This window comes from Peromyscus eremicus, chromosome 7 (assembly GCF_949786415.1).
Source record: "Peromyscus eremicus chromosome 7, PerEre_H2_v1, whole genome shotgun sequence".
Taxonomy (NCBI): domain Eukaryota; kingdom Metazoa; phylum Chordata; class Mammalia; order Rodentia; family Cricetidae; genus Peromyscus; species Peromyscus eremicus.
This window is the reverse complement of record NC_081422.1, coordinates 114,482,327-114,554,415: the sequence shown is the minus strand read 5'-3', so window position 1 is coordinate 114,554,415 and position 72,089 is coordinate 114,482,327. Positions and strand designations below refer to the sequence as shown.

The 72,089-nt window shown below is 48.0% G+C and overlaps 2 long non-coding RNA genes across 3 annotated transcripts; one reads left to right on the top strand and one right to left on the bottom strand.

Annotated features, from left to right (window-relative positions):
• Positions 1–39,041: 39,041 nt before the first annotated feature.
• LOC131914553 (uncharacterized) lies at positions 39,042–43,324 on the bottom strand. Its single transcript, XR_009380164.1, has 3 exons — positions 43,266–43,324; positions 42,063–42,143; positions 39,042–41,525 (listed from the first exon to the last, which is right to left on the bottom strand). It is a non-coding gene; the product is annotated as an uncharacterized LOC131914553 (long non-coding RNA).
• LOC131914552 (uncharacterized) lies at positions 42,528–51,062 on the top strand. 2 transcript variants are annotated; one of them, XR_009380162.1, is made up of 5 exons: positions 42,528–42,826; positions 43,283–43,497; positions 48,979–49,216; positions 50,077–50,165; positions 50,631–51,062. It is a non-coding gene; the product is annotated as an uncharacterized LOC131914552 (long non-coding RNA). The 2 variants fall into 2 exon arrangements; XR_009380163.1 differs by lacking the exons at positions 50,077–50,165; positions 50,631–51,062 and adding an exon at positions 49,812–49,913.
• Positions 51,063–72,089: the final 21,027 nt, after the last annotated feature.

Genomic DNA, 72,089 nt, shown 5'->3' with positions numbered 1-72,089 from the left:
GAATGATGCCTTCCTGGGAAATGCTTCTCTTCCAGCCCAGCTCTGCCACTTTGGATGTGACCTTGTGAATGGCCTCCTGGGCTGCAGTTACCTGTGACACAAGAGACTCTGAGGCCATTCTAGATTTATGATTCTATCACTAAATTCCATGAGGATTAAGCTCAACCTGACCATCTATTACTGTGAGCTCTCTGTCTCTAATAAGAAAGCGATGTAACTGTGTGAGAAATTGTGTCTGAGACCCAACTGAGGAGAGACTAAAAACCCATATATCTGCCCAGCAAGCTCCCATGCTCCCAAAGTTCTCTCTCAGTGGGTGTCAGGTGCAGACAGTCTGCATCCGGACTCTTGCCCTGGAGAAACATCTACTTGGTGAGGTTTGAGGTGACAGGAAGTTCTGATGGGGACAGAGATAACAACCACAGATGCAGAGGGCGGGTGAGGCAAGCTGCAAATGGCAGCCAAGGAGGACATGATGACCCTGGGTGACAGGTCAGGGACTTTGTTGGCATCGAGATTATCTAATCCCCCGCTCCCTCTCTCATACAATGCCCTGCTCTGTCACTCTCCACCTTACTCCTTTGGACAGGGTCTCTCCCTGAACCTGGGGCTGGGCTGGCAGCCAGCAGGCCTCAGCAACCCTCCTGTCTCCACCCTCCACGGTGCTGGGTTAGAGGCAGAGTGGGATCACACCCAGCTTTTTAAACTGGGTGTTGAGAATTCAGGCTCGGTTCCTCCTGCTTGCACAGCCACCACTCTTACCCCCTGAACCATCTCCTAGCCCTGAGACTGGCCTTATGGACACTCTGTCATCCAAGAGTCAGCGTGGATTACCCTGTGGAAATGCTGCTGAATGATGAACTTACACGGTAAACCAGACATCAGCTCCTAACAGGACTGCAAGGAAGTTCTTGACACAAATGTGAGAGCAGCTCCAGCACCAGCTCCACGTGCGCCAGGAACACAGGGAAGCCTCAGCGTTGAGAACCCCCACAGCTCCTGGGACAGAAGCATCATGACAGGTAGATCTGACCACAGCGTTCATCTAAAAAGAGGACCAAAAGCTTTGTTTGTGCTGCTGTCTGTGCGACAAGAAAACCCCCAGAACCCATCACACACACACACACCAGGAGCAAAACATATCAGGACAATTGGTGTGCGGCAACAAGTCCCATGTACACTGGTCCTCAGGGGTTAGTGCCAAATTGATTTATAGTGGACACTGAATATTGTTTCTAATTCAAAGGAATTCATGTATGAGAACCAGTTCACATCTGCCACAAGAACATCATTGTAACTGCAAAAGATGCATCCTGTCAGTGTAACCAACACAGAAGCAAGCTGTCTGTATGAAAACTTGAGTAAATTTTGAGCTTTATGGCCCAGTGTTGACCCCAGTGTTGACCCCAGTGTTGACCCCAATGTTGCAGATGTCCTAATGTTCCCCACCACAAAGGGTGTGCTCGCTCTCATCTATCCATTTAATCTATCTGTCTATCTATCTATCTATCTATCTATCTATCTATCTATCTATCTATCTATCTATGTATCTATCATCTATCTATCATCTCTCATCTCTCATCTCTCTATCTATCGTCTATCTAATCTGTGTGTGTGTGTGTGTGTGTGTGTGTGTGTGTAAGCCAGAGGACAACCTTGGGTGTCACATTCCTCAGATTCCATCTGCCTTATTCTTTGGAGACAGGGTCTCTCATTGGTGTGGAGTTTGTGAGCAGGCTCTGCTGCTGACAGCAAACCTCAAGGACAGCCTATCTCTGCTCTCCCAGCTCTGTGACTACAAGCCCACACCACCATGCCCAGCATTTTTTTAAGCATGGGTTCTAGGGTTTGAGTGCAGGACCTCATACTTGTCTTGCATGACTCTACTGCTCCCCATCCCAAGAGCTCTGCCACCCAGAATCCTGAGAGTCCAGCTAACTGTAAAGTACATTTGAATATTCTTCCATGTCCTGTTGTAGAATTTAGTCTCAATAATAAGATATTTTTAAAGATCTCATCATAAATTATCATTATTCATCACTATTTTTCATTCCTTTTTTTTGAAAAGAAAGAAACATGAGGAAGGCACAGAGAGAGGGAGGGAGGGAAGGAGGAAGGGAGGGAGGGAGGGACAGAAAGAGGTAGGGAAGGAGGGAGAGGGGGGAGGGAAACTTCTAAAATCAGCAAGGAGGGTAAGGCAAGAGAGAAGACCTCCTTCTTGAGATCAAGAGCTAAGCCAAGACCATCATTTGAAGGATATTTATTGGCAAAGAAGTTAACAAGAAGGACACTGTTTTTGGAGGGTGGAGAGGAGATTGGAAACTGCAGTGCCAGAGAAAGAGAGAGAAAGAGAGAGAGAGAGAGAGAGAGAGAGAGAGAGAGAGAGAGAGAGAGAGGAAGGAAGGAAGGAAGGAAGGAAGGAAGGAAGGAAGGAAGGAAGGAAGGAAGGAAGGAAAAAGAAAAGCCATGGTTTTGAGAGAGGTCAGTGGAAGCCATATGGAATCCCAGCCGTGGTGAACTAGTGATGGATAATCTTCATCAGCAAACCAACTGGACTTGGAATCACCTAGGAGACACACCACTTGGTGTGTCTGTGAAGATATTCCCACAGAGCTTTAGCTGAGTGAAGACCCACCCTGAATGTGAGTGGTTCTATCCTATGGGTCCTGGACCACACAGGGATAAATGTAGCTGATCAGCAGCCTCCATCTCTCTTTGCTCTCTCTGCTTATTTGCCTGCTCCTGCCACCATGCGTCTCTTCCTCATGAACTCTGAGCCAAATCAACCTGTCCTTCCTTAAGTTGGCTTTGTCTGGTATTTGGCCCCAGTAATAAAAGGCGGGAACTAATACGTCAATATTTCCCAATTGGACACATTTATGACTTAAGGGGTAGTCATTCAAACAATGGTATTTATATGAAGGCAATCAAGAAAAATATATGCAAATTTCTCTTATTCACCCAAGCCACAGAAAAACAATAGTTTCTGAGCCCTTGGATTGGCATTTTGGTAAGGTGTTTGAAATATCCTGCTATTTGCAAATGAAAATTAACCATTTTCTCAATTTCAAACGATATAGCCTGCCTGTGAATGAAGTAAGAAACGGAGTGATTTGTCTAAGGGACTCAACGGTTTAATGCATTAGGCCATGGAGATTACAGCTACTGCAGAATGGGGGGAAGGGCTTGCTGGGGGAGAAAGAGAGAGGGAGAGAAGTTGTCATTGAGCATTCTGCTCAGGCAAGACCCATTATCCAGGGAGTGGATGATCCAGTTTGGGGATTTTCCATGCCTCTGGCTTCTCCTCCCTTCTCCTCTCTGCCCTTTGGCCACATTATAGATCAAATTAGCATGTCTTTGAGGGGATAGAACGAGAAGGGACAGGTAAAATTTGAATTGGTCAATTTCGGAGCTTGTTCGCTGCTCTAATACATGAGATCAGAACCAAAGGCTACCATGGAGCTTTGAATTGTCAGTGGATTATATTTAATCTATAAAGACTCCCCTCCGTCACTGAAGAAACTGGAGTCTGAGGGAGGAACCCACGGCATGGCACATGGATGTCATGTACATCTTAGAGCTGCCGGTCAGCGGCAGATAGGACAGGGCTTCTCATGACTTTGGGGAGAGCTGAGGGAAGAGAGGGGCCTTTTGTTTCTGAGGTTTCGGATGGTGGCCTCTCACACTTGTGCCAGGACGGATTCAGCAGAGCATGTGGAAGCCAGTGCAGCTGTAGGTAGGGCGGGAGCAGACTTTCCCAGCCTTGGATGGTGTGGAGGAACACTGTAATTGAGAGACCACACTGTCTCCAAAGCTGCCAGGTGACTGAAGGAACTCAGGGAGATGCACACCAAACAGGACGAGTTCACGTGGAGAAGAGACCCAAGCAATACGTGGCCGAGTTGATTCCCAGTGAGTTTTTTGAAAACTAGACCTCTCAGCAGCCAAACCTCAACCACCCCTGCACAACCATCCAGAGGAGGCCACTCCCTAGGACCTCTCCACAAATCCCTGCTCACTGCCTGCTCCTGAGAGCCCAGAATTGGGGGCAGAGCCAGGAGAGACAAGAAACTCCACGATGTTATTAGGATCTGGATTGTGACCAAGGCCCAAGATCCTAAATTAACCCCAGAAATGACTGTGGTCCTTGCGTGAACTGGGCAGTGTTGCCCAGTGGAGGGAGTGGCTTACACCATGGTAGGAAAGAAGGGGGTTTCGTTGCTATTCCTGGTGCCCAGTGGACTGTTTTCACTGTGAAATCCCAAACCTTAAACGTTCCTGATCCTGTAGGCAGCTGACCTCTGACCCGTGAGAATCACGAAAGAAAAGAATTAGCCTTCAAACCGCAGCTGAAGAAGAGACCCACGGGAAGAACACTAGGCCTCCAAGGACGTAAGATGGAGGTAAGAAGCGCTGATGCCCCTGCACCTGGGCTGCCCACAGTCTCCTCTCTCTTTATTGTCTGCACAGGTAGCTCCGGTTTGGTTTCATAGAAACACCTGAGGTTTACATCTGACCTCACACTGGGAGTTTACATACTGATCTTAAACATAGAAGTGGGGGTTACATTTGAATCTGTGATGTTACGTTGGGGGAGATTTACATCTGGATTTTTTTTTTTTTTTTTTTTTTTCCTGGAACAGGGTTTCTCTGTGTAGCTTTGAAGACTATCCTGGAATTCACTCTGTAGCCTAGGCTGGCCTTGAACTCACAGAGATCCACCTGGCTCTGCCTCCCGAGTGCTGGGATTAAAGGCGTGCGCCGCCGCCACCGCCGCCACCACCACCGCCACCACCGCCACCACCACCCGGCTTACATCTAGATCTCTTAAAAGAATGGTTATATCTGCATCTCAAACACTGAGGGTGGGGTTACACCCAGGTTGCTTAACCCACGGTGGGGTGGGGCGGGGGCGGGCAGAGGATATTACATCTGGGTCTTGAACTCTGGGGATTAACACCCAGATCTCAAACACTGTGGGCTCACATCTGGGTCTCTTAACACCAGGACTTTCCATTCTGATGACTGACATCCAGTGGGTACCAGGAACAACCGTCCACCCAGACTTCACCGTCCTCCCTGGCTCCCTCCCCAGCGCCTCCCTGTTGCTTCAGGGCAGCACAGCATCTGAGAGTGGGAACCCCAGGGATGCAGCTGCGGCCTTTAGAAGGGTCAGGGACGACTGTGTGGTGGGGAAGAGCCTTGTCCACTTAGAGGCCCATTCTCCCTCAAGGATGCACAAACCCCTCACCCCAGAATCTGGCTTGAGTTTTTCCTGGGCAGAGCTGTCCCTCCCTCCGAGGGTGGCTGGCTGAGCAGTGTTGACACAGCGGCTCTGGACGCGTTCCGGGAAGGCAGGCCAGAGCTGGTGAGATGAATTTTCTCTGCACTGTGAGGTTTCCAATGTGTCAGAAAAACAAACTGGGAGACGTCTACTTGGCTCATGTGAGTGTGTGGACCCCCACCCCCATCATTCCTCCCAGAGTGGAAAAAAATTGTGTCTGGTTCCTGACAACGGAGGCAGCGTGGACAGGGGAGACACTTCCAGGCCGCACAGCCCACACCCATGTGATGCTTTTGTGTGTGTTTGGAGGGTGGAGGCTACCTCTGCCCCTCCTCCATCCAGTCCCCATTCTCAATTAACTGTCTGTGCACCCTGCAGGGAGGCAGGAATCTGGCTGTCCAGAATCTGCTGCAAGTCACAGGCTGTGGCCATGCCAGAGGGTCATCAACCCTCACTCCTCACTTCTTCCTCCCGGTCCCCTCTGTGTTTTCTGTAGTAACAGGCAGTAATAGACCTAGGCTTGCTCTGTGCATGTCTGGAAGAGGTGCTCACTGGGGACCTGGCCTTCATGTTTGCAGCCAGTGGGGCTCCCCGGCCTCCCTCTGCTTCCAAACCCATCTGGAAGTAGGCAAGCAGCCTGGAGTGGACAACGGCCACCACCGTAGCTATGAGCCCCTCCTGCTTCCCTGCCCTCCCCGTAAGGACCCTCCCTCTGCAGATAAATAACCCCTTCCTCCTTGTCTTGGTTACTTTCCTGCTGCTGTGACCAAATTCTGACAAGAACAACGTAACAGTGGGTTCTTCTGGCCCCCGGTTTGAGGGTGCAGTCCGTCACAGTAGCACGGGAGTGTGAGGTGGCTGATCACATTGTGTCCACAGACAGGAAGCAGAGAGAGAGAGACTCACACACCTGTGCTCAGCCCTCTTCTTCCTTTGTGTTTACCCTGGGACCCCAACCTGTAGGATAGCACCTCCCACATTAGGATGGATCCTCCCACTTCAATTAACTAATCTAGAAATGTCTGTCTTCGCAAGTGCTCAGAGAAGTTTGCTTGAAGTTCTAGACCCTGTCAGATGACCATCAGTGGGAGCCATAGCACACCCTCGGGTTGCTTCTTGTCACCATTTGACACAGTAGTGAGAAAAGTAACCAAAGCAGCCTACTTCCTCAGAACAGACAGGCTCTCACAGAGTCCCTTCCCGCTGTCTGTGAAGGGATGCTTCACTGATAGAGAGAGAAATCTGTGTCTCCTAGGATGCCAGAGCCCACAGGCAGCCTTGGTGCAGGCTGTGGGATGTGAGAGCTCACTTAGCCAGCTCCGGATTCTCCCTCATATCCTTGCGTCTGGTACATTCTTGCTCCTCAGCGTTCCTTGTGGCTGCCTGTTGCACGGATCCTAAATGGTCTTAGAATAAAAACCTGGAGCCAGATATTGGGGTAAATGCTGAAAGATCAGAGAAACAAAGGGACAAGCCACAGCCACTTCTCACCTCGCCAACTCCACGAATCCTCAGACTGAAAGCCTCTGAGAACTCAGCTGGAAGGCTCTAGTTCCTGTCTCCTCACGCCTTATATACCTTTGTCCACCCAGCCATTTCACTTCCTATCTCAACCTTCCTAGTGCTGGGATTAATGGTGTGTGTGCTTTCCAAATACTGGGGTTAAAGGTGTGTGCCACCACTGCCTGCCTCTGTTTCTCCCCTAGACTAGATCAATCTCTTGTAGCCCAGTGTGGCCTTGAACTCCCAGAGATCCAGACAAATCTCTGCCTCCCAAGTGCTAGGATTAAAGGTGTGTGCCACCACTGCCTGACATCTGTGTTTAATCTAGTGGCTGGCTCTGTCCTCTGATCTTCAGGCAAACTTTATTAGAGTACAACGAGACATCACCACAGCTGCCCCTCCACCTCGGGGCTACCCTTCCGGAGCTGTGGGTATTTCTGTTTGCTTTCACTGAGTGTCTACTTTGTGTCAGGCACTCTATCAGATGGCTGCAGTCTTGTTGGCTCCATTTCTGTAACAGTCAGCTACTCCTCTCTATCTAATGCAGATCTCCATAGATTTGCGCGTAAATAAGCTATTATATATGCACGTGAGTGTAGATAGATGAATGTGAATGTTCATAGATATGCAACTGCTCCATCTCTGTACTGGCAGACCAACTGTGTGTACTTTACCAGCAGAGACACTCAAGCATTCTCCCGAATACAACTCAGTCTTCACTGCTTTTGCCTGAGAAGGAGGTGAATGGCAGAAGCCTCATTTGAAGCTACAGTTTCAGGGTCGTTCAAGCCCCACATACGAAGAACTCTGTTGGGAGAGAATGAATGTTGAACTCCATACACCCACCCACATCTTCTGGCTCGTAGGCCTTGAGTCTAAAGCAGTAGCTCTCAACCTTCCTAATGCTGTGACCCTTTAATACAGTTCCTCATGTGATGACCCCCACCATAAAATTATTCTTGCTGCTCCTTCATAACTGTAATTTTGTTACTGTTATGAACTGTAATATAAATATCTGATATGCAGGATGTCTAATATGCAACCCATGTGAAAGTGTCATTCAACACCCTCCCATAGGAGTCACAACCCACAGGTTGAGAACTGCTGGTCTATAGACTCCAAGCTCTCACTTAGCTAAAGTTCAATGACACTCAGTTGCTGGCCCAACCATAGCTTACCAGGGGCTTTCCGTCACCCCACATTGCAATAAAGACAAGAAACCTTAGCTGTGCCACCTAGGCTCCTACAGAAGCAAGGAACAAGCATGCGAGGGAAAACAGTTATTAAAAAGGCAGCTACAGCACTCAAGAGGTTGAGGCAGGAAGCTCGCAAGTTCAAGGCCAGCAGTCTGGGATCATATATGGCATTTGAAATGAGCCTGAACTATTGAAGGAAACACAGAGGAGAAAGAGAAAGATCTCAGAGCGTATTGGTAGAGGAGAAGATGATGATGTAGAGAATCAGAGCAACAATACACAGTTCATCAACATGCAGGATAGCCCGAGGTACCCAGAGCTTCCAAGACACTGGAAAACAGTGTGGGGTGGATTAAGTCTGTATGAGCATGAAAGCTGCCTGGAAGGCCTTGGGGTCCTGTCTCCTGGGCTCCGGCTTCAGTGTCCCAAGGGAGGCTGCTGCAGCTAGCTGTTCTAGGAACAGCTATGAAGGGTCCCCACCACCCAGAGACAAGAAGTTGGGCTTCTTCTACCAATTCCCATCTCTCACTGGCTGAAAGCTTCTGGTGGGCACTCCACTCATTGATTCCTGGATGCCAGCCTTGTGGGGGCCCTGCAGAGAGAGAGCTGGCACCCCAAAAGTGGCAAGCCTGTCAGGGCAAATGGGAGCTGAGGATGACACTGGGACCCTTGAAGAAAGGCTGTATCCCTCATGTCAACATGAAAGAAAAAGAAAGACTTTAAAACACAATAGCATACAAAATAATGACAAGAATCTCAGTTGCTCTTGTGCTCACAACTGAACAATCTCAGGTAGCTCTCCTGCCCTCTCTGGGTGCCTGCTGGCTGTCTTGAAAACCTTGTATTGCCATGCCCATAAAGCCCTGCACCCTGACAATTGAATCTAAATCATTATAAGAAAGCAGCTTAGAAGTTGCTTTCGCTATAGAGCACTGACTGACTCCTTGCCTGGATCAGAGGAGACTGAGAGAAGAATGAGGTCTGGCGTCTGTGCTTTCTTCTGACTGTGTCTCCTCTGCTTTGGCTCGGAGCTCTGCTTGACTCGGCATAGGAACACCCGTGTCTGTCTACCTAACATAGCTCAGCCCCCTTCCAGGCCGAAGGCACAAGGACAGTCATTGACCTAACCCTACATTCACCCTGGGTTCTAGGAACAGCAGAACCAGGCAGAACAGAACTGCCAGGAGAGGGCAGCTATGCAGGAGTCAAAGCCACGGCCACAGCCTGGATGATTAGCTCGTCCCAGAGCCACAGCTGGCCTGGTGATCAGCAGGGCCACACCTGGGCCAGGGCTGCTTACCCTTCGCTCCACTTCTTCCCCTACTTAAAGCTCATGTCAGTGCCCTGAAGATGGACCTGGGTTGACCTTTGTATCTGCTCTCCCAGCTCAATCACATTGCTCAAATCCCATTTCTGCTTTTCTGTCACTCTTCTCTTTAATTGGCAAATGGGGTCAAGCGGCTCAGCCTAGCTCTCCGGGGCTGCCAGAACCCAGGCTTTTACCCTGAGGACCAACTATGGTACACCAGTCATGGCCTTGCACAGAGCCCCCAGCAGAACTCTGAGAAAGTAGCCCTGTTCAGCTTTGCCACCCCAGCCAGTCCTCCACACGGGCTACATCGCTGAGGAGTCTCCACCGCTTTTGCGCTCCTGGGGAGGGCATCCCGTGTGTGTGGCCCTTGGGCTGCTGCTCCCGGGCAGCTGGCTCAGTGCCTTCCCTCCGTTCCTCCCTTGGCAGGTAGGTCAAGCATTAGTGAGGTGCTTAGTCTCAATCTAAGAGGGCTGTAAGAACAAGCGCTTTCTTTTAATGGGCTAGACAGCTAAAACAATAAGCTGCCTGTCTTTTCACTCGGGGTAGAATGATGCATTAGGGCAGAGCGTGTTGTCCTCCTCCCTCCTTCCCTTCCCTGGGGGGAAAGATGACTCAAATCACATTGAAATTAATTTTTACAGTTGTAAACAATGCTCAGAAGTATGCAGTCCAGTGTGGCAGCTAGAAAAGCCATCAAGAACAGGGCTCCCGTGGGTCACCTTTCCACTCCTATTTAATAAGGCTCTTGTCCTCATGTCTGGAACTTGTCCTCATGATCCAAGATGGTAACTGGAGCTCCTGTCATCCTGTTGACATCCAAAGAATCAAACGGTGTAGGAAGAGGGGGAAGGCTTGGTGTTAGAGACTTTTGACCCATGTCTCATGGGGTAACTTGTAGTGGATAGCTGTTCCAGCTTTGACCTGGAAGTACTACCCCCATTGAGGCTTCGGGAACTGTCATGCCTACAAGGCGGAGCCAAGAGAGGACCCCTGAAGACCCAAGATCCAGAGGGGCCAGCTCTCTTGGTTCCTGGATCCTGGACGCTGGAGGTAGACCAAACAGAGTTCTCCAGAGAACGTCACTGAACTGTGCTACACCTTTCCCAGACCCTGTAACCTATCTCTTCACTTGTAAGTTACCCCACAAAATAAACCTCCCTTTTAACTACGTGGAGTTGCCTTAATAATTTCACCAATAGTAACTGAACTTATATTTCATTGAGCAGAATTTAGAAACACATTCAGAAGGAGCTGCAAAGGAAGCTGGGAAGTGTAGTCTTTCATTTGGGAATGAATATTCCAGCTAAAAACATGGGGTTTGTTAAAGATGAAGTGGAAGGAAACACACCTCAGAGTCTGTAAAGTTTTCTTTTTGTTGTCGTTTCAAACTTGTGTTTTTAACTTTATGTGTATGGGTGTTTTGCATGCATGTATGTCTGTGCACCATGTACCTGGTGCCTGTGGAGAGCAGAAGAGGGCATCAGATCGCCTGGAACTGTACTTACAGACAGCTGTGGACTGCCATGTGGGTGCTGGGAACTGAACCTGCAGCAGCCAGTGCTCCAAACATCTGTGCGGTCTCTCCAGCCCCAGGACTTCCGTAACAGTGGCAGTTCTTACTTTTCTTGCTGTTGTTGTAACATATGCAGCAAAAGCAATTTAAGAGAGACAGGCTTTCTTCTGACCAGAGTTCAACAGGAAGTCATGGAGCTGGAAGCAGCCGTTCTCACGCTGTCTACAGTAAGGACGTAGGGCACTGAATGTCCAGCTTGCTTTCTCCCTTTCATTCAGTCCGTACTCCCAGCCCCATAGCAGACAGGTGCCCTAATCTAGATAATCCCCACAGACACACAGAGGCTCACCTCTTTGGTAATTCTAGATAACACCAAGTTGACAACTCATATTAACCCTCACAATGACCTCCAAAATTTGGAATTTCCCCAGGAAACCTGTGCAGAGGGAAAGGAACGGCTGAACCTGGTGCAGCCAGAGGGACTTGTCTCCCAGGAGGGGCTCTAACGAAGTTCTGCCATCCCGTCAGACCACACAGGACAGAGTGGAGTGGAGAGGCCAGACAGCATTCTTGACCAGTACCACTTGTTATTCATAGTTTCTGCTCTCTAAACCTAAACCTCATGTTAGGGCCTCAAGATAGACAGGACATCAACGGGCCCCTTCTGCCTCTTCCCGAGGTGGCCACATTGAGTAATTAATTCTTCTTTCTCTGCTCCTTCCTCTTTCTTGTCTCTTTGACTGGCATATTGGGCATGGATAGCCATGCCTAGCTTGTTAGGACTGTCAGGATGGAGGCTTATACCCTGAAATCCCCTGTGGCACAAGTCCCATGACCTATAGGTACAAGAGTAAGACACTCTGTGCCCTGAGCTTCCAGCAGTCACATGCCCTTCTCCAACCCTGAACTTCAATCTCCTCACCTTTCAAAAGACAGCTTGGCTTTAGAACTCCCTGAGAACGTTCCAAAGTTCAGCTCAGAGGGAGGGCGGCAGTCTCCGGGGCTGTCTCATGGGTAGCCCTGGAAGCAAAGCCTGAGAGAAACCCACAGGTCGGGGCATAGGGAGGACGAAGTGGAGGCCCAACACTTGAGAGCACGGGTCAATTTAGCCTTGGTCTGAGCCGTCTCCGCCACCACAGAGGCAGTCGGAGGCTTTGCACCACCTTGCCCTAAGTCATCTTAGGATGCTGCATGGCGGTGTGCTTCCCGAGTGTGGTGGTCTTTGACGGACTCACAGAGGAGAGGGGTTGCTATGTCTCACAGCAGCTGGAGGAGGGGTGACCCACACACCCTTACTCCCACACCCGAGAAATGCTGGCGTTAATTCTCTTGGGTCTCTGCATAGAAAAGGCTTGTTGGGAACAGCAGCTCCAGCTTCCCACTCATTCATCCCCTGCCTGCGTCTCTCAGGCACTGCTCACGGCGTTAGAAAGCCATGCTTGCTTTCTCCAACAAAGAATCTGGCTTGTGGTTCTGTTCTCCAGGACAGCTGGATCCCAGCTCCCATGAGGTCTTGGCTGGGGAAGCGCTAACAACCCGCTGTGCAAACGATCAGCTGGTTGGGGAACCACTGAGGAGCCTCTCAGGCCTGCATGGTGGAGTGGGAATGCCTGTAATGCATGCAGCACATCCAGGCAGAGATGCAGGAGCCACAGCGGTACCAGTCACAGGCCAGTCTGGCTCTCTCTTTAGGAGTTCTGGCCAGGAAGCCTGCTGTGCAGCCAACTGTAGCCTCCACATGTTCCAGCGAACTCCACTCAGCAGGTGTTGAGGAAGCATTTGCTGGATACACAGTCCTTTGCCTTCAAAGCTTCCTGTGCTTCCCTTATAGCTCCAATCCTCTCTGAAGCTCCCACCTCTATGGGACTCTTCCCAAAGGCCCAGAGACTTACACATGGCCAGCCCAGGACCCATGTCCCAGAGGTGGGGGAGGTGGTGTGTAGTGGGGGGTATGATGTAGCCAGAAGTTTTCTCCGGTCCTGTGGAATCTCTCCCACCCCTGTTCAGCAGCTGCTTGGTCCCAAGTAAACACACAGAGGCCTATATTGATTACGAACTGTAAGGCCTAATGGCTCAGGCGTCTCACTAGCTAGCTCTTACATCTTAAATTAACCCATAATTCTTATCTATGTTTAGCCACATGACTTGGTACCTTTTCTCAGTTCTGTCTTGTCATCTTGCTTCCTCTATGTCCAGCTGGCAACTACTGACTCAGTCCTTCCTCTTCCCAGAATTCTCCTCATCTGCTTACCCCACCTATATTTCCTGCCTGGCTACTGGCCAATAGCATTTTATTTATCAACCAATTAGAACAACACATATTCACAGCATACAGAATGACATTCCACAGAAGTATGAGATGGTGTGTAACGTGTAGTGGAGGGTGTGAGGTGGTGTGTAGTGGGGGGGTGAGGTAGTATGTAGTAGGGGGGTGAGGTGGAGTGTAGTGTGGGATATGAGGTGGAGCATAGTGGGGGGCCAGAAGTGGGCATCCAGCATTGAAGAAAGAGTGGCCATAACGGGAGACCCCAGACTGGTGAAGCCAGCAGGAGTTAAAAGAAGTTGTTTGATGATCCTTTTTCAAAGCCCCAAATCATTCCTGCCCGTAAATTATAAAGAAAATGGTTTTGGAGATGCAGAAGTTGATCCAAATACAGAGAAGCCAAAACCAGGGCAGTGCTGGGGAGTGGGCAGGGGTGATGGTTAATTCGAACTGTCAGCCTGCTAGGATCTCAAGTCACCTAGGAAACAAACCTCTGGGCATGTCTGTGAGGGGCTTCTAGACTAAGTCACCTGACATGGATGGGGCAGCCATATCCTGCAGGCTCCTGGACTTAATAACAAAAAGAGAGAGACAGAGCTGAGCTGCACTCATTTTCCTGCTTCGGGTTCATCTTACTAGAGTCTCGATGATTTCATTAAATCAGAAACCCTAGGTCATTAGTTCTTCAAATGGCTTTCTTCTTTCCACCCCTCCACTATTTCTTCCTGAGAACCATGAATAAAAATGTCTACACTTCTTCTTTTTTTTTTTTTTTTTTTGGTTTTTTGAGACAGGGTTTCTCTGTGTAGCTTTGCGCCTTTCCTGGAACTCGCTTTGGAGACCAGGCTGGCCTCGAACTCACAGAGATCCGCCTGGCTCTGCCTCCCGAGTGCTGGGATTAAAGGCGTGCGCCACCACCGCCCGGCAAAAATGTCTACACTTCTAAGTCTGTCCTCCACACAGTCCTCTCATTCTTCCCATCCCCTATCCCTTTCTGACCACTCGACCTCCTCACAAACTCATCCTGAGTGAGTCTGGTGTTCCCAACCCCGTCCACTGAGCGCTTCAGTTCAGCAAGTGCACTTTTGTTTGGTTGGTTTATTTTGTTTTTTTGAGACAGGGTTCCTCTGTGTAACAGTCCTGACTATCCTGGAACTCACTCTGTAGACCAGGCTGGCCTTGAACTCACAGAGATCTGCCTCTGCCTCTGCCTCCCAAGTGCTGGGATTACAGGCATGCACGACCACCGCCCATCGAGCAAATGCATTTCTGATGCCTACCATTTCTAACTAGTTGACTATGTCTTCCCACTTTCTGAGTGTCCTGATCATATTTATCATGTCAGATTTATTAATTTACATTACTGTTCTCCTTACTCCATTGGATCCGCTCTTTCTCAAGTTGCTTCCCTGGTAGACTTAACCATTCAGATCTCCTCAGGTGCTGTAATTCTCGGTTGTTTTCTATTCTGCTCCTCGGGATAGATGAAAGATATATATATTGTCCCTGGCATACAGGAAGTGTCAGTCTAGCTGAAGGGAGAGAGCTCTTGTCTGTGTCCCTCCAGGGTACTTCTTTGGTCCCACTCTGGTTTCAGCTGGATAAGGGAATGATTAAACAATGGCCTCAGGATGGAGCTAGGGGGAAGTGGACTTGTTCATGGTGCTGTGCCCCAGGTTGCTCCAGGACCTCACTCTGGCAGAGCTGTTTCCTGCTCTGTGGAAGACAGACCCAGACACACAGGCAGCCATTGACAATGTAGGACAGAGAAGGCACAAGTTCAAGGCCTCCCATGCTGTAGCTCGGCCACTGTTGACCCACATGGGGACATTCCATCGACCACACCAGATTTTCCTGAAAGTGTCTCCACTCCTGAGGCCCAGCCCCCTAACTTTGGTTCCTGTGCCATTTCTAGTTAGTATGTAAAAGTGCAATAGTCATGCTAACAGCCACCTTGTCCAGAACATCCCCTCCATTTCCAGGTGTCACTCTTGTCCCTAAGCATGGTGCCTCCAACCCACTGCTAAGGGAGAAGCAGCCTCTGGCTCTGGTGGTTGCCAAGGACCCTCAGAACGAGGGACACTGGGAGGAACACATGGCATGTTCCCAGGGCTCCTGGTGTATTTGAATAAAGCCAGGCCACCAAAAGGCTGCTCTTGTCCTCCCCAACCCCCTGAGCTGGCCTTCAATGAATCACTCCATAACCCCAGCTGTGACTAGAATCATCCTTAAGCGATGTCTGTCAGGGTCAAGTGGTAAAGGCTCCACTCTCCCCGAGAAATGGGTCCTGCCCTGTTCTCTGATGATAGAAATACACGACCAATGTTTCCTGTTACTTCAGCGGCCACAAAGCTCAAGGCTGACACTGAGACACCATTCCGGTACAAACACAGGACGCTGTGGCCTGCTCATCTGCTGTGCTTTCCCTCCTGTTCCTGATTGTGTGTGTGAGGTCAACATTTGGTGTCTTCCTCAGTCACTATATTTCTTGAAACAGTCCCTTTGCCTCCCCAGTGTGGGGTCATAGATGTATACCGTCATGCAAAGCTTTTACATGAGTCCAAACTAAAGTTGTCATGGTCGGGGCACAGGCACTTTACTGAACGAGCCATCTCCCCAGCCCCTCTGACTTATCAGTTCTTGCTGACATCTTTACCAGTGTCATTCATACCCTAATGTGTCATGCAGAGGAGGAGGAGGAGAGCTCACATTTAGAGATACACATGAAGAGGAGATGTGTCGTTTATCTCCCGGGCTGGAACAGTTATCAAAGTTCCGTTTCCATCTTGTTTCAGTCCCCTCTGCAGTTTGTTATCTTGATGTCGCTGCAGAATCAGGCTGAGTGTTTAAGCTACACACACAAAACAAGAGCACATAAAATCTGGGAGCATGCCCCTGCAAGTAATGAACCGTTAAGATGTTCTGCATCCAACCTTGATGCAAATCCAGGTCTGATCGGTGAGTGCTTATGACAACTTACATAACAATAACAACGGCACCCACCCCACCCCTGCCCAGTGCTTGACAAGGCTCATTTCTCAGTGGATGGAAAGGTATCCTGGCAGTCAGGAGCCAAGGAACACCACAACAAACCTCACACAAGCAGTTTATCGGGAGGGAAAACCCAGGAGGGTGGCTGTCTCTGCTCAGGTGAGAAGCATCGGGGAACTGAGCCAAAGGCAGGGTTTATATAGAGTTTCTTGTGGGGGTGGGGAGGCTTTTCAGGGTGAACCTTTCCAGGGTGGGGATTGATAGGATTTCAAGTCCAGAGCTTGGGCTTTTTACTCTGTAGGGTGGGGGCTGGGTCCAGCCATCAGGGCAGTTAGAGCATTCTTTGGGTGGAACCTGGCAGTTGGAGGTCCTTAGGGGAGGGACCTAGGCACTCGTATGTCTAGAGGGGCTTACACCCAGGAAAAAAGTTGCTACTGTTGGAGTCTGCCTTACCCCCAGACCAGTTCCTTGCTCAATAAGGAGAATAGTTTCCAAGACTTTCTACATGCACCTCAGAGCATGAATCTGCCGAGTGTCTCTCCTCTTTTAGCTCCCTCATCTGCCAGCAATGGATGCCAGGGTGTGGGGATGGGGGTGGGGGTGAGGTGAGAGGTGAGGGGGTTAGGGGAAGGACTAAGCTTGCTATGGGTATCGGTGGGTATATATCAGCACATGCATGGATAGAAGCGGTTCCCAGAGTCAGATGAGAATCCTAGACATACTTAGAGCACTGAGGTTTTCCCATGCCTGGGATGCCCCAAGCTGGCCTGAGCTATTGCTAAGGACCAGCTTTCTCCTGAAGGTAAGCCTGGGTGGTGCCAATGAACTGCATGAGAACATGCTTTCCTCGCAGCCTCTTTGAGGCATCTGAGTGACCATGGAGAGAAACACATGTCCTCTGGACACCAGAAAAAACCACCCATTGGGGAGACCAACAGGACCTGGCAGTTGTTTCACGTCAACGAGGCAAACTCTCCAGGCACTGTTCTAGGGAGATTTTCTCCCCTCACACTCGGGTTAGGGGAGGCAGCAGGAGGAGCCCACAGTGGCTGTGGCCAGAGCTATGTGAAGGGCGGAGCTCACACTCACTGGCCCTGGTCTGGGGACCTCATCTCACCAAGCCTCTCTTCCTTCCTCTGTGAAATGGGATTGTAAACTGCTGGGTCCAGCCCGACTACTGACAGTCTTGAAGGGAGGCGTGGGATTAATGAATAACAGATATGAAAAATAGAGACATAAAGGATAACATATCGTGAAATAGATGTAAAAGAAAAAGACAGAGACACAGAATAGCATCGGGAGGGCTCTGAGTCAATACCACAGTCGCCCAAGTTTATTCCTCATAGGCTTTTTATACACCAGCAAGGGGAGAGGCAAAAGACCTCCCCATCTCAAGGACACTATGGTTTAAGATACAAAGTACAGACAAGTGTAAATACCTCCTTAATTCTCAAAACATCTAGTAGCCATGCCTTATGGCAAAACATTCTGTAATTAGGCCTTGAAGTATAAGACACCTGGTAACCACATCTTTGGCCAAAACATCCTAATTATGCAGCCTTGCAGGGCAAAACAAGCTTGGACTCTCTGACCTTGAGTCAAGATGGAATAAGGCCACACTGTGGAGTCTCTGTGGAGCCCCATAGTAAACTACTAGAGGAAGGTTTAAAGACTTGAGAGAGAGATGGAGAAAAATTTTAGACTTCTTCAAAGACAGCCAGGCTGGGATGTAGCTCAGCTGGTAGAGTGCATGCATGAAGCTCTGGGTTCAGTCCCCACACTGCATAAAACCAGGCATGGTGGCACATGTCTGTCACCCCAGCAGTCAGGAAGTGGAGGCAGCATCTTCAGAAGTTCAAAGTCATCCTCAGCTACATAGAGAGTTCAAGGCTAGACTGGCCTACAAGAGATCTTGTCTCAGGAAGGCATGGGGAAAGGAGAGGAGGGGAGGGCAGAGGAGGCGAGGAAGCAAAGAAAAAGACATTCACCAACCAGGAAAACAAGTGTTCGAACATGTAATTCTACAGTGGACATTTTACATTCAAACCCACAGCAGGGCATGATAGACATAGTCTAAAATAGATTAGAATGATGGCTGACAACTTTTTTATTTTATTTTTGACCCACAAACCAGGAGCCAACAAATAAACCCTTCTTTCCCTAAGTTGCTTCTTGTCAACAGCTGAGAGGAAAGTAATTGACATGTCCCCATAAGTCAGTACCCTGGAAGAGACCCTGTCCCAGATAAAAACTCACACATGCTGGTGAGTCTAAGGAAGTAGCAAGTGCCAGCCCAGCAGGAGACCCGGGGAAGGCCCCGGGTGAGGAGTCAGGACCTCAGCCTGACTCCAGGAAGTTCTGCAGTGTGACTCTTCCCTCCTGAGCTGATGAGCTGCAGCAGAGAAGCTGGCCCTGGCAAAGGCTAGCGGTGGGAAAGAATCCTCAGCTGGAGGTTTGCTCTGTCTGGTAGGAGCACCAGCTTTACCTGCTGCAGCTGCAGTGAAAACCGCAGAATCTGCAGCTGCATGGGCCTTAGATGCAGCAGGCTGGTCTGGGGTGTTTGGATGGTTGGTTTATCATTGTTGTCATTATGACTTGGTTTGTTTGGGTTTGGTTTAACTCCCAGCTCTGAAATGCTGCAATTCTTTGCCACAGAACTGCAGTCCTCTTGGTTTTAGGGATTGGGTTATAAATTATCCCATTAGACTAGAAATAGCCCCTAAATCACACCCTAAGAGTGGGAGCCTGGAGCGCAGACCCAAGCACAGCTGGCGAGAGCAATTTTCAGCTCAGAAAAAAAAGTCACACAAAATAGAAGAAGCACTGATTCTTCCCAACGCAGGTGATGCCCAGAAAACAGCTTGACAGCTGTTTCCACCCCCCCCCCCAGGTCCCTCTTCTCCCCTACACACCCCACCCCTGGAGATTTTGCTGAATAATACTCAGTGAGTCTCAAGCTAAAGCCCCTGTTGCAACTTTTCCTCACCGACGCGACGGTGTTACTTTTCTACCACTGTGAGGTAGAAACACCATGACCAGGCAATTCGCTATAGGAAGGGCTTGCTCTGGGCTCAGGGTTTACATGACTGGACTCCATGATGGAGGAGCAGAGGCAGCAGGAGGCCGGCTTGGCGGTCAAAAGCAGCAGCTCACAAAACGGAAGCAGAGGAAGCTAGATGGGAATGGCAAGTGGCCTTTGACACTCCAAAGCCACCTCCCGGTGGCACAGTTTCTTCACTCAGGTGGCACATCCTAATCTTCCCCAAATAGCTTCGTCAACTGGGACCAAGTAGTCAAATTATCTGAGCCTCTGAGGTCTTTGTGTGACTGTGTTGTCCTGAGTGCTTGGAACACAGTACTGCCTGTATTCTCCTGGGTGCTGCAAGCATAGTACTGATCACCTGCATTAATTATCCTGAGTGCTTGGAGCACAGCGCTGCCTGTATCACCTGAGGTGCTGGGGACAAAGTGTGAACCAAGCTCCCTACATCTTCACATGCTGACAACTTAGTCTCTTCATTTTCAAAATTTAGTGTAAGTGTTGGAAAGATGTTTCTATTTTAAATCTCTGCTGCTCTGATAATGTCCTCCCAAGGTTCCCTGAAGCAAAATTAATTTGGTGAAACAAATCAGTTGTTGTTCCACTCATTGTTATGGTAATAGAGAAATTAGGTTTTTAATTAAGGCTGAGGAGGGATGAGAGAGCAGTAGGGAAACAAACACCCCTGTGGCTGGAGGCAGAAGGGACGCCAGGAGACCCTTCTTGCTATATAGAATCCCTGCCCTCAGAACACCCGAAGGTCACCTGGGTGACATGTGACTTCGGTCTTGGGGGCTAGCACCCACTAGACTGGCATGCAACCACCCACTTTAAGGGAGGTGTGCTGCTGGGGTCACTGCCTGGTGGTGAGGGAACTGAGGTGCAGAGAGGCTGCACAAGGCACCCAGGCCACTCGCTGTGAGAGGAACGCAGCCTTCACACCCAGGCGGTTTGATTCCTGGATGCTCAGGCTCCACCCTCCATTCACTTTGGGGACCTAAAGGTATCCACAAGTGTCCAATGTATGTATCATTCACTTTGATTCTTTGAAATTATGATGATATTCTAGATTATTAAATAAATACATGTTAATTAAAGAAAGTAAAGGGAAAGGGAGTAGAAAAGGCAAGAAATAAGAAATTACTAAAAAAAAGAAAAAGAAAAAGGAAGGAAGGAAGGAAGGAAGAAAGAAAGAAAGAAAGAAAGAAAGAAAGAAAGAAAGAAAGAAAGAAAGAAAGAAAGAAAGAAAGAAAGGGAAAGGGAAGGGAAGGGAAGGAAAGCTCTCTTCCTATCTACACAGACTTTGCATTCCCAGCAGGGATGGCATAGCCTCTAAGGAGACAAAATTGGTCCCTGTGGGGAGAAAAGAGTATTTCCTGTGTCCCCAAAGCACAGACTTTTCTTTAGTACATAAGCACATATATAACATGTGTGGTAAAATGGTACTGTGGGATGAACTTGGGAAATATGTGAAATGCTTCCTCAGAGGGCTGGAGAGATGGCTACACCGGGCAGCAGTGGCTACATGGTGAAGAGATGGACACACGGCGGAGATGGACACACGGCGGAGATGGACACGCGGTGGTGGAGATGGACACACGGACACACGGTGGAGATGGACACATGGTGGAGATGGACACACGGCGGAGATGGACACACGGTGGAGATGGACACACGGTGGAGATGGACACACGGTGGAGAGATGGACACGCGGCGGAGATGGACACACGGCGGAGATGGACACGTGGTGGAGATGGACACACGGCGGAGATGGACACACGGCGGAGATGATGGACACACGGCAGAGGTGGACACGCGGCGGAGATGGACACACGGCGGAGATGGACACGCGGTGGAGATGGACACGCGGTGGAGATGGACACACGGCGGAGATGGACACACGGCGGAGATGGACACACGGTGGGAGGTGGACACGTGACTAAAGTGTTTGCTCTGCAGACAAGCTGAAGAGAGTTCAGAATTCAGATCCCAGAACCCACAGAAATGCTAGGTGGACATGTGGACCCAGAGTCCACTAATTCAGCTAGACTGGCGAGCTGCTTGCCCTGGGGACCTCCTGTCTCTACTTCCTTAGCCCTAGGATTACAGACTGGCCACTCCTACCCAGCATTTACACGGGTATTGGGGATCCAAATTCTGGTCCTCATGCAGCAAGCACCTTATCCTCTGAGCCATCTCTGTAGCCTGTTTTCTTTGAGAAGTAAGAGTGGATATTTTCTGCTTGGTTCAAGGCTTGCCCAGCCGTAGGACAGAAAGACAGTGCCTAAGGATTCATTTCTGCAGAGTGTCCAGAGTGGACTCCATGAGCAATAAGGCCCTTCGTGGTCCATCGGTCCACATAGGCGGGGCGGCCTTCCTTTCCTAGGGTCACTGAGCACTTCAGAGACCTTTTGGTGTAGCCCTACACTCTGGTCCATCTCCCCACCACCCAGTGAAGGGTGGAGAAGGAAAATATGCTCGTACCTGGTAAAAGTTGTTCAGCTGGGAACTTGGCTATAGTGTTGCTATGGCAACCAGAGCAGCCGCATTAAGAGGGAGCCATGCTCCTTGTCAGAGTGTGTGTGTGGGGTGTGTGTGTGTGTGTTACAGAGGGAGGGCACGAGATTCCCGTCAAGAAGGGGCCAGCGTTCCACATCAGGCTTGGCACTGTACCTTAAACCGGTGCCCTTCATTCCCACTTGGGTGCTACCTCAGGCGATTTGAAAACAGCATGAGGCCAATCCTTTCCAAATTGTCTGGATTAACTCCGTGTCTGTGGAAATCCTCCCCTGAGTGCTTCTGCCACGTTTTGTGGAAGCTTCTTTTCTCGTGATGCCTCAGCCAGGTGGCTCTGCACACGGTGCTCACAGTGCCTGCTCACTGGGAAGTGCTCTTAACAGCAGTGAGCCCCTAAGCTGCAACTGCTAACAGGAGCGGACTTAGCCTTGAATTTTCATTTACTTGATCTCTTTGAAGAGGGTCTAGGATTTCCAGGTTTTTTTTTTCTTTTTGCAACCTTTGTGTCTTCTCCTGCAACTAAAATTTTTTACCCACCAGGCATGGTGGTGAATACCTGCAATCTCAGCTCTCAGGAGGCTAAAGCAGAAGGATCATGAGTTCAAAGCTAACCTGGGCTATATGGTGAGACCCTATCTTATTAAAAAAAAAAAAGTTTTATATGCTTTGAGTAGTTTTACTTAACATAAACTTTTATTTTTTCAATGAAGGAAATTGGACCCAGAGAATCAAACAGGCTTTCCCACCCAGCAATAATTATTTTAACTTTCAATGGAAAAGTCTAAATCACGTGTAACTGGAAAAAAGTATAGGAGATATTGGATACTAGAGTTCTCTACATCCTCTTCCCTCAGACGCTGGCGGTCAGAGGTGTTTGGGGTCTGTCAAGCATCAGGCTCTGGACAACCATTTTCAGAGGCCTTACCCACTGAACCTTTGTGCTGGTTTTAGCACATGACCCCACTGAACCCTCACATTAGCAACATGCGGTAGATATGAAGATGCTGGTGATCTCTGCCTTACAGAACAGGAAGCGAAGACAGGGTAGAGGTTACCTGAGTTGTAAGGTGGAGCTCTGCCAGCCTAACAGAGAGGTCTTCCAGGGGCCCAGACTACCCTAGGGTGGGAAAAGGGAAGACTCCTCAAAGCCAACCAGAGTTCCTCCCAGCTTCCACCCTTCTGCTTCTGACCCTCCTTCCAGCATCTCTTACAGGGTTATTTCCTGTTAGAGATAGCCTTCCTCCCTCCCTCCCTTACCCCCTCCCCATTTCTTTCTGAATTTTTAAATTTTGCTTTAGGTATTTCTATGTTTTGTTTTTGAGACAGGGTTTCACACTGTAACCCGACCTGTTCTGGAACTCACTATATAACCTAGACAGGCCTCAAAGCCTTGACCCTCCCGCCTCAGCCTCCCAGCTGCTGGGGTTACAAGCATGTACCATTATCTTGGCTCAAGAAAAGAATCTGCTCATCACTCCACCCTTCAGAAATTATTGCTCAGGTCTCAGACTTGGTTTTCTGGTCACCGTGAAGTCTAGAACGTCAAAAGCCTTATCTCTGAGGCACCACCTCTGCCCCAAACTCCAAAGGCCCGAATCACAACAGAGCCGGTTCATTTCAGTCCTTTCTGGGAGATAAGACTCAGCCTCGTGTCTATTTTTAGCAGCAGAGGTGCTGTGGATTGGAATGAGTTAGCCTCAGTGAGGATGCTCCCGTTCCAATTTAAAATATTATTCCTCCACACATTGTATCCGAGAAGACTGAAATGATCAGCTGTCTCTGTGAGAAAATATTAATTGCATTGCTGAGAAATCAAACGTGCTAATAATATCTCAACTAGTCAGATGCAGTGAAAAGCCAAGCGCCATTCAATACTGCCTTCTACAAGAGGACCATCTTTATGCAAGTGTGTGTGTGTGTGTGTGTGTACACACGTGTGTACATGCACATATGGTGTGCATGTACGTGTGAAACCAGAGTCCATGGCGTAAAAGATAAGTGGTTGGAAAACAAAGGCCTGAGGTGAACGGACTGGTGGGGTCAGGTCAGTCAGGGAAGAGAAGAGGGCCGGCAAGGAGAGAGAGGCTGTCTAAGGACCGTGTCAACAGAAGACCTCCAGGGTGCTGTGTCAGGTTCCCACTGCGATGCACCTGCAATCCAGCTGCTCTGCTTCATTTCTGTTGCTGGGACAAGCACCCCGGCCAGAAGCAGCAGAGGCGAGAAAAAGGTTATTTGGCTTACAGTTCCAGGTTTCGGTCTATGCATGCCAGGAAGTCAGGGCAGGGTCTCAAGGAGTTAGTGGCATCACATCGGTCACCAGCAGAAGGAGAATAAACACATCCTTGCTTCAGCTTTCTTCAGTCACACAGTTCAGGGCTCAGCCTAGGGAATGGTGCCTCCCACAGCAAGCTCCAGCTACACCAATTAAAAGACAGTGCCTAGATATGCCCACAGACTGACATGATCAAGGTAATTCTTCAGTAAGACTCTCTTCCCAGGTTGTGTCAAGTCAACAGTAAAAACGAATCAGCACACCAGGCCAAGCATGTCCTCTCCACGAGCTTCCAAGGAGTGAATTACAGAGGTGTCCTACAGAAGATGCCTTACCCACATTCCCTCACTCAGCACTTCATTCCTGTGGCCCCAACATCAACCTCTGGCCTCTGAATGTGTGCACATGAGCGCACACGCACACACACACACACACACACACACACACACACACACACACACTTTTAAGTTCCAGGAAGATCTATCAGCGATAAGCAGAGGAGGGGAAAAGTAAAACAGTTTTGGTAAGATTCCGGGCTTGAACCTGATGGCTTCAGTGCCCCTCCCAGGCCTCTTCTCTCTGGCTTCAGCTGCCTCTAGTGTGAGGACAACAACAGCGAGTCATCTGTAATAGACATGGTGGGTATCACCCAAGTTCCAGCCCACTTTCTTCTTCTGAGTGACACTAATGTGGCTTGAAAACTTGATCCGTATCCTGGAGTAGACAGACCCTCGTCCATCCCTGCCAACCATCAAAGCAGACACAGCAGCCCAGGCCTAAGTTATCGGCACTTAGCCCTCCCCTGCTGCAGTCACTGATGAGACATGCCCTTGCTCCATCAGCCTCTCCCTTTAAGAGATGGAGGCCAGGGCACAGCTTGTGATTGGCTTTGCCCCTGGGCGATGGAAGGGACAGAATGCCAGTGCCGACCGAGGCTGTTCATGCTTTCCTTCTCTCAAAAGCCTGCCCAGTGCCATGACAGACCCTTTTCGACTACACCCAGACTGGCCTCCAGAAGCATGAAAATGTGGAACAGAGACCAGCCATTGGCAGTGTGAACTGCAGACGAATAAGGTCAACAGGAACTGGCCAAGATGAGGTGTCTGGCCAACCCAAAGAAACATGGCCTCAAATAAGTATTTATTGTCACACACCACTACTTTCTGATGGCTTGATTGCTTGTAACTGGACATTAAACCCAGGGGTTAGCCCAGGCTAGGCAAGCACTCTACCACTATTATGCACCCAGCACTGTAGTTGTGATTATTTTCTTATTATTGTTGCTGCGGATACACAGACGACTAAGACAAACAGCAATTCCATGTGCAAGCCAAGCGGATACTGCTCAGATAGACAGAGTTCCCGTGGATAGGGAGGTGGAGAGGGCAGGGCCTGGAGCAGGACACCCTGTCCAGAGGCCTGCAAACTTTTGCTTGTATGCACATCTTAAAAAGCAGTTCTCAAAAGCAATATCCACTGTCACATATTTTTAATTCCAGGGCTAAAAGTTTTCATCATAAATTTAAGTGATTGCAAGGGATATAATTTTCAATTCACTGCAAATATTGACGTTTAGACATAAAACCATCAGTTTTTAATAAAATATTAAAAAGAATTTGGAGCTCATGATTATTTTATGCCCATTGCCATCCAATTTAAAATGTATGAATAGAACTTTTTTAACCATTGGGAAATATCATACCTCCTTTTCCTCCTTGAATTTGTATTCCTCTTCTACTTCTTCCACAAATATTTAACAAACTTTAACTCTTAAGTTTTAAAAGTATTTTATTTATCATGCTATATACATTTAAAATACATTAAATACAGATCTTAATACATTCAAAAATCTTAGCCAGGAGTAGAGGTCCACGCCTGCCATCCCAGGACCCAAGAGGCCGAGGCAGGAGGACAGGAGAGTTCAAGGTCACCCTGGGCTCCGTACCAAGATGCCATCCAAAAACGAGAAGGGTGGTGAGATGGCTCAGCAGGAAGAGGCACTTGCCACCAGACCATGCAAACCTGAGGACCCGGGTTCAATCCCAGAACCATCACTGTAAAGGTGGGAGGAGAAAACACTCATGCTGTGCTCTGGCTTCCGGATGCTTGCTATGCCATGTGTATCTACAGACGCACACACACACACACACACACACACACATGCTCACACATACACACATCACACAAATCTCACACATACACATCACACACACACATTACACACACACTCACACACATATGCATCATACACACACATCACACTCACATGCTCACACACACATACACACATCACACACACACATCTCACACACATACACATCACACATATACATACACATCACATACACACATACACATCACACACACACACTGCCACATATATACTCATCACACACACATACACATCACACACACACACACACACACACACACACACACATACACACACACAAATTGTCCTAGTTTGCTTTCTATTTCTGTGATAAACACAGTGACCAAAACCCACTTGGTGAGGAAGTGTATTTGGCTCTCATGTGTGGGTCACAGTCTATCACACAGAGAAGTCAGGACAGGAACAGAAGCAGAGGACATGGACGGGTGCTGCTCACTGGCTTGCTCCCCATGACTTGCTCAGCCTGCTTTCTTACACATCCCAGGGCCACCTGCCCAGGATGGCACCACCCAGAGCAGGCTGGGCCCTCACATGTCATTGATCAACCAAATGCCTCACCATTTTGCCTCCAGGCCAGTCTGATGGGGGCATTCTCCCAACTGAGGGTCACTCTCCCAGATGACCCTAGTTTGTGTCAAGTTGACAAAAAACTAACCCACACAATAATAATCAAAACTCATTGAAAATTACCTCTCTTGTAACCTTTAGGCGCTTCATGTTTAAAAACTTGCCCTGGATTAAACAGTTGCATAACTGACTAGATCTGCATAATAATGCTGCCAATTTTGATCATCTTTAAGCATAAAAAGTTAAACACACTTGAAAATTCATCTTCTAATGAAATGAAATGTGATCTGTCTTTTGGTTTGCATTTAATGAGGGAAAAGGAGAATCTGCTGAAAGCCCCAGAGACGAGCAACTGGAGCAGTTAGCGCTGCTGTCGTGGAGAGTGGGAAGTTCTACTACCTCATGTGGCAACGCAAGCCAGCACTAACTACCCTCGGATGCTTTCACGACAGGACCTCGTAAAATGTAGAATAATACACACCACCTCCAAATCAAGGCAGCTAATGTTTTTCATAGGCACACATTAGTTATCATAATGATGGATTTCATGATGACATGTTCACAGATGAATATTCCAGATGTTTGATCACAGTCACACACACATACACACACACACACACACGCATAGACACACACAGAGACATACACAAACACAGACACACACACAGAGACACACACACACACAGTCACACACACACAGAGTCACAAACACAGACACACACAGAGACACACACACACAGTCACACACACACACAGAGTCACAAACACAGACACACACAGAGACATACACAAACACAGAGACACACACAGTCACACACACACAGAGTCACAAACACAGACACACACACACAGACATACACAAACACAGACACACACACAGAGACACACACACACAGAGTCACAAACACACACACACACACACACAGAGACATACACAGACACACACACAGACACACACACAGAGACACACACAGAGACACACACACAGACACACACACACCTCCTCTTGTCACCTCTTTTCTATTGGTGTCCTTTCTACTTTCCTGTCTTTGATGAGGGATGACTGTGATGGTCAACAGTGTGACAAAGGCTAGAACACCTGAGAGACAGCCCTCTGGGCATGCCTGGAGGGGATTCCACTGATTGTCCTGTTGAGGTGGGAAGACCTGCCTACTGAGAAGGACATCATGGATTGTGTAAGGGGACAGATGGGGCTAGGCAGCAGCATGCATGCCTTGCTCTCTACCGCAGATGTGGGGCCTAATGTGACAGCAGCTTCAGGTTCCTGCTGCCTCGATGTCTCTGCCTCAGTGGACTGTACTGTGACCCATGGGCTAAAACAAACCCTTTCCCTCTTATGTTGCTGTGTTCAGGGGGTTTTATATCAGCAACAAGAAAAGGAGCTAAGACAGTGAGCCACTGGGTTTCACTGACGTAGCTGAGAGGAGCGTGGGGTTGGGGCGGTTACCTGTGGCTATAACCCTGAAGAAAATGTCTCCCTCATTGTGGCAGTTTGAACATGTGTGGCCTTACTGGAGGAAGTGTGTCAGTGGGTGCAGGCTTAGAGGTCTCATATATGCTCAAGCCATGCCCAGTGTCTTAGTTCACTTCCTGTTGCCTGTATATCAAGGTGTAGGCTCTCAGCTCCAGCACCATGTCTGCCTGCAAGCCACCATGCCCTACCATGATGATAATGGACTAAACCTCTGAAACTGTAAGCTGCCATCTCAATTAAATGTTTTCCTTTGTAAGGGTTGCTGTCTTCATGGTGTCTCTGCACAGCAATAGAAACCCTAAATTAAAACCGAAGTTGGTACCAGGGACTGGGGTGTTACTATGGTAACCATGACCGTGTTTTTGTTTGGAGGAATCTGGACTGTGGTACTTTGGGTTAGGAAAACAGTGGGATACATTAAGTACTGATTAATGGGCCATACTAGTAGAAGCATGGAACATAATGGTGCTGAGAATGATATAAACTGTGGGGGGCTGGCTCAAGAAGTTTCAGAGGGGAATTTCAGTGTGTTGCCTTGAGATCTTTCTTGTGATATTTTGGTGAAGAAAGTGGCTGCCTTTTGCCCTTGTCTGAAGATTCTGCCTGAGGCTAAAGTGAAGAGATTTGGATTAATTCCATTGGCAGAGAAAAATCTCAAAATAGCCTAGTATAGACTCTGTCATGTGGTTACTAGTGTTTTAAGATGGGTGACATTTGTTTATGCTGTGGAACATTTGTTTAATGATGCAAAGATATGTTGCATTCTTTTATGTTGCATTTGCTTAACTCTGTGAAGCTGTGTTACTTGGCTTGTCTAAAATACCTGGTTGGTCTAATAAAGAGCTGAACAGCCAATAGCAAGGCAGAAGAAAGGATAGGCGGGGCTGGCAGGCAGAGAGAATAAATAGAAGGAGAAATCTGGAAGGAAAAGAAGAAGAAGAAGCAAGAAAACAAGGAGAGAAGGACATCAGGGGCCAGCCAGCCAGTCACACAGGCAGCCACAGAGTAAGAAGGAAAGAAAGGTGTACAGAAATCTAGAAAGGTAAAAGCCCAGAGAAAGAAGATAGACGGGATAACTAAAGTTAAGAAAAGCTGGCTAGAAACAAGCCAAGCTAAGGCTGGGCATTCATAAGTAATAAGCCTCCATGTGTGTTTACTTGGGAGCTGGGTGGTGGGCCCCCAAAAGTGCTAAAAAGAGTAAAGAAAACAACCAACAACATACTAGTGTTCAAGGAGCAAGCTGAGAACACCAGGAGGGGAGTGGAGCTGAGTCCTGTGTTCAAGGAGATAAACAGATGAAGAAATGGATTAAAGGGAGTGGTGACCTCAGGGCAAGGTCCCATCCAGCTAAATTCCCAGCTTGTGAAAAGGAATTAAAGAAAAACAGAGCCTGGTGTGGTGGTGCATGCCTTTAATCCCAGGCACAGGCTGGCAGATTTCTGAGTCTGAGGCCAGCCTGATGTACAGAGCAAGTTCAAAGGACAGCCAAGCTTAGTCAGTGAAGGTAACCATTGAAAATAGAAAACTGGCAAAGACGTAATTGAACAAGGAAGTCATGTTCCAGCCCCAGCAAGCAGCAGAACTTGCCAGCTTCGGCCACGGCCACATTGTTCTGGTTTTAAAGTTAAGGACAGAAGAAAGGGGCTATGTAATTTGCCCCCAAGACTAAGGAAAACTGCTGGGGCCAGGCATGTGTCAGGTGTGTCCCTAAATAGAGGCCAAGAGAGGCCATTGCGTGAAGCTGTGAAGTTGAAGCTTGGATTGCCTTGGAGACCCCAAGATGCTGGAGATGCCAGAGCCATGGGATACCTGCTGAGGAGAGCTACTAACAGGGAGTGGAACCAGCCCAAGAGAGAGAAGTGTGTTACAGTCAACCAAGCTGAGAGGAGCTGGAGATCTGAAGAGAAATTCAATATCAAGCTTGGAGATGCAGAGTTTGGAGTTTGCCCAGCTGGTTTTCGGTCTTGCTTTGGTCCAGTATTTCCTCACTATGCTCCCTTCCCTGTGTTTTGGAATGGTAATGTAGATCCTGTGCTATTATATGTTGGGAGTATGTGATCTGCTTTTTTATTTTGTTTTTACAAGGGATTACAGTTAAGAGATTGCATGAATCTCAGAAGAGACTTTGAACTTTGGACTTTAAAACATTGTTGAGACTGTGGTAGACTTTTGAAGATGGACTAAATGCATTTTGCATATGATATTGTTACAAGTTTATGGGGGCCAGGGAGTAGTATGTGGTAGTTTGAATGTAATTAGCCTTCATCAGCTCATAGGAAGTGGCATTATTAGGAGGTGTGGCTTTGTTGGAGTGGGTGTGGCCTTGTTGGAGGAGGTGTCACTGTGGAGGCTCGAGCTTTGAGGTCTCATATATGCTCAAGCCGTGATCAGTGTCTCAGTTCACTTCCTGTTGCCTGCATACCAAGATGTAAAACTCTCAGCTCCTTCTTCAGCACCATGTCTGCCTCCATGCCGCCATGTCCCACCATGATGATAATGGACTAAACCTCTGAAATTGTAAGCTGCCACCTCAATTAATTGTTTTACTTTGTAAGGGTTGCTGTGGTCATGGTGTCTCTGCACAGCAACAGAAACCCTAAGACTCTCATTCAACTGCAATTTTTATCTGTGAGTTTTACCTGATGTATCTGAAGAATTGCAACCATATTGACAAAACTTGACATTAAATTTACATAAGTCAGTGCCACTAACTTAGAGCATCCGAGTTTTTTCTTCAAGTTTAGGGCCTGGCCTCGGATGCTTTCTGTGCTTATGCAGCACACACCTGCTGAGGCCACAGTGTGCCCTGTCTTTCTCCTGCACCATGTCTGACTAATCTTCTTCTTCTTCTTGCCTGCTTCCATTAACTCTCCAGGAAGGAAAAAGTCTTGGCTGTCACCATGCAGGTCACCATGCAGGGGCATCCTGGTGTTCGTGGAAACACTGTTTCTTCCATCAGCTTCTCCCCAATGTAGTCCTAAGGAGGGGAAATGTGAGAGCCCTGGGGTTGGTGCACTCTTCCTTAAGCAATGAAGATTTTTCTTTCACCATTCTCCCTCAGGCTTTAACATCTTGTGGACCTGGACTTTAGTCATCAGGACAGGGAGGTACATTTTTATTTCTTTGTAATTGCGTGGGAGAACAAACATTGCAAACTGAAAGGTTCTCTTGGGCAAATCAAACCCTAAAAATAACTGTGTGGAAATTAAGGACCTAGGAATTATTTGGGGTTTTACTCTGTGATGCTGAGAGTTGAACCCAGGGTCTCACATATGCTAAGCCAGTGCCCTACACCCCCAGCCCATGGTTTACTATTTAGTTTGAGATGGCATCTTGTCAAATCACAGCACAGACCCTAAACTCGCCCTAAGGCCCAGGCAGGTTTGAACTTTGCATTCCCCTACCTCAGCTTTGGAAGTAACTGTCATCACAGGAGAAACCTGGCTGAAGCTGGTTCTTTAAAACATGTCACAGCATGTGCATGCAGGGTTTCTCACATGACCCTGGTGACTGCTTTCCATCCCTAACGCTTCATGGCCTTCTCTACAGCCTCCAGCATCACTGTCAGTGTGAACCTGCCACACTGGGCTTGCACTCTCACACCCACATCCCAGGTGTGCAGACAGAGCTGGGCCATGGTGAGTGTCTGTTCCAGGGCCATGAAGCTTCAGCCAAGATTGAAATGATCTAAATTAGCTATTCAGGAAGTGAGAAAAGGTGAAAGAAAGAAAGGGAGGGAGGGAGGAGGGAGAGAGAGAATCTTGCTAGGAGGAAAGATTTTCAGCCTAAGAAAGAAAGGCAAATAAATCATTATGAACAGGAAAACCACATCATGCTGTATTTAAATGGAAATTTAGAGTGGATTTATTATTTAGTTCTTTTTCTTTGTCTTTTTTTTTTTTTTTTTTTTGAGACAGGGTCTTCCTGTGTATCCCTGGCTGGTCTAGAACTCACTATGTAGACCAGGTTGGCCTCAAACTCACAAAGTAAGTTTCCTAAGTGCTGGGGTTAAAGGTGTGCATTACCATGCTGGGCAGATTTGCTTCTTTTTCTGAAAATTACTTATTTCTTACCATCCTTTGGAAAGATCTGGAACTAATAACAACTCAGTAACAGTGAGCACCTCAAATATCCTGTCCCCCACCCAGTGCCATTTAGAAGGACAGAGGAACAAGCTAAGCAGCAGAGGTGAGCAGCTGAGCCAGAAACCAGGAAACTTCAAGTCAAGTGCCCAGGGTTCTTAACAACAGGTGAACAGCCTTAAAAAGTGGGGGATGGGGGTGGGGAGGTGGGCAACAAGCTGAGCACTGGATCAAACACTGTCTACTCAGTTAAGGGTTTGGAGGATCACAAGAGTGACTATGAGTCACTTGGAAAATGGCTTATTCAAAGGTCTCACGGTGCAGGGCATAGAGAGCTAGAAAATATTGCAGAGGCTCTGGGCAAGAAATCCAGGGCAAACTCGTCATCATTGGTTCCAGGTCACTTGTGAAGGTCCATGTGGCTTAGGAACGAGCAACCAGGTCTGCTCTGCGGTTGGGAACTTCTGAATGTTTTCCTGGCTGGGCAGCCCAGTGGGGCCCTGCTGCCCACATTCTGAAGACCCATGTGCAGCACAGGCAGGGTCTGCCTCCCAGGCTCCTTGGATGTGTGTGTGTGTTTAAGCTGAAAAAATCTCTGGGGCTGGCCTCACTCCTTGTCTAGGTCCCTGTCCTTCCTTGGGTGCCTGGGTTTCTAAATAGCAAGGATACCAAACAGTCCAGAGAAACCAAGTCATCACCTGGGTAAGCCATCCTGTCCTTGCACCAAATCTAGGGGTGTGGGTGCACAGAGGACCTGCTACGGGCCTGTGCTCCTGGTTGTGGGTCCACATGCCCCCCCCCCCCACTCACTGTGGAGGAGACTGAGCTTCCTGGTGACTCACACACGAGTCTCCAATGGGTGCAGCCCAGGCTAACTTTGGGTAGACTATGAGTTACTTCGTAACTTATGGAACAGCCTTGGGATGTCTTGGGATGAAGCTGATGAGGGGAATCGAGAGACACTGGTAGGCGTAATAACTGTCCAGATAGCCTTCTGCCTGTGAGTGGGGCTCAGCTCCTCCACCTACAACCACCCATGTTCTAGAAGACCAGGCGAGTTTAGATAAGAACATTCTAGATTCCCTCCAGTAAATGTTTTCTTCATGGGACATTCATGAGAAAGAACATTTCAAAATGCTGGAATATTCTGTTTCTACAATTCGAGGCCAGAGGGAAGAACATGCTTGCATTTTGCCAAGAATCCTTCTGCTCCCTCAGGACTTTCTCTGGCCCTACTCAAGAGGAACATGGGAGAAAAGAAAGGCACCCAAAATACGGTCCTTCCCACCTCAGGTCAATGTCAGACTTCTCTTCAAAGGAGGCCAAAGCTCCACCTCAATCACATGATTTAGGCAGTAACAGCATAGCAGAAGAAAGAAAAAGAGAGGCCAGGAGAGACTGGAGGTGGAACGGACCACCCAAAATATATGTGGAAATCAAAACAAACCTTCAGGGGAAGTGGGCCACCCAGAACCAGGCCAGGATGCAACTACTAAGAAGGGGATGATGATGGATGACCAAAGTCCTGAACCCCAAACACAGGCAATAATGAACCACCCAGAAGACAGGAGAGAACTTTCATTTCTGAATATAACCAGGATGCAGGGAGTGACAGTGGACCCTGAACACACATAGCCCCATGACGGTGTGTGTGTTCATGCAGAGGACGCTGGCAAAGGTGACCAGAAGACACCTCGGTATGTGTGGACTCCTCTAGCTTCCCTCTGACCTCCAGACAAGCTCTGTGGCATACGCAGCCTCCCACTACACCCTGCCCCACCACATACACATGCAACAAATAAATAAGTGGTAAAAAAAAAAATGAAATTTAATTCATGTTTAAGTCTACAATGTTGTGTTGGGACAAACTCATAGCTATCCTGGAGTGCACAGGGCTCTCAGAGAGCCAACTGAACACACCCACAGGGTCATGAAAATGTGCAACCTTACCCATTTGTTGGGACTCTATTTTATACCAGGCCCTGAGAAAACACACACAAGATAGACCCCAAAACTTAGGTCTTTTCTGTCCCAGATGTAGGGCTGCCAACACCATCATGCTCATTAGCAACTCCTCCCAAACATCAAAGTAAATGTAATTGCTTCCACAGCACTGCTCCCTCATCCCCATTAGGACCATCATGAAGCTGAAACCAGCTATGAGTGAACAGTCCGTGACACCTGAGGGTGGATGCTTAAGCCATCAGCCAAATAAGCGCTTTTCCACATGTCCATAGCCCGCCCCCAGCCTTCACAACCTTTATGTGACAGTCCCCTTCTACCATCTGTGCTGGGCCGGCAGCGGGAGGTTAAATCAACTCTCCTCACACAGCCAGTGTGCAGCGGGGCTGACGTCCACGTGCCAACTCTAATGGAGTCATTTACACTGGTGATCCCAGGGGACTTCACTCTCTGGCAAAAGTTTTTGAGAGAGAAACTGAGGTTGAAGGTCCCTCCAACTCTCTGATCTATGGACTATCTTCTCTGGTCCTTGGGAGGCAAACTCTCTGGGAATAACAGATTCTATGTCTGCTGGGAGGGAGAGATGGAAAACTGAAGAATGCCCTGTCTTTCCAGATCCTTCTTGAAGGAGGGTTAATTCTATTCTCCAGCAAGTTCCACACACTTGGGCGTGCACCTTATGACATTGGCCTGGCCAACAACCTCTCCTTTGTCCAAATCAGCAGTTGGCTGTGCTGAGGATGCTTGGGACCCTCCCCCTCCCCCCGGCTGTGAAGCTCCTGGCTCCCACAGCCCGCCTGCATCCAACCTCCTCTGGTTACCTCCTGACCTGGTGCTGGCCAGTAGGAGGCCTGGTAGGAGGGTAAAGAAGGAAGCTATTCACTTGGAGCAATCCTGGGCGGCTGTACACATGGCCCATCCCAGCGTGGATGCCGGCCCTGCCCTCTCTTCTAAAAGGTAGTAGTTTGCCTTGGACTGAGTAGTCCTCGCACCTGCCAAGTTCAACATGAAGCGGACACAAACACCACTCTATTCTCAAGAGGCCCTTCCCAAGGCAAGACATAGACGGAGCGGTTCATCTGGCGAACACCACAATGGAGGCCAGCTCCAGGGCACCCAACGGTGGGGGTGGGGCATGAAGGGCTGCAAACTGAGGCTCTTGGGAGGGCGTTTGAATTTCCACTCACCTCTTTTTCCATCCAAGTTATTTCCCTTTTGCCTTAAAATAGCCTCATAAGGCTTGGTTGATCCCTTGTTTTAACTGGTCCTCCTTGGGGAGGGTTTCCAGAGGCTGCCAGGACCTCCCAGTGAAGCAAGCTCTCCCACACCACTCCCTCTCCCCAAACCCCAGACAGCAGAGCCAAGAACGTCCTTTCCCTACCCTGGCTTCCTTCGCCTCTCTCCAGAGGGAAAGGTACCAAGCTTAAAAGAGGTCAGCCAGGCCAGGGAGACGGCTCAGTGGGTAAGCTGTGCGAATGGAAGAGGCTGTGTCTCACGCATGCTGGTACTCGTACACACAAATGGACACGTGAACCTCGTACACACATATGTGAAGATTTTAAATGTTGGCTTTATGCAGATGGGTCTTTGCCTACATGAATGTCTGTGCGCCTCTTCTGAGCTTGGTGCCCACAGAGGCCAGAAGAGGGTGTCAGATTCCCAGGAACTGGAGTTACACATGGGTGTGAGCCACCACTTAGGAATTGAACTAGGTCCTTTGGAAGAGTAGCTCTTAACCACTGAACCATCTCTCCAGCCCCCATACAAAGATTTAAAAAGAGAGATTCACCACCATCTCTGGAACCCTGGAGAAGTCCTCTTAGATTTCCTAACCTCCAAGCGGCGAGACCTTAGGAGAGGGGAGGCTCGCCTGAGACCCTCCCCCAAAGTATCATCACTACCCTACTTGTCTTTCTGCTGCTGCCCTCCGAGGGCAGTGAGCAGAGGGCCCCACGACCCCCTGCCTGCTTCACAGCCACCTGGCAACAGAAGGATGCTGCGGGGCCAGTTCTGGATCAGACTGGGACACTGGGTGGCTTCGTATTTGCAGCTAATCTTCATTAATTATCAGAACTCATGAGATAGATGAGTCCTGACACTTCTATTAGCAAGTTAATGGTTGTTTATTAAATTTTCTCCAATTACGACTGCTTAACATTTCAGAGGCTGGGATGCCCTACAGATGACCTTGGAGAGGGAAGGCAGGAGTTGGTGTTCCAGGTGACTTTGCTCAGCTGAACAAAGATCTCATCCTGGGAAGAGCAAAAACTCAAATGGAGGGGGCCATGGTTCAAGAAAAGACTCCACAGACAAAAAAGAAAATGCCACGCATACCAGAGAATGGGGACAGTTCAGCAACCCCCACCCCCACCCTCCCGCATGTATGTGTGCATGTACATGTGTTCCTGAATATGTTCATGTGTGTGCAGGTGCACATGCACACCCTTGTAGAAACAAGGACAGCCTTGACTGTCAGTCCTTAGTTGCTGGTTTCTTTGAGTTAGGGTCTCTCACTGACAAGGAGCTTGCTGATTGGACTGGGCTCCAGCCAGGGAGCCCCAGGGACCCACCTGCCTCCACCTCCCCACCACAGGGATTACTAACTTACACCACTGTGCCTGGCTTTTCACACAGGGCTTGAACTCGGGTCCTCAAGTCCTTACACTAGCAGACCTTCTTTCTGGCCACCAACCAGCTCCCAAATCGTGATGCAGAGACTTATTTTCAGTTATGAATGCACGACCTTATCTTATGCTCGTTTCTTGCTAGCTCATAGAACTTAACCTGTTTCCCTTCATCTGTGTTTTGCCTCGGGGCTTCTTACCTTTCTTTCCTCCATATATCTTACTTTCACTGCTTCTTGTGTCTGGTGGCTGCCCGGCTTCTGGCCCTGGGCATCTCCCTCTCTTCCTCCCTCATTCTTCTCTTCTCTCCTTCCTAGATTTCTCCTCCTACTTATTCTCTCTGCCTGCCGGCCCTGCCTATCCCTCTCCTGCCTACCTATTAGCCGGTCAGCTTTTTATTAGACCAATCAGGTGCCTTAGGCAGGCAAGCAGAAACAGCAACACATATTTACATAATTAAACAAATGCAGCATAAACAAATGTAACACACCTTTACACAGTTAATTTCCACAACACTTCACTGACTGTGACATCTCACCAGTTCAACTCTCTCCCTTTGGGGTAATTTAAAATACTATAATAAATAATATGTCTTGCATCTAACCTCAGTATTATATAATTGCAGTGGTGAGTTAGCCCTCAGGGCCACACATCACTTGCAAGGCTATGAACCTAGAACTCTGCCGTGCTTTCTGGATGAGCCATTTCAACCTCCACATTCAGAAAGTTTCATTTTCATGCTATAGTTCAAAATGGGGAGGAAAGAGCTGTATTAGTTTCATTGTTCTGAGTTCAGCCATCAATAATGGCCTCCTCTAATGTATCAGACACTAAAATGGGAATAAAAGTCAACTAGGAACCAGTCTTGTACTTAGGATACACTCCCCAAAATTAATGAGGCAACTGAGTAAAACCAATGATGCAGGTCAATGAGTGCCCAGGGAGGCTTTGAAGGTCCCCAGGAAGCCAAGGAAGGACACAGGCTACAAGGCAAGTGTCTAGATGAGGAATGTCAAAGAGGATTGGACTCTGCTTTGAAAGCCACAGAGCCACATTTCAACCATAGTTACAAGCCAGAAATTGCCAGGGAGCTCACCAGTGCTCACATGCTAGCCTAAAGCATGACAAAGTTCTAAAGTGAAGTTACAACCATGTGGATTCATACTCATTGGCTGTCAGTATGATGTGCACACACGCCCTTCCCCCATGACAGTGTTGAGCTGTAGACCAATGAGAGGGAAACTTGACTGCTCAGGAGAGGGGGATAAAGGAAAAATTCTAGAAGCTGACACACAAGGTCCTCCTTTATCTTAAGTAAAGCCAACTGTCAACAAACCCCGTCCCTGCACTAGGATATTTAACCAACCCTTAAGCTTGTCTGCTTCTGGTTCCTAACGTGAGCCCACCCCCAAAGACACCAAACAGCCAGGTATTAAAAGTTCACACCTTTAATCCCAGCACTAGAAGGCAGAGGCAGGCAGATCTCTGTGAGTTCAAGGCCAGCCCGGTCTACATAACAAATTCAAGGACAGTTTGGGCCACACAGAGAGATTCTGTGATTCTCAAAAAAACAAAAATGGAAGGGGAGATGCCAAGGCCTGTGGGAGTATACAGCAGGTGACAGCCGATATTTAACAGGTCAACCCACCAGACGGGGAGCACCGCTTGGCAAAGTCCTTGGGTTACTGATTGTAAATGACCAGTTGCTTGTGTCTGGAATTTCTCTCATGTGCCACTGCATTTCTTTCCTAAAAACAGCTATGGGTATTCTCCCCACTGCTTGTGTTGATCTTGTGAAAATATTCCATCTATTGGGCATACTTATAGTTGTGAATGGTCAGGAAGATGATTTCTGTTTAAGCTATATAGTAATACTAGAATATTTTTCATAACTGACACAGGAAAGTAACAGTATTCTTAGTCACAAAGACAGCTAATTTTAGATTTCAGAACAAATTCAAAACAGACTAGCTGCCCCTGCAGAGAACACACAAACATAAGTTCCAGGTGTTTATTGCTGAATCAAGGTCAGAACTAAAGCAACTTTGGTAGACAAAACCCCCTGCAGTAATTCTCTTTCTACGCATACCCCAACTACTCAAGGTTCAGCCAACTACTGTTATTGTTAAGTCCTGAATTTCAATGTCATTCTCTGTCTGGGAATGCTAACCACTCAGGCTATGTGCTTGGCCAAGCATTTTTCATTGGCTGCTCAATGTGACCTTCCTAGCCAGAGAAGAACCCTGTGATTCCTTATGTGTATCAGTTTGGCTCTGTCTCTGACTGTTTACTCAAGAAATGCTTTGTGACCCTGAAAATGTAACTCATGTGTGCAGAGTTTGGCTGTGTAGAAGAGGGATGTGGAGGAACTGTGTAAAGAGTTGTGCAGTGAGTGTGTGTGTGTGTGTGTGTGTGTGTGTGTGTGTGTGCATGTGTGTGTGCATGCACACGCTGAAAGAGAGGAGTAGCTGAGTGGGTGGAGAGATATAGAAGATGTTGTATAGAAGAGAAATGTGTATGTAGGAGAAATCTAAGTGAAGGAAGAGATGCAGCTGTGTGGTGAAAGAGATGTGTAGCTGTGGCTGTGTGGAGAACTGTAACTATGTGGAGACGAGGAAAATGAAGCTGTATAGAAAAGAGATATAACTGTACAAAAGAGGTCTGGAGAATGTGTGGAGAGATGTGTGGAGAATGTAACAGTGTGGAATGTAAGTTGGCTGTGTGGAGAATGTAACAATGTGGAATGTAACTATGTGGAGACAGATTTATCAAAGAGAGGATGTTTTAAAGATAAAATAAAAGAGAAAGTTACCATCAGAAAGTGTGTTTCCTTATTTACCTGTCAGATAGACAGAAACTTATTTCTGAAGACCCTCAGATAAAGTTTCCTAAAGTCCCACTGCTCTGAGGTCTTCTATTCATAACCCTGGAGCAGTTCTGGAAGCTGACCTCTCAGGCTGCGTTAGTGGGGGAACTGGGAAAACTTTTCAGAGAAGTAAGTTCCTAAAACTTAAGCCACCAGAAACCTAGCACAGTGATGAAGGTTCCATACAAGGTGCATTACAGAAGAACGGGCGACAGAAGCAAGGATCCCACAGCTTCCAGGGACTCCGTAGACAGCTGCACAGAAAGGTTGCATAGAAACAGAGCATGCTGCAAACACCTGGGGAGGAATTACTCCCCACCTGGGATTCTGGCACAAGCAAACTGTCAATCACACAGGATACAGGATAGAGGTGTTTCTCCAAATACAAGGAACCTAGTTCCTTAGATCCCTGCCTTCTCTAAGAAAGCTGCTGCAGATGGGCTCAGGGAAATGAGACAGAAAAGCAAAAGGCGAGGCCTGGCGAGATGAAGGTGCTGCCACAAGCCTGACGATCCGAGTTTGATCATCAGAACCCCATGGAAGGAGAGAACCGACTCTCACAACTTGTCCTCTGACCTCCACAGAGGCACCGTAGCACACACTGTGCATGTGCACACACACAGTACTAACAAACACATTTTAAAAAGAAATAAATAATGCCCGGCCATGGTGGCTCATGCCTTTAATCACTCGGGAGGCAGAGGCAGGTGGATCTCTCTGAGTTCAAGGCTAACCTGGTCTACAGAGCATATTCCGGGACAGCCAGAGTTACACAGAGAAACTCTGTCTCAAAGAAAGAAAGATAAGAAAGATATATATATATGACTAGAGGGGGCTGGAGAGATGGCTCAGTGGTTAAGAGCTCAAAATGCTCCTGCAGAGGACCCAAGTTCAGTTCCCAGCACTTACTTTAGAAGCCTGAGTGGGGTGCTGTGTGCTTGTGATCTCATCACTGTGGAGAAAGAGCCAGGGATCCCTAGGACTCACTGTCAGCCAGTGTAGCCTAATCATTGACCTCAAGTCCCAGTGAAAGACCTTGTCTCAAAAACCAGTGTGGACAATGCCTGAGGAATGGCTTGAGGTCAGCCTCTGGCTTCCACACAGATACATACACATGTGCACATGCACACAGACATCAACTGGGAACCTCGTCAAAATACATTCCCTGCTTCAGCCCATCTGGAGCAGAACCTGGGACTCTATTTCTAACATGCTCCTGGGAGCTCCTAGGGTTGGTCTGCAAACGTGGAGACAGAGTAAGGCAAATAAACCCCAAGCCAAGCGCACAGCAAAGAAGCCAGAGTGGGGCAGGAGACGTCCCATGGCAGCTGTCCATCATCTTGAAACCAACACTGATGTGAGGATGTTGGTCTCTGAGGTTCTACATTCTTCAGGACTCTCTTTTGTCCCCTGGATCTATCCGGAGGCTGCATTATTCTAGAGAAAAGCTCCGAGTCCACAGCGCCCCGGAGGAGCTCATATTTTCTCATTTAAAGAAAGGGTTGTGGCAGCCGGCTCATTTTGTTCCCCCATCCGTTAAGCGCCCCACTGCAGCTGCCAGTCCAGTCCTCTGCAGATTAATGCCTCCTAAATTAATTTTGTGTTCAATAAGCCTCCATAAATATGTTTGTTCAGCAGGCCAAATTGGAGCCTTCGATTTTACTCTGGGCGGATGTGGATCAGCACCATCCCTGCTTGCATCCACACGAGGTCCGCCAGGCTCCTCCATTAGTCACTGTCACCAGTAGTGGGGACTGGGTCCCTGCAAAGTGGCTCCAGTAAGTCAACTGCTGCTCCTGCTGGGATATAATCCTCCCTGGAGTGTGTGTGTCGCCTTCCAAATTGGCTGCAGAGAAATCCAAGCACTGGAGAAGAAAATCAGGGCCAGTCAGCCTTTGCTTTCCCACGGAATGTTCTAGGTGTGTCCCATCCCCCAGCCTTGTCCCTCTCCACTCCTGTATACAACTCCAGCTCTGCTATATCCTAACAATACAGAACTCACATCACAGATAAAGATCAAAGCCCACAGAGGCTGAACAGTGATCCCTGAGTTCTCCAGGCTGTGTCCGGGACACCGGGTGCCCACCATGCCTGAGAGACTACACTTGGTAGTGTGTCCATCAAGTGTCTTCCTGCATTGTTGTACTCCTTCTAACCGCTGGGAGCGTAGTGGCATAGCACTTGACACACTCGCACAAGGTCCTAGGTTCAATTCCCAGTATCAGGGAAAGAAAAAAGAACCAAGTGTAAACTGTTCTTCCATCATTAATAGCAAAGTTGGCAGTTTTATTTTGTCATTCCTGAAAATTTCAAACAAACCAAAAAGAGCTGAGAATGAGCTCACTTGCCACTAAGTCTCAGCAGCTTCAACCAGAGCTCTCTTACCTACCACCCCATCTCACCATTATCTGTCTTCTTCAGCATTCCACCTTACCAGCCTTCTGGAGCTGCTGGAGTTCACAGTGCTGGGCCTTTCTTGTATTCTGCATGACATAGATGAGGCCAGAAAAATCTGTACATGCACAGAGAGAGAGAGAGAGAGAGAGAGAGAGAGAGAGAGAGAGAGAGAGAGAGGGAGAGAGGCCCATACACATATAATAAACACACATAGACACATGCACGTATATACATAAACACACACATGCGCACACACACATATATACATAAACACACATACACCTTACCACCCCCTTGGTTTCAAGCTTCATTTTCTCAGCAGAGCCCCAAACCCTTTCTACCCACTCCATCCATCTTGTTTCAGAGCTCCAGATACTTCCTAATTTCTTTTGTCTTGGTCTCACTGTTAACTTGGAATCATTTTTTGAAAGGAAAAATATCTTTATTATGTCACTTTCCAGAGTGTTCTACAGACCAACATTAGATCCATCTCTGTCAATTTTAATCATGGCATTTGGGGATAGAGGCTCAATGTTTCTAAATCTGTTACTAACTTCCTTAGCAGCCCTGACTCCCTAGGGCGTGTGACTGATTCAGAACCAGACGGGGTGGGTGGGGGGTGGCTCAGTTGTTGGTAGAGTGCTGCCTGGCTTGCACAAAGTCCCAGGTTTTAGCCCCAGGGACGCATAATAAAACTGGCCATGGTGATCCCAGTACTCAGAAGTGCAGGCAGGAAGATTAGGAACCCAAGGCCAACCTCAGCTACACAGTAAGTCTCAGGCCAGTCAGGGATACATGAGACTGTTGAGAGAAAGAGAGAGAGAGAGAGAGAGAGAGAGAGAGAGAGAGAGAGAGAGAGAGAGAGAGAGAGAGAGAGAGAGAGGAAGAAAGAGAAGGAAAGAAAGAGAGAGGAATGAAGGAAGGAAAGAAAGGAAGGAAGGAAGGAAGGATGGAAGGAAGGAAGGAAGGGAGGGAGGGAGGGAGAGAGAGAGAGGAAGGAGAAGGAAAGAAAGAGAGAGGAATGAAGGAAGGAAAGAAAGGAAGGAAGGGAGGGAGGGAGGGAGGGAGAGAGAGAGAGAGAAAGAGAGAGAGAGAGAGAGAGAGAAAGAGAGAAGGGAAGAGTATTGGGAGTTTCCAGAAATACTGGAGAGAAGAGAAGGCCCCAGAGGTGATGTGGTGTCTTGCTTGTCAATGAGACATATATTCACCTGCATTTCTCTTTCAGCTTGTTGCCCAGAGAACACCCTGCATCCAGCAAGGTCAACAGAAGTCTCAGCTTCCAAATCTCCATGGCAACCTTCCCCGTTGTCCTCACCACAGGGGGACTCCACTGCCCTGAACCAAAGGGTCTAATTCATGACCAGCTTCTCATCAAGTTCAGATTATCCATGTATCTACAAAACCTATTGTCTGACCCACTTCGAGGACTCTATCCCAAAAGTACGCTAGTAAAAAAGATGTGTGTAAAGAGCTATTTACTGCAGGTGTTACATCCGTAGAAACAGAGATTGGAGAGACGGGTTGGGGCGAGGTTAAGAGCACTGGCTGATCTTCGGTAGGATTTGGGTTTGGTTCCCAGCACCCACGTGGTGGCTCATGATTCTGTAATTCCAGAACCAAAGTGACTCTACATTACTCTCAAACCAGATACTCCCTAAAGACAGAGAGAACTGTGAAATTGTTCTACAGTTATTTTTCAGGAATCATATTACTGATGGCAGTATTGATATTATTGATTACCGATGGCAGTATTGATATTATTGCTCTGAGTCTGTTGGATGGAGAGAGAGGAGGAAGAGGAGGTGGTGGAGGAGGGCAGGGGAGAGAAGAGGAGACTTATGATGAGGTCACTGAAAATCTTCTCAGTGTTCAGTGGAGGGGATGTAGATGGGCATAAGCTCAGTGAAATTTCATCTGTAATCCTAAATTTAAATTGACGGTGTCATTGTAAACTTACAGAAAAGTATTTTACCTTTTTTCTTTCTTTTTTTTTATTCTAAAATATCCACCCAAACTCACCCAGATCATAAAGGTTTCACACATTTTCAGCTAATGTTTACTCACTGTGTCATTTTAGTAACATTGAAGTCAGGACTCTGGCCACACTGTGTGTACAGTTCTGTGTCATTTAGTCACAAGTGTGAACTTTTGCAGCCACCATCTAAATCAGAGCACAGAATCATCCCCTCTCCACAGAGGCCCTCCCTCCTGATAACCCCTCCTGATCCACAGCACTCGACAGCACGCCATGCCTAAGCCCTGGTCAGCACTAACCTCGTCTCCATCTCTGTAATTCGGCCAAGCACGTCATGGAAACGGAATTGCTACATGGCCTTTGGAGACTGGCCTTTTTGTCCATCAATCTAGTGTCCTTGAAATCCATCCAAACTGTGTGTGTGTGGAGGGGCTGCTTTGAGAAACAGGGTTTCGTGTATGAGTCCTAACTAGTCTCACACTTGCTTCATAGCTGAGGATGTCCTTGAACTGCACATCCTCCTGCCTCCACCTCCACTGCTGAGATGGCAGATGGTGCCTCCTCACCTGGTGCTCCTTTGTTCCTGGTGTTTTTATTGATGGATAATATTCTGTGGTTTAGACACAATCCAATTTTGTCAGCCACTTACTGGAAACTATTCTGGTTACTTATTTTCATTCAAGTATATGTATTTATTTTGTTTCATGTATATGAGTGTTTTGCCTGCATTATTTTACAGTTGCATTCTTAGAGTTTTTTACAAAAGTAGCCTGAAAACATTTTCTCCAAGTGTATAGCTGTCTTTCATCCTTTTGACACAATCTTTCACAAAACAGAAGTTTACATTTTGATGATGCCCAATTTATTGGTGTTTTTTTTTTCTTTTATGAGCATGCTTTATATCTCATCAATAAGAACATTTGATGAGCCGGGCGGTGGTGGCGCACGCCTTTAATCCCAGCACTCAGGAGGCAGAGCCAGGCGGATCTCTGTGAGTTCGAGGCCAGCCTGGGCTACCAAGTGAGTTCCAGGAAAAGGCGCAAAGCTACACAGAGAAACCCTGTCTCGAAAAAACCAAAAAAAAAAAAAAAAAAAAAGAACATTTGATGAGATCATAGATCATAGTCCCAAGTGACAGGCAGGGACTATCTTTTAAATTTTTTATTACATTTTACTTATTGCTACCTGTGTGTGTGCATGTGTGTATTTGTGTGTGTGTGTGTGTGTGTGTGTGTCTGCATGTGTGTCTGTGTGTACACATGTGCATGCATGTCATGGCACTCAAGTGGAAGATGCAGAACAAAATTCAAGACTTGGTTCTCCCTCCACCAGGCAGGTCCTGGGGTCTAACTCAGATGATCAGGTGTGGTGGCAAGTGCCCTAAGCCATCCCAAGGGCCCAGGGCCATCTGTGCTGTCCTCCATCTGTAAGCAAGGTAAAGGTTGAGGTTTCTGCTTTGGTTTGGTACTGTCATTGATTACCTGTGGAAAAGATGATCTGATCCTTTCCTCAATTACCTTTGACCCTTATCCCGAATAAGGATAAGTGCAGGGCTAGAGGGATGACTCGGTTAAGAACATGTACTGCTCTTGTAGAGGACCTGAGTTCAATTCCCACCAACCCTGATGGGCAGCTCACAACCGCCTATAATTCCAGCACTAGAGCATCGCAATTCTCATCTGGCCTCCCGAGCAGGCACTGCTCTAGTGTGCATATACACACATACAGACAGAGTGCACAGGGATACACAGAATTGAAAAGAAAAGAAAATTTCTTAAAATAAAATAAGCACAGCCCTCTCTGGAGCACAAAGTGATACTATGTATAATTCTTTTAAATATGAAGGTATCTTCTGAGTTTAAATGAAAGATGAAAAGCATAGCACCAAGTTGCTAAAACCTTTGGCTGCTAGACACTGGGGTCATAGGCAGGGAGAGAGGACTGAGGCCAACTTCAAGAAGTGATCCATCTTCTTGCGGCATCCACAGCCTTAGAGACTGGTGGCCATGCCTGCCATTGTCGTTCTGCATGTCCTCATGCTTAGCTGGCTTAAACTATGGGCTTTTCCTCCAGAGCCACTGTGGTCATTCCTTCTCAGTTGTCTTTGCATTTTCTGTCCCCACACACCAGCTGTTTGTCGCTCAGGACTGGCCTGGAACCTCTCATGACATGCTCTCCTGGGATAGTTGACAGAACCCACAGCTCAAGGACCTTAGTTGTACTGTGACCCCTCAGTCTTGTGTGGGCACCATATCCTCTTGCCCACATTCTGCCAGGCTAACTAACATCCCCGCTTCCTTCCAACCTGTGTTCTCAGCCAGCCACCTCCTACTCAAACGTAAAACATCAGATTATTCTCTTGTGAGACCAAAATGAGCCATCTTAGAAATAAGACCAAAATGCTTTCACCCTAAAATTAAGGCCTAAGATTTCTCCTTCTAGGAATAGGCCAATAGTTACTGAAACAAGTCAGTTCAGATTCTAGAAACCAGGAAGTGTAAAAGTACAGAGTCACAAAATAGTCACGAGGTAATGCCTGCCAGACTATGGAATGTCCTCTCCCTGGTTTCCAGGGTAACTGACCATAAAAATGCCCACCTGAGGGCAGCCAATGAGAAATGGTGGCGGGCAACCACTCCCTTAGAAGTAATTTCTAGAAGTCCCTAGAAGCGAGCCAATCAGAATTGTACCCATACTAGCACCCCTAAATGACATAACCTTGTGATTTTTCCCTTTAAAAGCTGAGCTTGCAGATAGGTGGGCACTTCCTCCAGCCTCCACTGCATTGGATGTATTGGACGAAGTCCCTGCCTAGGCTTGTATTGGATATCCAGAATGAAAACTTGCTTTTGCATTCCGGCATGCTCGTCTTTGATGGTCTCTCTGGGGGTCACGATCTGGGCACAACACTCTATGCTCCAGCATGTCTCCATTGCCCCTCATGATGAAGTTCAAATGTCTTACCATTGTGTTAGATCAGTTACTTACTGTGCTGTTAAACTCCCAACATGCAGCTCCACCCCAGCACTCCAGGCCTGCTCTCGCCAATTCCCACCCCACCTTTTACAGTGTAGCCACAGTGACCTTTTCATTCCCCCATTCTGTCTACCCTCATCCATCTACTCCATCACCAGACCTTGGCTCACATATCCTGTCCTCCAGGCAGCCTTCCCAGATGGCTAGCCAAGACTCGGAACTCCCACCAAGCATATCCCAGGACCCTTCATATGCTAATATTTGTTATGCATTCCTGTGAGTGCCAGACCTTTGAACAAGGTCACAGCACAGGCGCCACCCAGCTGTCTTCTGTGTCCTTGAGCCAGTTGGTCATTGAAGAGGTGAGTCAGCTACGACCTTCCGGAAGTGCCGAGTGCCTCAGTGTCCTAGAACTGCTCCTGGCCAGCTCTATTCTGAGGGATGCTCAGAAACTACTCATGTCCCTTGGGACCAGAGACACAGTCAGTAAAACTCAAGCAGACTGGGAAGCTTTTCCGTGAATGAAATATGATTTTAATTTGCACGATATGCACATTTATAATAATAATTTCTCCATAGGACATGCAATAATAAGTTCCTAATGTTAACCTGGGGCAAAATATCTAAAACAAATTAAATTGGCTCTGTTCCTTGGAATTTTAGTATATTGCATTCTGAATTTTTAGCCAAAATTGTGCAGCATGTAGCTGATTAATATTCTAATTAAAATCTGAATGAGATCACATCAAGTTATCGGTTGTCTCCAACATGTAATAAATAAATGCCTTCCCAACAAAAGGCATCAACAGATATTGCATGGCCAGGCTGTCTCCTGTGGGACCCACATGACAGACCTATCAGGGGTCACAGGGGGATGAACACTGATGCCTCCCATCCCTACCCCCCAACACTCTTTAACCACAGAATGGATGTGCCCTTGGCTTTGAAGAAGTCCTCCACACATATTATTGTTTTTACTCCAAACTGCAGGAACTGATGAACTCATGTTCTCAGCAGACAATATAATTTTTACCTTTAGTCACGGGGGATTGGAGCAGACACAGCTACTCAGGCCAATCTGAAGGGTCGGTGATCATGGAGACCTGAGCTGACAAGCCACAGGTCTGATATCCAAGAGAACCCCACCAAGGGTAGCCATAATGGCTGACTGTGAGCCTCTCTGAGTGAGCAGATGTCCAAGGCCACACAGGAAGGCACAAACCACAGGATCCAAATATGCACACATGTGTGTCTATGTGCATGCATGTGTGTCTGTATGCAGCTATGTGCATGCGTGTCTCTGTGTGTGTGCATTCATGTGTGTCTGTGTGCAGCTATGTGCACATGTGCCTGTGTGTGTGCATTCGTGTGTGTGTGTGTGTGTGTGTGTGTGTATGCAGCTATGTGCACATGTGCAGTGTCCATGGTGACCAGAAGAGTGTACAAGTCTAGACATGGAGTTACAGATGATTACTAGCTGCCTGAGTAAGTACTGGGAACCAGGCTCAGGTCCCCTGCAAGGGAAGTCTATGCTCTTAACTACTGAACCATCTCTCCAACTCCATTCCCAGATTTCTCAAAATAAACTTAACCTGGGCAGTTTTCTGTTCTCTCACTTTCCAGCAACATCTAAGATAAAAGGGAGTCTTGGCGTAGGTCACGTGACTTCTCCTGACTGGTTAGGATTCTGTCTGTGTCCTGGGTCAGGGCAGAGAGTGATGTATGGGGAAGTGAGTCTGAAGAGAGACGGAAAAGTGAGGTGTCAGACCAAGGGCCTCAGGAAGTGGAGTGAGAAAAAGATCCCATTTGGAGTGGGCAGGAGAGCGCTCAGGATGGATGAGAGTGGAGGACTGGCATGGGCCTCCTGTTGGGGTGACTGGGGAAACTTGGTTGAGAAGGGTGCCAGATGTGGGGCTCCACACCCACAAACTCAACATCTGCAATGTGCACCTTCTGTGAACTTTATTAAGGACCACATCTTCAGGGCTAGGAGGCTGGTTCAGTGGTGATGCTTGTCACGCAAGTGGGTTTGGATCCCCAGAGCCTGTGGGAACACCGGACACAGCGGCCTGCATCTACAATCCCGCTGTCTTAGGTCGATGGAGGCAGAGCCAGGAGACTGAATCCAGAGAAGCTGGCATGTGATTATTGGTCTAACACAACACAATCCAAAGGTGAACTCAGCTGTCGAAAGCCTTGCTTCTGCAGGTAAGCCATGGCGTCTTTATAAAGGCAGAAGTACAGTGATACATGTGTGCATATGTATACATGTGACATACACAGTGAAGTCCGGGGTCTGAGCAGAGGTGTTTGAGTCTGTGTTCCTTCATGCCGGGTGGTATGATGGCACACGCACTGAAGAATATGGGTGCCGTATGCTCACAACCAAGGCTGCAGTGAAGTTGTACGAGGCCACGTAGGCGAGGGATCCCAGAACCACCTCGGTCTCACTATACATTTGATTTTTAATTTTTAGATATTGCACCTTCAAAAATCTTTTACTGTTGCCAAATACTTTATGACTCCCCTTTGCTATAAAAGGCCCCATCTGGAATCACAGCCCACGGCTGAAGAGCTTTGGTTAAATCTAGTTAACGGATAGAGAGGCTTTCGGGGACCAACCGTGGCCTTGGTTCCGGACTCACTGACTCCGTCTACAGTACCCATTTCATCTTCCTAAGCCTGTCTGCTCTGCGTTTACATGGGCTTGCATCCATGCACATTAACACACATGCATGCATGCCTGTGTGCACACGCATGCATAAGCAGAGGCTGAGATGTGACTTTCTTTCACTGTGTCCAGGGCTCCAGAAGGAACAAGCAGCTTATGCAAAAGGCAAATATGTTCACAGCTGTGTAGGAAGGAAGAAATATACCATGGAGACCTGAGGGTGACAGGTAGGGGTGTGGGGGGGGAGAGGTCAGAGGTCAAAAGTCAACCCCAGCTATTATTCCTCAGACATCATTCACTTTCATTTATTATTTATTTATGTATTTATTTATTTGTTTGTTTATTTATTTGTTTGTTTGTTTATTTATTTATTTATTTATTTATTTATTTATTTGAGAGTCACTCACCAGGACCTGGGACTTGCCAATTAGACTAGACTGGATGCCCATCCAGCCTCTGGGATCTTCCTGTCTCCAGGAATTACAAGTATGCACCAGTTTGGGGTCATTGTTGTTTTAATTTTATCAGAATTTTGTTTATTGTATGTGTGTGCACGTGTGCCCCTGTGTGCACGTGTGCCTGTGTGCACATGTGCCCCTGTGTGCATGTGTGCCCGTGTGCACGTGTGCTCCTGTGCACGTGAGACCCTGTGTGCATGTGTGCCCACGTGTGCATGTGTGCCCCTGTGTGTATGTGCACCCTGTGTGCATGTGTGCCCCTGTGTGCATGTGTGCCCTGTGTGCACTCGTGTCCTGTGTGCACGCGTGCCCCTGTGTGTATGTGCACCCTGTGTGCACGTGTGCCCCTGTGTGCACGCGTGCCCCTGTGTGCACGCGTGCCCCTGTGTGCATGTGTGCCCCTGTGTGCCCGCGTGCCCCGTGTGTGCATGTGTCACCAGGTAGAGGTCAGAGGTCAACTTATGGCGGCTGCTTCTCTTCTTTCATCATTTAGGTCCCAGGAATTGAACTCAGGTCTCCAGGCTTGGCAGCAAGCACCTTTCACACAGCCATCTCATGGGCCCTGGTTTTATTGGTTTTCACGTGGGTTCTAGGGATCCAGCTCTGTCCCGTGCTCTCAGGGCAGACACTTTGCCAGCTTGCCCATCTTCCTGCCAGCGTAGACCAAATGCTGCCGAGACCCCGAGCAGCACAGGCGTGACCGAGTCTGTGGGATCTGTGGGTGGAAGCAGCAGGTGCAACCACAGCGAACTGGCTGCGGAAGCTTCACGTTTCGGCACTGAGGCCTGTTCAATTATTGATAAGCATCGTGTGGGCTCCTGCTTGCAAAGAACTCTTTCCTCCCAGGAAAATTAAATTTGTTGGACAGCAATAGCTTCCTTTTCCCTGTGTCTTATTAAACAAGGATGATGCAACTACCAAGCAATGTCTCTGCTCACTCACTTGTTCATTCAACAAACATTTACTGAACCCTTATTGTGCGGCAGACACGGAGGATACCGCGGGAACGTGGCAGGTTCCTTTGCTCACCCATTCTTTTTGTTTCGTGTGGGTTTGTGTGTGTATACATGTTCACGTGTGTGTGTGTGTGTGTGCACGTATGCAAATGTGTGTAGAGAACACAGGTTGATGCTGGTGTCTTCCCCAATTAGTCTCCACCCGATATATGAGGCAGGGTCTCTCGGCTGAACCCAGAGCTCATCGGTTTCAATACTCTCACTAGCCAGCTCTCTCTGGGGATCCGGTCTCGTGTGCACTGAGATTGCAGGCGTGCATTCCAGTGCCCCTTTGGCGCTCGCACTGGTCCTGGGGATGCAGACGCCAACGTTTTCCCGGCCGAGCCGTCTCTCCTCAGTGCCGACTCTCCTGTTCTCACTACAGAGACAGACGCTGACCAAATGACACAGAGAGCAGTTGAGAGAGGAAGAGACAACAGCTGCATGGGGTGGAGCTTCAGGGATGACATCTGCTGAGGAGGCACCTGAGACAGGACCAGATCCCCAAAAATATATGACACCCCAGACTCGGAAGTTCCCTATAGGAGACCAGAAAGTGATGGCTGCATGCCTGCTCTGTGTGGGCCACAAGGCTGGAACAGCCCTACACGCCCTCAGCAGCTCCCCTGGTTCACTTCCAGGGAGGGGTGCCGTGTCCCTGGGTTCTTTCTCCTTGTTTTGTATATGTGTGTGTTCATATGTATGGGGGTTCACACGGAGCAAGATACACATGCATGTGATGGCAGCTGATTGTGGGCATGTGCACGCGCATGTGACAATCAAAAGTCAACCTCAAGGATCATCACTCAGACACAGTCCGCCTTGATTATTATTTGAGACAGGATCTCTCGCTGGCCTGGAGCTAACGCATTTGCTAGCCTGACTGACACCATGGAACTGCCTGGCTCTCCCCGCTCAGTGCTGGGTTTACAAGCATGTGTCACTATGCCTGGCTTTTTATGAGGGTTCTGGGACTTGAAAACCCAGACAGAAGGGATGCTTGGGAGATGCCTCTCCAGCAATGGGAGAAGCCTCTCTGAGCCCCCCTCACCCCCACATACACACCTGCTGGGAAGGAAGCTGGGTCCCCAGGTGATGAGAAGATAGGGGGAGAAACCGAACCCCCAGGGCCAGTGGGTAGAGGCCATCCTGACATCCCAAGCCCCAGATGGCAGGAGAATCAACTTCTACAAGATGCCCTCTGACCTCTGCACATTCTCTGTGGCATGAGAGCACACACACAATAAATGAAAATGTAGCACAATCTTTTAAAAAGAAACCACACCCCAAAGGCTCCTCCAGCAGAGCTCAGCCCACCCCATGTGTGTTCCCAGTTATGTCAGCAGCACAGCCAGGGAGAGGGCAGTGTCCCTTTACTGGTGGCTGTCTGTGAAGTCTCTAACTTGGCTCTGTCTGACCTCTCTTGCTGAGTCCTGTGCACACTCCGTCATCACTGCTAGGACTCAATCTCCCATAAAAAGAAAAAGTGACCTATTTTAAAATTCCTCCAGGGAAAGAGTCAGTGTGTTGCCTTGGCAACCAATCTGGGCTCTTACAGGGGTCCTGCTTAGTTCTTCCTTCAGTCTAACCTACTTCCGCCCTAATGTCATTAAGAGCTCTTGTGCCGGGCTGTGGGGAGGCAGCCACACCCTCCCATCAGGGCTTCCCACCTGGAGACAGAGCTAGGGAAACAGCAGGGTGGGAAGATGGGAGTCCTCTCTCTCCCAGAAATGGGGGTGCTGGGGGGCTGAGTAATCTCTGGGCTTGCTAATGTGTACTGTTCCTGACAGCTGCTCTGTAGGCGCCATTCTGTTTCATCCCTCCGACTGACCACCCCGAGTCTCTAACCACCAGCTTTACAAGTCTACCCCTCCTTTTCAGAAGTCCTCCCAGCTCTGACCCCAGAAATCCCCCCTCAGCACTCACCTCAGCTTTCCTACACCTTATACCAAAGGCCTCTAATGGAGGCTCCAGGTCAGCCGCAGGATCTGCACACTGTATGCAAGCCTCAAGGGTGTTCCCAGACTCTTCTCCTTCTCCAGGAGATTGAATACATGTCCACCCACAGTGTCCCATCTGCCCCATGGAGGAGAGCCTGATACCAGTGGGCACTGAGATGTTAAAGGGCCCACCACAAAGTGAGGTTCTTCTAGCCTGGCACTATCTCATAGCACCATCTCATAATCAGGCAGATCTTCTGTAGACATGACTTCAGTGGAAACAACTTCCCAGGGCTATTTCCCTGGTGATGGCAGAAGCACAGGCGACTGGCTTAGACACAGTAAAGAGGAGAAAGGAAATGCATGGGGTTATTTAACTGGAAAGGCTCCACCTTGAAATGTCACTTTTCTGTTAGCGCCATTACCTGCAGGCCCTTCCTACATGGGGCAAAGACAGCACCAAGGTCTGCTCTGCAGGGTAGCTGGAAACTCCAACAGGAAGAAGGCATCACCCTCCCAGGCCGGGTCTCCTGGAATCAGACTAGGAGCATGCTCAGATCCCCATCCAAGCTCGTGCCCTGTGCTGGCTCCCTTAAGCCAAGTGGTAGAGCAATCCCCAGGGACACTGTGACCGCACTGCAGGGGAGGTGCCACCCTCAGTCTGCCACTAAGAGACATGCCTGTGGGTGGGTCTGTGAGGGGAAGGCCCTCCTCCAGAGTGAGTGACACCTTCCTGTGGTGACCCGGATTTAGACCAGTGTGGGGAAAAGCAGTGGTGTTTTGCCTGCTTGCTTCCCGCCTTGCTGGGCAGTGCATCTACCTTAGAACTTCAGACATGCCTGCCATACTTCATGGCATCAGACTACAGTTTCTTCTGCCTTCTGACAGGGACTGAAGACCAGCAGCTCCCAGCAAAAGCTCAGCAAGCCCTCAGCACCAAACTGGGGCTTCTGAGGTATCTCATCTCACCAGCAAAGCAAGCTACCAGGTTCCCAGCCTCTCCGGTGTGCAGCCAGCCATTGATAGTGGAATGCGGACTGAGCTGATGAGAAATGGTGTCCACAGGCATGCTCATCCTTTCTAGCCGTCCTTTCCTTCATTCCAAAGAGCAGAACATGGACTGAAGGACTCCCCTTGAAATGCGGCTCTGAAGGACTGGGCAGGGCCAGCGGAGAACACACTGAACACAAAGGTAAGTCAACTCAAACAAGCACTGACCCTAAACTTACACAAAGGAGTGAGTGGTGGTCCGCTTTCTCCCAGAGACCCTCGTCTGTCTTCTTCCCTGAGACATTTATCATCAGTGCTCACTGCCAGATGGACTTTGCGGCCGTCAAAACACACTCTTTAATGACAGGTCTGTATGTTAAATACCAAGTAAGGGCTGGTGCCTCTCACTCCACCTTCACAAGGGGACGTGGATGAGCCAGCGGATGGGAGGGGCTTTCCAAGCTGCTTGTGGGCGCTGGGACCTGACAGCTGCAAGTTTGGGAAGAGAATAAAACAAAGCTTACTTGGCCCGTGGAGGCTGCACAGGGTCTCTTGGAAAGTTAACTCCATCTTAGGCTGACAGACAGGAGTTTGTATGCTTGATAAGTGGGCTTCTGGAAGGTTCTAATAAGCACTTTGTCCCAGGAGACCTGGCACTGGTAACTGGCAGTGACAGAGACGGTAATGTTCAGACCCAAGAGCAGCTGGGCAAAGCCCTGTCACCTCCTGGTAGGTTTCCTGCCTCCCTGGACCAGGCCTGTCCCTTCCTCACACCCCTCCCCCAATGAAACAAGGTGACCAAAACTTACCTTCTGCTCTTAACTTCTGAGAAGCAGCCAGGCTTGGAGCTACAGGCCTGTAGGTCAGCTACTCAGGGGCTGGGGCAAGAGGATCACAAGTTCAAGACCAGCCCAGGCCACAGACTGAGTCAACGCCAACAAGGCAACTAATGAGACACTGCTTCAAGATAAGATGTGGTGAAAACGTGGAGGTGTGGCTCAGTGGTGCAGTGTTCACCTAGCAAGCAGGGGACCTAAAATCAATCCTGATGATATGAAGGAAAGGAGAGAAAGAGGAGGGAGGAGGAAGAGGAGGGGGAAAGGAAGGGAAGAGCAGAAAATGAATCCCCTCCTCACACACCTTCCGGGTCTTCAGACGCTGCACTGTATGAAGGACGGTGAAGGGCAGAGGAGAAAGCCTCAGAGGCACGGATTGTTTGCAGAACGCTGTGTGAGTGGAATGCTTCTCACTGAGGTGCTGGGGATAGAACCAGGGCCTTGGGCACGCGAGGCCGGCTACCACTGAGCTACAGCCCCAGGAACACCTGTACTTTCCCATCTATAAACTAGAGTTAAATCTGTTCAGAGCCGCAAGCAGGAACAATGGATGGATGGATGGGTTTAAGTTGGGCAGCCAGCCCACAGGGGCCTTTTCCCTGGGTCCTCCTAGAACAGGACAGAGGAGTGGAGAGCAGTATCACCAGGTGCTCTGCTGGGAGAGTCCGGGTGCCCTGGGGAGGTCGGTGCCAGGAAAGGCTTCCGGGGGCAGCTGCCAAGGACAGTAACTGCTGACTCCGCCCTTTGCAGATGGAAGGGCTTTTGTTTGCTGTTTTGTTTTTTCCAACATGGGTCCAGAAAAGGCCAAGTGGGATTTGTAACATCTCCTTTTCTCTATTACTGCCAACGCCCTTCTGTGACCCATAAAGGGCATTTCACTCCTTTTGTGCAGACGGGGACTTTGGACATAACCTTAGCTAATGGGACCACTGAGGGGATCTCAGTGGGCTGCCTACACCTCCCCTCAGCTTCCAGACAGCCCTCTACTCTTGGGCACATCAGCTGTCAGACAGTGATCTGAGGAGAAAAGGCTGGAGGAGGAAGGGAGGAAGAGAGGGAGAGACAGACACAGAGAGATTTGTATGTGTGATGGAAAGTAGGCAGGGAGGGAGACCAAACCCTGAGAGCCCATCTCTCCCCCAGCCTGGAGCATCCATCCCTGTGTGCACACAACCAAAGCTCCCTTTGATCGGGGCCCCATGCTGTGCCTTGTTCATGAGATTTTTTAAATTCTCTTTCATTTTATCAAGCAGCTTCCCCTTCCCACCTCCATCCCCGAATCAGGTCTGAGAACTCCTGGGTCCTTCTTCTCACTGGTTTGTCTTTATGACCTTTGTAGTAGATGCAGAAATACATGGACACGACAAGAAAGGAGGAAAGGAAGGAAGGAAAGACAGAAGGAGGGAGGGAGGGAAGGAAGGAAGGAAGGAAGAAAGGAAGGAAGGAAGGAAGGAAGGAAGGAAGGAAGGAAGGAAGGCCAGTCGGAGTCAGAGCAGCCTTCCTGTGGAAGGGAGCGTATGTGGGAAAAGTCTTGGGTGGAGCTACATTTCACTGAAAAATGAAGAAATGAAGTGACAGCCAATTGGTGCCCAAGAAAGGAATTCCAGATAGTAAGATACAGTCCCTGGCTTGTAGGGATGATGAACAAGTAAGGCCCCCTCAAGAGCCCTGGGGGGGCCCTCTGTTGACCCCATGCCCAGATGCATTTGCTCTCAGTTGAAATAGTTCTATGCGAGCTCAGTCATTCATCCTTTCAGGGAACCCCTCAGCACGTGCTCTAGACTCTGCCCCAGAAGCCAGGAAGGCATGAGTCCCTCCGTTCCCTCTTTCAGACTTGGTTTCACATTAAACACTGTGTCTTCCGGCAGCTACCTCGGCACATCCCCAACTTTTGACATTAAGGAAGAAGTGTGTGTTTGTGCTGTAGTCCAGCCCTGTGGGAGGAGTCTATTTGCATTTTAGGGTGCTGAGTGGGTGGGACTTTTCCTGCTGCTACAAAAATGGAAACTGAGGCACCAGTGGGAGCAAATGCTCTTCCCATCTCAAAGCTGAGTGAGAAGGGCCCGAGAGTCAGTGGTTAAGATCTGAGTTTCCAAGCCAGGTGTGGTGGTGTTGCCTGTGGTCCCCGCACCTGAGCCTGAAGCCAGAGTACAGTGAGTTCAAGCCCTGCCGGAACTACATAGTGAGACACTGTGGGATTCCCATAAGACGTGTAACATGGGTCCTAGACGCATCCCACCATGGGGATGCCATGTGTCCTTGAGCAGGGACTGTGCCTAGCAAGGAAGCACTTGCCAGAGGAGGGCTTAGCACAGCCTGTGCTTCCAGTGAGGAGACAGCCACACAGCAGGGGTTCCCTCCCTGACCTAGACGAGGCACAAACCACCCAAACACCTGTTTTCACAGAGAGATCCTTCACTAATAGGGGAAGAAAAGTTAAAGTGGCTGCTTTCTGACTCAGGCAGAAAAACAGCAGCAAATGACGTTGCAGATGTAATTTTTAAGAAGAGAGAAAGGGGAGCTCTGTGTTAGAATGAGCTAGGATGCGGTGGTATATTTTGATTGGGCGTGTTAGTTAGGTGAATCAAAGGAGGCTTTTGATTGCTGGACTTCTATACTTTGATAGCTGGACTTTCGTAGTCACCCTCAGGAGGAGGAAGTGGCCAAATAAGGGAATAGACCTTGGTGGCTAGCTTTGGGAATGTAATCTAATGGTTTTTAGCAAGGCAGAGGGAATAAGGGAGAAGGACAAGGCCTGCCAGAGCCATGCTTGCCAGGCGCACAGGCTGGCTAGAGTCCCTTCACCTACTAAATGGAGAAAACAGTGATGTGAGTCCTAAGAAGGTCAGGAGGACACAACCAGAAGTTGTTACACTTGATGGGTCTTTCCTGAATGTCACCCTACTAGGCTGCTCACCAGGCAAAAAGGGTTGTGGGAAAGAATTCAAAAGGCTGAATGGAGGTGGAAGATGTCAGCACCCACAGGAACCTTCAAAGGGCCTAGACATGGACCCTGTAAGGATGTTTAACCCACAAACTCATGTCACAGAGTATGAACAAGGATCCAGTTCTCACTACAGACACCCAAGAGGTCCTCGGCCTCCTCCTTCTTCCAGGGACAGCATCCTAGAGGAAGAACCCTGATGATGGAGTAGGTGCTCCCAGATTGCTTGGGCAAGGGTGGCGTGTGGGGTGTAATGTGATTTCAACTGAGGGGCGGAGTTCTCAGTTCCTGTGGGTATCCCTCCCCTCAGCCCTCAGATTACCTTTTTGGTACACAGAGCCCCTGAATCTCTTTGAAGGCTTCCCCTGGCCATGGGAGCACTAGATACCTCCAAGGAAGGGCTGGGGAATGAATACTCTGCAGCCTTTCTCCACTGACATATGGGTGTTGGTGTACAGATCCCCAGCTCCTGCATTTGGTTAGAATAAGAACAGTCTCTTGCTTTATATCACAGTATATTGTTATTCCATAACTTTACGCCTAGAATGTTTTATCTTAATATAGCTGCTGGTGGTGGTGGTGTGTTTTTGTTTGTTTGTTTGTTTTTTCTCTTTGGCTCTTTTGGGAAACCCACCACCCAGCTCCCAAATAATCACATACGGAGGCTAATTATTACAAATGCCCAGCCTTAGCTTGGCTTATTTCTAGCCATCTTTTCTTAACTTAAATTATCCTGTTTATTTTTGTCTCTGGGCTTTTATCTTTCTCTATTTCTGTATACCTTTCTTTCTTTCTTACTCCGTTGCTGGTTGTGTAGCTGGGTGTTTGGCCTCTGATGTCCTCCCCTCCTTCTCCTTCTCTTGCTCCCTGATCTCCTCCCAGATTTCTTCTCCTATTTGTTCTCTCTGCTTGCCTGCCTCACCTATCCTTTCTCCTGCCTTGCTATTGGCCATTCAGCTCTTTATTAGACCATCAGGTGTTTTAGACAGGCACAGTAACACAGCTTCACAGAGTTAAACAAATGCAACATAAAAGGATGCAACACATCTTTGCATCATTAAACAAATGTTCTACAGCATAGACGAATGTAACACATCTTTAATATTCTACAACATATATCAGCAGATTTTTAAAGAAGATTTATTTATTTATTGTGTATACAACATTCTGCCTCTATGTATGTTTGCATGCCAAAGGAGGGCACTAGATCTCATTATAGATGGCTGTGAGCTACCATGTTGTTGCTGGGAATTGAAATTGGGACCTCTGGAAGAGCAGCCAGTGCTCTTAACCTCTGAGCCATCTCTCCAGCTCCTAATAGCAATAGATATTATCTAACTGTTTGAGTAAAAATTCAAGAGCAATTTCACTGCAGAATTCTGCCCCAGCTCACTCAAGGTAGGAAGGTATCATCAGACTCTGATCAAGCAAAGGCTTGACTAGGACTGAGTAATCTGTTTTCAAGATGGAGCACTCACATGTTTGGTGTTTGCAAGAAGCCCCTGTTCATCCCTGCTGTGGGATGTTCATTCTGTATGCTGTGACTATTTGATGCTATGATTGGTTGATAAATAAAACACTGATTGGCCAGTAGCCAGACAGGAAGTATAGGTGGGGTAAGCAGATGAGGAGAATTCTGGGAAGAGGAAGGGCTGAGTCAGGAGTCACCAGCCAGACACAGAGGAAGCAAGATGGCAAGGCAGAACTGAGAAAAGGTACCAAGCCACGTGGCCAAACATAGATAAGAATTATGGGTTAATTTAAGTGTAAGAGCTAGTCAGTAATAAGCCTGAGCTAATGGCTAAGCAGTTATAATTAAGATAAGCTTCTGAGTAATTATTCTATAAGTGGGCCACAGGACTGCGGGGGCTTGGTGGGACCTGAGAAACATCTGACTACACATCCCCACATGGGCCTTTTCTAGGACTCTGTAAGTATTCTCCTTAGCTGTGGCTGGTATCCTCTGAGCAGATAATCCAAGAGAAGGAGAGGTCAAAGAGGGAAAGGAGAGCTTATTATGACCGACCTTCAAAAGTCAAATGCTCTGTTGATTATCTACTGATGCATAACAAAGTATCCAAGACACGACAGCATGGCCTGGCCTGACACAGATTCGCAAGGCAGTCCTGCCCCAGACCACTACAGCCACTCCCCAGTCCTGGGAGCCCACTCCATCCAACTCACCACGTACAGCCACTACACCACACTGCTTCTCACCAGTTTTCAGCCCCAGGAGCCATCTCCAGCTGACAGTTAGCTTGACCCAGTGCAGACCTGGCAAGGCAGCCCCTCCCACCCTGACCCACCTCCACCCCTTCCAGTTTCTCCCAAGCCACACAACCATTCACCCCAGGCTCTTGCCCAGTGGGCTGAGAACACATAGTGAAAGACACAATTGTCAGCCTAACTCCAGATGCTCAAAGAGACAATATGCCCCCCATCCTAATCAACAATCTCACAATAATGGTCTGCTAAGGAAAACAACTTAGATGAAATTCAAGATGCAGAATTCAAAAGAACAATTATACCTAGTTGAAAGTGTTCAAAGAATTCAAAGAAGGTACAGAGAAACACTTGAATGAGATGAAAAAGGACAGGATAGCCTGAATGGAGCTCAAGAAAACACAGACAAACTGATGAATGAAATAAGGAAGTCAGTTCATGATGTGAAAACAGCCCGAGAAGTGACAGGAGCAGTGGAGAGAACCCAAGATGAAATAAGCTAGAAATGAGAAAGCTGACTGATAAAAAGCTCAGCAGAAAGCCTCGTCAATAGAGGGCCACACGGAAGAGGTAATATCAGGGTTTGAAGACGAGGCAAAGGAACTGTATCATTCACTCCAAGAAAACGGTAACTCATTTAAATGTATGACTAGAACATGCAGAATCTTTGGGGCATTGTAGAAAAAACAATTTTTAAAAGAAAGAAAGAAAGAAAGAAAGAAAGAAAGAAAGAAAGAAAGAAAGAAAGAAAAGAAGCCGGGTGGTGGTGGTGCACGCCTTTAATCCCAGCAGTGGGGAGGCAGAGGCAAGAAGATCTCTGTAAGTTTGAGACTAGCCTAGTCTATAGAGCAAGTTCCAGGACAGCCAGAGCTACACAGAGAAACCTTGTCAAAAACCAAAACAACCAAACAAACAAATGAAAAAGAAAGAAAAGCTAAACCTATAAATTATGGGCACAGAGTATAGAGAAGAATCCCAGCTCAAAGGCATAGAAGATATTTTCCAAAAAACCATGGAAGGAAATTTACCAAATCTTGATAAAGAGATGCCCATATAGGTACAGGGGCCCCAGAATAACAGACAAGCAAAGAAACCCCCATGACATATCATAGTTGAAATAGTAAGAACACTAAAGAAAAGATATTGAGAACTGCAAGAAAGAAGGGTCATGTCACAGAGGAAAGGTCATGTCACAGAGGAAAGGTCATGTCACAGGAAAGGTCATGTCACAGAGGAAAGGTCATGTCACAGAGGAAAGGTCATGTCACAGAGGAAAGGTCATGTCACAGAGGAAGGCAGGCCTGTTAGAATAACAGCCAATTACTTGACAGAAAATCCAAAGCCAGAAGAACCGAAAAAGATGCATCTCAAGTTCTAAAGATCAGAACTTGGCCTCAGTCAAGACTCAAACACCACCAATTTCTCACCCTATCACGGGGAGAGTTGCCCTGTGAACAAACTGTACAGATGAAATTCAAAAACAAAACTAAATTCTTAAAAAGTCTTCATAGCTGTAGGGAGACAAAGGACTCCTGGGAGTTAGCCAAGTCACTTGAAACAGGGAGACATCTTCCTTCATTCTTCAAAAGTCACTTTTGGTAGGCGGGTACCGAATGAGTCTTGACCTCTAAGCACCCAAAAGGTGGTCAGGAGAAATGAGGGCTTTCCAGTGCCCACAATCTTGGGTCTACCAGGGGCTGGCAGGTGAAGCTGAAATCCGAATTAGTTGCTCAGACATCTCCAACTCAGAAGTTGGGCCACAGACCCACTCATCAGCATGCAATAGCAGCGCGATCCCCATAGTACGAGAGAAGGGCCCGGAATAATGAGGACAGTAGATAAAAGGGATGCCACAGAGGAGGATCTTAATTGCATCTTAATTGAGTCACATACTTTCTCCTTCACGCAGATCCCATCCTTAAAGTCAAAAAGACAGTGGTGTCTCTGCTGCGGCACTTTCTGTACCCATGACTGGTCTGCAAGGTCACTACAGTATGGTCTATGAAAACGTGTATCAGTTAACTGGTGTTGCAACAATGCTCTATGACAAAACACCCCAATAATAAGTCACCATTGCCATTCATGCATCTGCAGGTCAGCTGGAAGACAGCTGACCATTCCGGGGCTGCCTTGGTACACAGTGAATCTGGGCTCATATCTGCTCCAAGTTACTTATTCCAGGGGCCATGCTAAGGAGGATGCAGCTATCAGAACGGAGAGATCATCAGTCACTCATCGTGTTGTTGTGACAAAATTCCTTAAGGAAGGAAGGGTCTAATTGGGCTCACAGTTTGAGGGTGCAGTTGTTCATTGCGGCAGGAAAGGCATGGTAGGCAGAGTATGAGACAGATGGTCACTTTGTACCCATTGTCAATAAGCACAGAGCGATGGATGCTCTCCGCTTGCTTTCTCTTTTTATTCAGTCTTGAACCCCAGACTGTAGGACGATGCTGTCCACACTCACAGTGATCTTCCTCCCTCAGTTAGAACTTTCTAGAAACACTCTCACAGCCACACCCTGAAGTGTATTTTGGTATTGATCCTAAATCCAGTCAAGTTGACCAAATTAACCATCACAAGTTCACACCTCACCAAATTCACACTCAAACACAAAGTCACAACTTTCCACCCCTGGTCCATAAAGTCTCATTCTCACCATATAATACAGAACACAGTGTATCATTATTAGGTTATTGAGAATCCTAATCCTGAGCAAAAATCCGAAGTCTCTCCCGAGACTCAAGGCAATTTCTTTGCTGTGAGTCTATTAAATAAAAAACTTAAAGTTACATTATTTCCAATCCAAAATGGCACATAATAAATGCTTCATTCCAAAAAGGACAAAATGGATCTTAGCTAAGAAAGACCAAAGCAAAGTAAGACTGAAGCCCCACAGGGCCAGCAGAGCTCTACAGCTCCACATTCAGCATCCAGGGCCTATGAGGGAGTAATGTCCACCATGTCCAACAGCCCTGGGCAGCCCTGCCTCTCCAGCTCTGCCATCTGTAACACATGTAGCCTCTCTTTCACATCCATCTCTCCCTGTTTCTTCACTGTAGACCCACCATGACCAGCTACCTCACACTCCTAATGCCACGCATTTCCTGCCTAGAAGGACCAATGCCTCATAACAGTAAGAAAAGTAACTAAGACAGAAAGTTAGTTCAAAGGAGCAGAGCCATTGGTGTGACATTCCAGAGGAGCAGAGTCATTGGTGTGACATTCTGGAGGAGCAGAGTCATTGGTGTGACATTCTGGAGGAGCAGAGTAATTGGTGTGACAATCCCAACCATGCAGTTTTTAGGCTTTTGGTTTTCAGGAGGATTGTGCAAGAGTTTGGAATTTTGGACTTTAAAAGACCTTAAATCCTATAAGATGAGCTTAATGAGCGATTGTGGTAGGACTTTGGAAGACCAGAAAATATGGACAGTGGAGGCCCAGCTCATGAGGGTTCAAAGGAGAGCAAGGACTTTATCAGGCACCAGGCTAGAGGCCAATCATATTACGTCCCCACAAGGAATTTGGCTGCATTCTGCCCTTGTCCTGAGAACTTGCTTGAGGCTGAAATTAAAAGTAACAACTTAATTGTTTTGACAGAGGGAATTTAAAGACAACATAGCATTTGAGCTGTGGCGTGCTACTGCTCACTGCTCTTATCCAAGTTCTGTGACAGGGACAAGTGACACAGAAAGGCATGAAATGTGCCGTTTGAGGAGGTAAAAAGACATCAGGAAGTTTGAAGTTCCAGACAGGGAGGGTTTGAAGGAAGGCATCATTGTCAAATATTAGCACCATCACAGGGAAGCTTTGCCCTGTGCTTTGGGTCTTGTTCAAAAACCTACATGAGCTGAGGAAGTGACTCGTCAGTGGGGTGTAGACCTGTTCAGTCATGTACTAGTTAGGGTTGTTTGGTTGGTTGGTTGGTTTGGTTTTTATCAACGTGACACAGATGGAGTCATCTGGGAAGAAGGATCCACGGTTGAGGAATTTCCTCTATTGGACTGGTCTGAGGGCAAATCTGTAGGACATTTTCCTGATTAATGATTGATGTGGGAGGGCATAGCCCACTGTGGGCGGTGTTGTCCCTGGGAAGGTGGTCCTGGGTTGTAAAAGAAAGCAAACTGATCAAGCCATGGGGAGCAAGGCAGTTATCAGCACTCCTCCATGGCCTTGGCTTCAGCTCCTGCCCTGAGTTCTTCCCTTGGCTTCCTCTGACATTGGACTGAAATCCGTAAGAGAATAAACCACTTTCTCTACAAGTTGTTTTGGGTCCGTGTTTTATCACAGCAATAGAAAACAAACTAATACGCACTCCTAGAGCCCACATAAGGCCAGATGTGGTGACATGGGCTTGTAATCCCAGCACTGGGGAGACAGAAACAGATGTATGTGGCTCACTGGCTGGCCAACCTAGCCTGCTTGGTGAGTCCAAGGCCAATAAGTAAGAGATGCCATCTCAGAACTGTAGATGCTGTCCTCTCACCCCTACACACATGTACACACTTGTGAACACACACACACACACACACACACACACACACACACACACACACCTAGACCACACTACAGCACGTGCTCGGCATACTGTTTGGCCATTGCATATGAGGAGGAAGATTTCAGTGTACTGCTAGGAGAGTGTGAGCCAACAGTGGGAAGGAGGCTCCCGACATGTGTGGACTTTAGAGGAATTTATCATCACATGAGTATATGGGCAAGAGCATTTCTGGAGAGATACGCACAGACCTGAAGACCACGGGAGCTCCTGAGCCTGGAGATCCAGGACCACCTCCCCTGTTCACCAGTCAACCAGCTTGACTGTGACCTGGAGCTGCTTTTGTTATAGGAAAAGACAGGAAACAGCATTGAACAAACAGAAACACTTGTGAAGAGCCCCGTGTGCCTCGTGTGTAGCTGAAGAGTAGCCTATCAGGACACGCCAAAATCTGCATCTCTAGGCCGGCGGTGGTCCAGTCAGCTGAGGCAAGGTGGTTCCAAGTTTAAGACCTGCCTGGGTCAATGAGAGATCAAGATCCACACGGGGAATAGAGAGACTATCTCCACATAAAAAGTCGGGTTGTTCTGTTTTGTTTTTAATGGCTCTTGATGTCACAGGCATGGAGCTGAGTGCAGAGGATGCCTGCTGAGAGTTCCAGGTTCCTGCATCCAACAACAAAGAATTGGTAGAGACAGACATAGTCTATTGAGAGACTGGACGTGTGCCAAAGAGCTGGGGGAGGTTAGAAGGTCGAAAGCTTGCCTGGGCCAGGTTCTCTGTGCCCACCTTCCTTCCCACATTTGGAGATTGCTAGACTTTCTCATACGTGCTCTGTACCCTACATCCAGTCCTGGGGGAGGGGTTTCTGGCCTTCCTGCCAACTGACTTCCTTCACATGTTAATCTTCATGTCTCCCTCTCCAGGCTACTCTCTGGCCACACTGTGTGCTCTGAAATGTCTCACAACAGCCCCCAACTGTGGGAACCTCCTCTAAGCAAGAGTCGGGAGCTCCCTCCAGCCCAGTGCTCCTTTTCTGTTGTTTCCTAAGAGCCGACGACCAGGAGGGTGAGGTTACTACATCAGAGATGGACCCCAAGCCCACCGCAGAAAGCCAAGCAGATGCCAGCTTTGCCTCCCCCGATAATGAGCCAGCCTCATTATCAGATTAGCTTGGGGGTGAACAGTACTCTTAATAATGCACAAATCGCTATGACAACCACCCACTTTGGTACCTAAAGATAACTTCTCAGTCAAGCCCCGTGTGTGTATTTGAAAAGAAACACCCTTCCCTGTGAGCCCCAATGTTCTGCATCTCTCTGAAGCCTGTGGTTCTGTGCATGATAAGCTCTAGTTTACAGATAGGCCTGTGTACATGCATGTATGGCAGAGGTGTGAATGGTGTGAAAGCATGTGGGTGTGTTAGATACTAGCAGCCCAGGGCCCCCATGGCATTCCTAGCTGCAGGGATATTATCCAGTTCTCAAGGTTGGTAAAATTGCTGTTGGGCCCAGGCACCCAAGCGCACAGCCATAATTACTCAGGAAGACAAGCTTGGCCGGGATTAATTCTGTGATTAATTATGGTGGGCGCTTCTACAAGCCGGCGCACGCTCGGCAGAGTCAGGAGGGGACATGACAGCCTCTGGCTCGCCGGTAGGACGGGCGACTGAGGATTGTGTTGAGTGGGGAGCCGCGTGGGCCTGACTGTAATGAGAAATGAGGAAAGTGCTGAAAAATTGATGGCGCCTGCAGATTGCACAGGCTGGCGCACAGCGGGGGGCCCTGCAGCCGGCGTGCCCCGCGCGGTATGCTAATGCGCGCCTGGGCCCCGGGAAAGGCAGGAAGAAAAAGCCTGCACAAAGGAGAGAAATGCAAATGACAGGCCAGGAGATCAGTGCTGGGAATCCGGATTAAGTGTGAGGAGCTGCCGCTGGACCCAGTTTAACCCTTCCTGGGCTGTCTGGCTGCAGTGGGGTGCTGGAAGCTGAAGTTTGGGTGGGGTGCAGGGCAACAGTGGGAGAGCCAAGAAGCTGTAGGGATGAGGCTGGTGCCTATCAGGAGGATCATTTCTTTGGAAGGGAGATCAGGGAGGGAAGTCTCCTGTCAGGAAACGCAATGATCTATCTGGTAAACGGGGATCCAACAACAAACAGCCAAAGGTGCTTAAGTGCGGACAGGTGCTACTGAATCTGTTACACTTCAACCAAAGTGGAACAAGAAATAAGGCCACAGAGAGGTATGGAGAGACTGCTGAGGGGTGCTCACACCCTGTGGGAGAGAACCACCAAGAGGCTTGTAAGTAGCAGGAATATCAAACACAAATGGACGGCAGGCCAAATATCAGCTAAAACACAGAGGGATCTGTTGCCAGTCTCCAGTGCTGGACAGTGTGGGGGAGAGTCAGCCACCCTCACAGGAGGGGAGCCAAGGCTCACACGGAGGAAGAAGGTAGGAATATCTCAAAAACAGAAACCTGGGTAGATCACAGGGCAATGCCAATAAGGGATGGATGGGTAAATGGATGGACAGACATACGTACATATGGACAGATGCATGGATGAATGGACAGATGGGTGGATGGACAGATGGAGGACAGATAGAGATGGAGGATAGGTAGGTAGATGGATAGATAGAAGTTAGATAGATAGATGATAGGTAGGTAGGTAGATAGAAAGATAGATAGATAGATAGATAGATAGATAGATAGATAGATAGATAGATAGATAGGCATATCAGCAGTTCTCAACATGTGGTCATGAGTGATAGGAATTCCAACCACGCCCCCATGGTTACGCATGCTCTGGCGGGACACTTAGTCATTTCTGCCTAGTCATTTCCGGGTCATGCGTCCTAAGCAACCCATGCCTGGCACATAATAACTCAGCATGACCATGTGATCTATGTGTATGCATGGAGTAGCCATGTGGGCCTGTGTGCACAGGTGTGGGCTGGCCCTTAAAAAGGCAGGCCCCATGTTCCCGGCCCCCTTCTCTCACACATGTCCTTCTGCAGGCCTGATCACATCTATCCCTTTCTCCTTGTCTGAATAAAACTCTTGTTCGTGGATTCTGTTTTATTTCGTGACTTTTCCTCGCAGGGTAAGAGCGCCACTAAAAACCATCAATGACCCCCTTGGGGGCTGTCTTAGTTAGTGTTTCTGTTTCTGTGAAGAGACACCATGAGCATGGCAAGGCTTATAAAGGAAAGCATTTAATTGGGGCTGGCTTACAGTTCAGAGGTTCAGTCCATTATGGTCATGGTGGGAAGCATGTGGGAGTGCAGGCAGACATGGTGCTGGAGAGGGGATGAGAGTCCTACATCTGGATCCTCAGGTGGTAGGAAGAACGAGATGCTGGGCCTGGCTTGAGCATCTGAGACCTCAAAGCCTGCCCCCATTGACACACTTCCTCCAACATGGGCACACAAACTCCAATGAGGCAACGCCTCTTAATGGTGCCACTCCCTGTGAACCTATGGAAGACATTTTCATTCCAACTACCATGGAGTTGAACGCCTTTCCACAGGAACTGCATATCAGATATTTAGATTACAATTCATAAAGTAGCAAAATTACAATTATGAAGTAGGAAGAAAGCAATTTTATGGCTGAGGGTCACCTAGACCTGTCATCCTTTGCAGGCCCTGTGAGCACAGGGCTCAGGGAGCCCAGCAAGGAGTCACTACCTTCGACCTTGAGAGGATCAGAGTTCAGTCCCCAGCACCTCGTCAGGCAGCTCACAACCACCTGTAACTCCAGCTCCAGGGGATCCAACGCCCTCTTCTGGGCTCCTCAGGCATTGCATTTACACCCAAACATATCTGTATACAGACACATATGTACACATAATTAAAATAATAACTTTTTTAATTAAAGAGCAGGGATCAGATAGCAGAGATGAATCAAGGAATAGTCATCTCACTCTATGAGCCTTTTCTTACAATGAAATTTTTAAAGATTTATTTATTTTATGTGTATGGGTGATTTGCCCACATGTATGTCTGTGTACACCATCTGTGCCTGGTGCCCAAGGAGATCAAAAGAGGGCATCAGATCTCCTGGAACTGGAGTCACAGATGGTTGTGAGCTGCCGTGTGGGTGTTGAGAAGCAACCTGGCTCCTCTGCAGGAGCAGTCAGTGCTCTTAACAGCTGAGCCACCTCTCCAGCCCCGGACCTTTAAAAAACAAAACAAAACAAAACAAGAATGTGTGTTATTCTGTTTTTAAAGTGCACATTAAACACACAGTTGAAAAGAAATGCACAAACAATCTGGGGGTTGCTGTGATCTTGGGCATATTTTCCGTCCTGACAAAACGATCAGCAGATGCCCGGTCCCGCGGGCCAGTTTATTTGATGAGACCCGAGGAGGCACCTCCTGAAAGATCAATGGGGGCGAGAGAGAAAGGAGACCAGGCGCGTAAAGGAAGACAGAGACATTCTGAGTTGCGTCGAGGTCTCCGTTTATTGACTGGGTGTTGAGGCTTATAAACAGGGCTTCAGGCAGGGAGGGGGAACAGGGGAAGCAGGAGAGAAGGATGGAAAATTCCTAAGGGAGGGTGAGGTCGCTTTGGTCCCAGGCCCCTGCAGCTGGCTGATTAGCAGGTACTCCAGGAAGTTGTACAGCCCGCGGGTTAGGCCAGGAACTTCCTGCCTTTGTAAGGTTTGATAAAGTAAGGACACCACTGTCCGGAATCGGTCCCCAACAGTTCCCCCTCTTTTCTCAAAAATGGACCAAGTCCATGTGATCGGGGTGGTCCGAGAGAGTCCCTGTCTTAGGCTACATAGGGGGCTTCCCACGCTCGGCAGCATGCCATGTTGAGCCGGTCTCGGGCGACCTCTGTATGCTGTTGTCTCCGGCGTGGGCCCTGTACTATTCCCGTCATTGGGTACCCTCTAGCAGGACTGTGGAGACGTTAGGGCCTTAGGACACTGAATCTGAGTCCTTGATGGGGCTCCTGGCCGGCCTCCTCGGAATCTACTCTGATAATGAATCGAGACGTGTCGTGGTAAGGCCAAATCAATCTGATTTTTGATAAACCGAGTCAACCGCTGAAAGGCCCAGGGACCAAAGGTCAAACCACCCATGCTGATTTTCAAACTCCCTTTTTCTTTGAGCCAGCCTTTCCCTTAATTTTTCCATCGATTCCCTGACAATACCAGTATGGTCGGCATAAAAGCAGCATTCTCCCTTCAAGGCTGCACTTAATCCTCCCTCCTTTAAAAATAGTAAATCCAGACCTCTTATGTTTTGTAACACAACCTCAGAGAGCGAGGTTAAAGATTTCTCCAGAGCAGAAATGGATCTTTCTATGGTCTCTAGGTCAGTAGTCATAGCCATTTGTAACTGCATAAGGTGGTTGCTCTGCACGAGGGCAGTAGTTCCTGTACCAATTCCTGCAGTGATGCCCCAATACCTAACAAGAGGGCAATAGTCATAGACACAGGTTCTCGAGTGTATCTGCCTCTCTGCTCAAAGAATTCCATATCGGAGACTAATTGGACCAGAACATAGGAGTTTTCCCATTATCAATGGCAAAGTGAGCTTCCCCTTATTTAGTTTTTGCCATCTGCAAGTGTGTCATGGGTTCAGAGGTGGATATTGGAATTCTAGCATCCTCAGTTTAGTGGTACCCAGACATGAATCATCATTTAGTTAAGACATCAGTGATATAAGAGCCAACAGTAATTAGCAGAAGCACAAGGCCAAAAGCCTTGTGATGGCTGACAGAGTTCCTTATCCTCAAGCAACTTGGAACTTTATCTCAGGTTCCCTATGACAAGAAATTCCCTTTTGATCTAACATTCTGGGGTGGGGGGGAAACAGGGGCGATGTTTTCTCTCTTCTATAATTACTTCCTGCTGACATTGGGACGTTGTTGTCAAGGCCCTGGAAAGCCAGAATGTTAGTCAAAGACAAGAGGGAATGTTTTATTGACCAGCTGAAGAGATGGTATGCATATCGGCTGAATTGGTCCGTATCAGCTTTCAGCAATTTCAGGGCTCATGGTCATTTGCAGTAGGTTGTCACCAGCAAATGATGCTTGGATGTATCTGTCAGCCAAGTGGAAACCTGTTGAGATAGATATAAACTAGGAACAGGAGTTAAAACTTATGAACTTATTTGGAACTTTTAGACCCATAGTCTTAGTAATTGTAGTATTATCAATTTGCCCTGAAATCCATAGTGTCTTTTCTATCTAGAGAACCAAGTATAGATTGGACTGAAATTTCCTTGGCCCAATGAAAAGCATCTGTAAGTCTATATTTAGAACCTGTTTATCCTTTTTAAAGAGACTTATTAGCTTTAATTAATTCTATAGCTAGTCCAGTCATCAATGTCATCAAAGATCTGAGAAGGATAAACTTTACCTGAGTGCAGACTTTTAAGTCTATTTAAAAAACAACATAGATTATCCATTACCCAGACTGCCATCATCCCAGGCTCCTATAGTCTTCATAGTGTTGGCAGGACAGGTGTCAGGACAGCATTGTCCACAATTCAGGTGGCATCTTCTTGTTGTTGTTTCATATCTTCTTTGGAGACCTTGGGAGTCATTGCTAGGAGCTGGGGAGCTCAGAGTCTCTGTTTGCTATAGTAAGCTTTTTATCAAATACTGTAAATGCCATATTCATCAGATCTTTCACAGGTTTGAGGACCATTATCTATTAAATGTATCTGAGCCAAACAAATCTAGGCCTAATCTTGAAAATATCTCTAAGTTTGGTAACAATAACCAGGGCAATTTGTTCTCCTATAAATATATAAGTCAAATATACCTCTTAGTTTTGTTTTTTTTTAAATAGAACAGTTTATGCTTTAAACTAGTATCTGAATAGCCAGATGACTAGTATTAACTTGTATTTCTTAACACAAAGGACACACAAACTCAGACATTCAAAACCAAACATACATGTGGCCACATTTTTCATTCATACCTGTAGAGTAGACAGACATTTTTACAACTATGACCCTTTGGAGTCTCAATGTAACAGCAGAATAGCAAGACAAAGAAATCTGAAACATGTTTCATTTTTTTTATATATATCTCAAGTAATTTTTTATAAAAACATTATTTTTTATCTTAACCAACAATAATTTGAAACCAATTCTCTTAAATGATGGCAAGTATTTGTAACCCACTGAACTCAAATGACCAAAACCCATGTAAATTTTTATTTTTCCTGTGGAAACAAAAGCATAATTTTCCCAGTATCTTGAACTGGTAATTTAACATTTCTTTTTAAGCAATATCAGGACAGAGAAGGGTTAACAAGAGAAGCTGCTGGCCAGCAGAAGAGACCTTGAAGTTATCACAGTAAAGGAAGGGAGGGTCAGATTCTCTCTTTACTGTTCACACAGTTTTTGTCAATTGCAGGCAGTCCCAATTGCCCTGTCCAGAGCTCCCGTCTTTGCCCACCTGTACCGAGAGCACGCACCCCCACCCTCCTGAGAGCAGCCGGCTGGCTGCAGTCCTGATAGCAAGAGAGCTATGGAGGGAGGGAGGTGGCCTTTGCTATGCCTCTCTCTCCT